This window comes from Bicyclus anynana, chromosome 16 (assembly GCF_947172395.1).
Source record: "Bicyclus anynana chromosome 16, ilBicAnyn1.1, whole genome shotgun sequence".
In the NCBI taxonomy this organism is placed as follows: domain Eukaryota; kingdom Metazoa; phylum Arthropoda; class Insecta; order Lepidoptera; family Nymphalidae; genus Bicyclus; species Bicyclus anynana.
Window position 1 is genome coordinate 11,233,903 of NC_069098.1, and position 65,023 is coordinate 11,298,925.

Below are 65,023 nucleotides of genomic sequence, written 5' to 3' on the forward strand. Positions count from 1 at the left end.
CTATAGATGCTGTAACACACAGCCAAAAATTAAAATGGAAATGGGCTGGGCATATAGTCAGACTCAAAGACAAAAGATGGACAAAAACCGTGACATCATGGAAAGGTCCAGCGGGCAAACGCTACAGAGGTAGACCATACTCTAGATGGGACGATGATATTAAAAAAAATGCAGGCTCACAATGGCTTCAAATCGCTATAGACCGGGAAAAATGGAAATCTTTGGAGGAGGCCTTTACCTGAGGGGGGTTCCAGCAAAATACAGTTTTTTTTTAAATAAATGCCATAGAATAGTTACAAATAAATTTTTAAAAGTAGGTAACGCTCACAAAATTGTATATGTATGTATGTACTGGAAATAAAAGGCTTTTTTATTTTTTTATTTTATTTTTTATTTTTAAAACTCTATGATTGTAACTTACAGCTTCAAAAGTTCTATCTAATATTCGAATTAAGAGTTTTTAATTTCAACTTTGACCTATTATTAATTAATGATATTGCATATTTTTTTAGCAATAAAATGATTAATACCTACCTACCTGCTTAATATATAGTTATATCATATTGTCAAACAGTTAGGTAAGTAAGCAATAAAGATTGTTCAATTGAATCGGTGATGATGAGCGTAAGACTGTGAATTGGAGAACAATAAACGCTTAGCGATGCTCTGGTGAGCATGTGGTTCGTGTTGTAGTGTTACGTCATTACTTTACATGATGTTGATCTACTTCCCAAAAAGGTACAAGTTGAGGTAGGTACAAATGCGAATACCTATTTTATGTTTTTTTTTTAAATAAAAGAACTTTTTACTTAAAATATTTTGAATAGTTTGAGCAAAAATATTTAGGTACTTCAGCAATTTACGTTTCTATTTGCCAGCTCTTTGTGTTAGTTTCAGTAACAGACATGACTTCTTAAAAAAATGTAATCTGTAATAAATGTTTGATTTTAGAGATTCCTTAGTTGCATGTTTCTAGAAAATTTGCAATCAATATCACAAACCTGCTAGGTATATGAAACTGACAGTACAAACAGTTTTCTTATTAGATCTTCCAATAAAACATTTTCCTAGAAATTTGCCAACTTTTACTCATTTCACTTTTCTGTATATTATTTAGTCGCTTAACCAATATAAAAGTGGTGTAAAAATTGTAAGTAGAAGATTTTTATCTTATTACTCATCGTTTTCTTTATTATTTGAAAACCATATGTAAAATTAAATATAGATGGCGCTGCACTACTTTAGAATGAGTGACATCTATTGGTGTCTCAGAATACTACGAGGTTCCAAAGCGACGTATTGTTTACTCGATCACACAGATGGCGGTATATTCCAACTTGATGTAACTAGTTTATACAAGAAAATACAGATGGAGATTTCCTGAAAAGCTTTGGCTAATGACACTGCGTTCAACTGCAATTTCTTCTGATATGATAATATGATGCAGTCTAGAATTTAGGCGGTTTATCTTTGTAGAATAACAAGTAAATTTTGAAATGTTTTTTCTATAAAAAAATCAAATTTTTATATATTGTTATTCTCCGCAAAAACCTAACGAATCTAAGCAGGATGTATCCACATAGGTACGTTTTTCTCTGGAACTGAAGTATCACCTGTAATTACTTTGACTATTCTAATGCTAAATCCTCCAACTCGAATTGGTGATAGGTAGGTCCATTAAGAAGAGAGGATCGTCAAGAATTATGAATGTATTGTAATGTATTAGTATCCTAAGCCCGCCAACCCGTGTTGGGAGAGCGTGGTGAATCTAAGTTCCATATCTTTTTTCGTACAAGGAGGGAAGCCTGGCTTTGGCCATTCAAATAGGCTGGTAATGATGATGTTGACCCTATGTTCATTGTGAAGTCTATCATTCGAATTTCAAAACATTGTATACAACAAGCCTCTAGGTATAGCTCTCAAGAATAATTGAAAAAAAAAAGATGTTGTGACCAGTGCGTTCTACCTGTCATAACTTACGGTGCCGAAACTAGTCCACAAACTCCAATTCGCTCAGCGATGCTATGGCACGCCCGGATTTTATCCCTCAAATTCAAAGATGCAAAGATTCCAAGCATAGGTCACTACCTATGCTTGGAATCTCTTTGAGGGATAAAATCCGGAACAAAGTGATTCATCAAAGTACATTGAAGAGGCAGTGGGCTGGTCATGTCTGTCAGACGACGAGTCTAAAAGTCCTTAAGTGAAGACCACGTCTTGGTAAGCAGAGTATGAACTAGGTGGAGGGATGTTCTCCGGACGTTGGCTGACATCGATCGAATGCAAAAAGCCAAAAATAGCGCTTCTTAAAAGAGGAATATCCAGCAGTGGATGCATAACGGCTGTTTGTTAATTTAAAAAAATGTAGTTTTGAACTTCCGCCAAGTAACGCCTGTTTGTATTCAATGTTCTCTGTGTAACGCTACGACGCGATGCAATTATTGCATTTCACCGGGCGGCGAGTCCCGGTTGGTTGCGACCGAGAGAGGAGAAAATGTTTTGGTATCAGAAAGTGAAACCGGGCCTTGACCGTCACGACTGCAATGCTGTGGAGTCGCTTATTCATTTATTTTTTTACAGATTACATTTTCGTTTTTTTTTTCGAAATAACTTCCTCTTTGGACATTGGGATTAGCTTAATGTGGCTAGTGGATACGGATCAAGAGCACGTAGGTTTGATTTATGTGTAGGACTATAAAATTAAAGTAAGTAGAAAAATAAAGCTATTCTTTTTTTTCAAGAAATTCTCAGTAAAATTTTCGAATTTATGTTTCACCACTTACGCTACCACTTATAGGATTATACGTATATTGATAGAAAATATACGATTGGAACCGACTTCTAAAAAGGAGGAGGTTCTGTTTTATTTTTTTTTCGTTAAAATACATACAATCCTTATTTATTTTTAATTAACTAATCACATAGTGCGAAGAGCCGATGGACGTTGGGGTCCCAAAGTGCTGGAATGGCGCCCCCGCACTAGTAAGCGCAGTGTTGGCCGACCCCCCACCAGGTGGACTGACGACATCAAGCGAGTCGCAGGGATTCGCTGGATGCAGGCGGCTCAGTATCGTGATGTTTGGAAGTCCCTACAAAAGGCGTATGTCCTGCAGTGGACGTCCATCGGCTGATATGATGATGATGATGATGATGAATTCATGTAATAAATGCGTGGGTGTGTGTGTTTGTTTGATAAGCTTTCGCACTCTAACTAATCAAACCATCGTAAAGTGTTATTTTAGGAGTAAAAATGTCATTGTAGTAGGTATATCGATACAACATTTTCCTGAGTTAAATTGTTACCGGCAGGCTATGCTTGTTAACTATAGGTATACTTAGTAAGTGCGAAGAGGGTAATCAAATAGGATGGTTAGTAATATTCGTAGATACATTCGTTAATTAATTACTTAAATAAACACACTGGACTCGTTTTAACTTTTATACAATGTATATAACTAAAGTTGTGTAGGTATTTTAAAAACTCCATAATATTATCATTTAACTGTTCCACGATTATAAGCGCAAATAATGCACATTTGTCTTGGGCATAGTCGTTAACTTTTATAACTATTGCATTTTTAACTACCACAACCGTGAAAAGAGAAAATATCTGGCAGTGAAAACACTGTTTGACCCATAACTAATTGCAGCATAGCTGTAGTAAAATATTGTAAATTCTTTTCTAAACTGAATTACTAATAATACTCGTACAATATAAAGCTTGTGTTAATGGAAAATTTTACTTACATCATTACTTTACCAAAATTGCCGGTATAGCACGAGATCTTTATTTAAAAAGCCTTCACCAAGTTTGATAACGAAATTAATATTTTACAGTTTTATAATTTTAATATACAACTTATCTTTAGTCAATACAAGTAGATATAAATAGAGCTTTTGAAAATAAGGTAAAAGAAATAACAAATGTATTTTTAGCAGAATGCTTCAAAGTGGATTTAAAAACAAGAAAACTAATGTCGAACAACAGTTATTATTCACAATATTTGTCAGGACAACTTATGTAACAAATCAAACTGTAACCAAAATAAAACCCTAGGGTAGCAGAGTGTAGTCACGCACTTGTGAACGTTGTGTGTAGAGTTAAAGGATCCTTTGACAGTCAACTAACACTCCCCATTTCCCGCCGTTGTTCCCGCCAACCGATCGCTACCCCTCCCTAACTCCCTACTCTTTACGGCAACAAATCATGCCACCTAGCGTCGGCACGAGCCAGTCTCAGACTACTACAATATTATTTTTACTGTTTATGGAAATTATAAAAGTTTTTGTTCTTGTTTAAAGTTATAGGTAAATAATATAACTTTCGCTGTTTTATATATTTTGTCACTACTAAGTACTAATTTTACTATGTTATTACTTTGTTTTACTAACACTTAGACAGTATTTGTAAAATATGTCATTTGATATTGTGAACAGTTTAATATTTTTTTTTTGTGTTAGAGTCACTTTTGTTTTTAACCGACTTCCAAAAAGGAGGAGGTTCTACGTTCGGCTGTATGTATGTTTTTTTTTTTTTTTTTTTTTTTTATGTATGTCCAGCGATAATTCCGTCAATTATGGACCGATTTTAAAAATTCTTTTTTTGTTTTGAAGGGTTTACTTCCAGGGTGGTCCCATTTTTTTCATGTCAGGATCTGATGGTGGCATCCTGGAGAAATTGAGGGGAACTTTTGAAAGTTGTAGAGACGGCTAGTGCGTTTGTTAGTGTTTCCATAAGGTATTTTAAACCACTACAACTTTATGAAGGTTTGGAGTTGGTCTGATGATGGAGCCGAAACACAGACGATGGAACTCGTCAACGATTTACAGCAGTCACCTTTTGTTTGGGCTTGATTAATTTGTATTGATGAGTACTTTCCACCTGTATGGGTTGTGACTGTATTAAGGGTCTAGTGATGAAGACGATGGACAGTGAAGAGAACTCCTCGACGGTTCACAGTAGCTACCTTGTGTTTGGACTTGATAAATTTGTGTTGATGAGAACTTTCCACCTAGATGGATTGTGACTGTATTAAGGGTCTGATGAGGAAGACGAGGGACAGTGAAGAGAACTCCTCGACGGTTCACAGTAGCTACCTTGTGTTTGGACTTGATAAATTTGTGTTGATGAGAACTTTCCACCTAGATGGATTGTGACTGTATTAAGGGTCTGATGAGGAAGACGAGGGACAGTGAAGAGAACTCCTCGACGGTTCACAGTAGCTACCTTGTGTTTGGACTTGATAAATTTGAATTGATGAGAACTTTCCACCTAGATGGATTGTGACTGTATTAAGGGTCTGGTGATGAAGACGATGGACAGTGAAGAGAACTCCTCGACGGTTCACAGTAGCTACCTTGTGTTTGGACTTGATAAATTTGTGTTGATGAGAACTTTCCACCTAGATGGATTGTGACTGTATTAAGGGTCTGATGAGGAAGACGAGGGACAGTGAAGAGAACTCCTCGACGGTTCACAGTAGCTACCTTGTGTTTGGACTTGATAAATTTGAATTGATGAGAACTTTTCACCTAGATGGATTGTGACTGTATTAAGGGTCTGGTGATGAAGACGAAGCACAGTGAAGAGAACTCCTCGACGGCTCATAGTAGCTACCTTGGGTTTGGACTTGATAATTTTGTATTGATAAGAACTTTCCATTTAGATAGGTTGTGACTGTACACACGCAGTAGGTATGCTAACACTAAAAATAAAAAAATAAAAATTTTAATAAAAAAAATTCAACCGACTTCCAAGTCAAAAAATAACTAACTAAAAAGCAAAAAATAACATCTTACCTATGTGCTACCTTCTGATCAGTTTGAAGGCGGTGCCAAGCCAGTGATGTTTTAATTAAACACCATTTAACTACAAAATTTCTGTGGTTCTTTCAGAAACAGCTTTAATTAAAACACAACACTGGCTTGGCACCGCCTTCAAACTGATCAGAAGGTAGCACATAGGTAAGATGTTATTTTTTGCTTTTTAGTTAGTTATTTTTTGACTTGGAAGTCGGTTGAATTTTTTTAATTTTACGTAAATAAGCATGCTGGAAGGAAAAACATCGTGAGGAAACCCCTATTTCTGAGAGGTTACTTATCTACGTATCTGAAGTGGTGGACTATTGGCCTAACCATTTACATTCTGAGAGGAGACTCATGCTCAGCAGTAAGCCGAATATGAACTGATAAAAAAGCATGCTGTGTTTGCTACTTTCATAACATTGTGCAGAGCTTTGTATTTGTGGAACAAATAAATAAATCACGACTCCACGGATGTCTTTGTCCCTCTAAATAAACGTTTAGGCAGATGGAGGAAAGTTCATTGTTGCCGCGAGTATTATAAAACTTGACGCTATTACGCTTTCGAACTTTACTGTGATGTAATTGTGCGCGGGAAGTGTGACGGATACGTAACAAGCGTCTAAAATCTGTGACAAGTTTGATAAAAACGCGTTGTTTATGAAAACTAAACTATACAATTACGTAATAATAATGGAATTTTGTCTTAACTTATATTTTTTTAATAATTCTTTACAAATTTGCTCTTGACTACATTCTCACCTGCTATTATCATTATCATCATCATATCAGCCGATGGACGTCCACTGCAGGACATAGGCCTTTTGTAGACCGGATGACTTCCAAACATCACGATACTGAGCCACCTGCATCCAGCGACTCCCTGCGACTCGCTTGATGTCGTCAGTCCACCTGGAGGGAGGTCGAACAACACTGCGCTTACTAGTGCGGGGTCGCCATTTCAGCACTTTGGGCCCCAACGTCCATCGGCTCTTCGAACTATAATATAATCAATATAAATATAATCTGATATGGAAGCGAGCTAACTTGTTCGGAGGAGGATGAAAATTCACACCCTTCTCGGTTTCTACGCGACATCACACCGAAACGCTAAATCGCTTGGCGGTACGTCTTTGCTGGTAGTGTGGTAACTAGCCACGGCCGACGCCTCCCACCAGCCAGACATGAAATCATATAAATGTAAAAAAATATGTTGCATAAAAACTTTCCGGGTAAAGTTACTCTTAAAATAAAGTAAATGACCTGTAGGCGCACGCAATGGTTGCTAGAATCGCGGAAGCCTTCCTTGCTTTTGTATCAAGGTACCAGCTGACGCCGCGCGGTTTCACCCGCGTGGTTCCCCTTTCCCGTAGGAATACGGGGATAATATATAGTCTATAGCCATCCTGGATAAATGACCAGTAGTTTCTGAGATTAGCGCAGAAAACAAAAACCTGAAATAAAATCTAATACTTAGTCCTTTTAACTTTTACAACAGAGCTGTTTTTTTGATATTTTTTTTAATATATTGTTTTTTACAACAAATAGTTTTTTTGTCTTCTTTTTAAATAATTTATTAATTATCCCTTTGTATAACAAAGATCTTACTTTGTCTTCTTTCTAAATGTTTTATTTTCCCTTAATTGTTGTGTTGTTTTATAGTTTATAGTTCTGTTAATCTATTTGCTTCAATTAGATAATATAATACGTATTTTAATGTAAAATATAAATAAATACAATTATTTTTGTGTTGACAATTTCCAGCATCTTAGAAAGCAGAAAGAAATCGTAAGGCGTTAAATGACGGACGGAGGTGGAAACGGCTAACACCGTGACCGATACAGCTTACGAATCTCACGGTGACGTCATACCGTGTGCCTAGTGGGAGTTTTCAATATTTTCATACTGTTACTATCACGTTTACGTAAACGCAAATTTATATGGAATTGAAACAGTTGTGCAGTAGTGCCACTAGATGGCGCTGTTTCAATTCCTTAGAAATTCGCGTCTACGTTACGTGACGGTAACAATATCAAACTGCCACTAGGCCCTCTGTATTTAATTTCAAGTAGATCAATTATTTGTCAATACGCTTTACAAAATACTATTTTTAACCCCCGACGCAAAAACAGGGTTGTTTGACGTGTCTGTCTCTGGCATAGCTCCTGAACAGATGAAGCGATTTTTTTTAGTATGATAGGACTTATGGACGAGTGTTCTTACACATGTTTGATGAAAATTGGTTGAGCATTTTCAACCCCTAGAATTTCTAAACGTAAAAGTTCAGAGGTTAAAAATGGAGAAGAATAGCCGAATGTCTGCAAATGTTTTGACGACCTCCATGGCGCTCCTTCGGCCGTGGCTAGTTACCACCCTACCGACAAAGACGTACCGCCAAGCGATTTAGCGTTCCGGTACGATGTCGTGTAGAAACCAAAAAGTTGTGTGGATTTGCATCCTCCTCCTAACAAGTTGGCCCGCTTCCATCTTGGACTGCATCATCACTTACCATCAGGTGAGATTGTAGTCAGGGGCTAACTTGTAAAGAATAAAAAAAAGTGGGGTCTCAAATGAAAGCGCACTCAAAGAGAATATTGTATTGCTAAATATTCGGGGGTTATTCAAAATTTTCAATTTTATGTTATTATTTTAGAGAAAAATATCTCTTTTCCTTTATATAAGAGACTAGAGAACACACAAATTCTGTGATTACTCCAGGATGAAAAGTTCATACGTTCTGCTTCAAGTTATTTTTTTTGTCTGTACCATATTTCATCCAAATTTATCATTTACTATTTCATTAGTAGTTTAGCCGTGAAAAGGAAAAGACAGTCAGACTGACTTATAACTTATAATCGATATTTATATGATATACTGAAACAATTTATAAGCCTTCTTTATTTTTTGGTCGCACTTTTCACTTTCATATTTTATTTGGCCCGTTTGAAATTACGTCGTAAAGTGTGTTTCACCATCCTACCCTCAATCCCAATTGTAGTCACGATTTTAGTATTTCTGTATGAATTAAACTTATATATCAGATCAGCGTTTGCCGCGGGTTTGCTAGTAATTTTATAAATATTTACACTGAGCGATAGAAATTGTAAATTGAACGTAACACAGCTATAATGTATCATTTATAAGAAAAACGTTATATTATTATTACAATGGCATAGATCCGATATTGTTTTACTTATTTTGTAGATTTCTGTGTCATTCACTACCTGTGCTCTAATGTAAGAGAAAGATAATGTGACAAATCCAATAATAATCATTCATGCGCATACTTTAGATACATAGTAAGCGGTAAACTTTTTAGTCCTCTTTTTTTTATTCACTGAAAAAGCTAGCCCTTGACTGCGATCTCACCTGATGGTAAGTGACTATGCAATCTAAGATGGAAGTGGGCTAACTTGGTAAAGGTACAAGTTTACCCATTTTCTGACAGTTTAATTTATGCAACGAATTTTAATGGAGTCTTGAACAATTGTTAGAATCAAATCGAGTCAATTTATTAGTTACTAGCGGACTTTAGTTTTTCACAAATCCCTAAGGAAGCATGGATTTTTCGGGGATATAAAGTAGCCAGGTGTGTGATAATCCAGGTTATTATATATCTCAATACCAAATTTCAGCTAATTCAGTTAAGTAGTCGAGGCGTGAAAGAGTAACAAACATTCATATCATTAAAATCATCAGTTTTCGCAAATCTCGGGAAACCATGGATTTTTTCGGGATAAAAAGATGCCTATGTGTTAATCCAGAGTAAATATTATATATAGTCTATTTCCATTCCAAGTTTCAGCCAAATCGCTTCAATAGTAGTGGCGTTAAAGAGTAACAAACATCCAAACATCCATACAAACTTTAGCGTTTATAATATTAGTAGGATTTAAGAGGAAAATTTACTACTTAATAAAGAATCTCGTGATTTTGGGTTCCCTCTCGGACCAAGCCGCGGGCGTCCGCTAAGTCAGCCATTGACGGTCAATTATTCTTACGTTTCTGCAGCGCAAACGGCAGCGAAGACGTTTTGTAAGTCGAGCCGTCATGCACGCAGCGACCAATACACTATCAGTTATAGTCGTGGGTGCTGCAGAAACGTGAGTATAATTGATCGTCAATGGCGTGCACTAGTCATTCATTCAAAATTTAGTTCATTTTTATAAAGTAAAAGAAGTCCAAATCCGGAACAGTAAGTGAACCGTGGTAATCGTATGAGATAAATATCCGAGAATTCGAGACCGTGAAACTTTCCAAGTTACGTGAGAACATGCAAACAGTTTATTTGGATCAATTCGAAAGGCTTACTTTTATGTGTTGTTATTGTACATTTTTTGCTGGATGCATTGCATAATAGTGCAATTCGCAAAATCATTTATAACTTTCACGTGACTATCAAAATAGTAACACGCTAGATTATAAAAAATATGAAACAAGACCTACCTACTAACAATTTAGATGAATGTTACATTCTTACATAACTAAATACTATGTATATTGTATAGGTGATGCTCGTGATTTTTTTATTTAGAAAATTTGCTCATCATATAAAATTTTGCAGTTTACTCCTTTACTAATCTTTGATATAATAGATATTCAAACACAATCACAAAGTCCCACCTTTCGGGTTTAATTATAAAGCTGAAGACTTACACAATTTATTAAAAAATAACTGTCTCAGTAACGCTGCATTAAAACCTAATAAAAAAAAAGAAAATGAGTTTGTCTAGACTGTTTTTGTATACCAAAAACATGTTTGTTTTAAAAAGCCGGAGCGAGATAAGGTAAAGTAAAAGCACTCAATTAGAGCGAGTTGATCAGCGATAGGGATAATAGCTTGATAATATGCGTTTATAGTGGAGAGAGCGCCGTGGAAATTGTAATGAGATGTTTTGATTTGGAAAAGATTGTTGCAGCTACTTTGTATTTGGAAAACTTGGTATGTTTGTGTTTAAACTGATATAACTGCCTCGTGGTTCAGTGACTGTGTGACTTCCGATCGGAGTCCTAAGGTTTGAATATTGGGTAAATCAGTGAAATACCGAGACTTTTTTTTAAGAAATTCTCAGTTCTAATTCTCAGCCCGGAGTGGCGAAGTTGGTGATGACAAACTCATGACTCAGAGCGGTCGCAGTCGTTACTATTAACATTTGATGGTTATGTAAAAAAACTTTTTAACATTATCATCCTAAGAACGCCAACCAGCAATTGTTATCGGCGACTCAGCCTTTATCATATTAGGAAGTTCCTAGAATAAGCTTTTGCCCAGCTGTGGACAACATTCACTCTCATTTTGTAATTATTTTGTCGACGTATTTACGTTACGTTAGTATTATTATTTTATTCACGACTAGATAGCGCTTGCTAAATTAAACAAATAAATCAGGGATAATAATAAGATTAAAGATTAAATCTTTAAATCGATTTAAGCTGACATAATGCTATATTTTGCATGATTTGCAATAAAATTTATTAACATTATTTTGTATTTCAATTGATTCTTAGTTAATTAACACTTAATTTTAGTTATGTTTATATTTATCGAGTGTTAGATCAAAAGTGTAATAAAGATTATATCATCGCTTAGAACAAAGCTCTTTGTACTTTGCTCTGTGAACATTTTCACGCATTACATTCGTACAAGTGATAGAATTTCACAAAAAGAAAAACGTTTTCACCACAACACAGGTCAGGGCTGGGAGAGAGAAGCGATGCACAATTAAGATAAGCCACCAAACGACAGTCGCAGTGCAATTATGTCGCTCATTCGTCGTGACCGAACTGGAATTGCCATTGCATTGTGAGTAGAGAGCAGGGATGGTTATTGTGCATCCATATCAAAACTATATCAGCAGTGGACAGTCGCCGCAGGCGCTCAGTCTGCGCGAGTCTCGACTACGCGCTCATACGCGAACAAAAGAAAGTGAAATTCATCAATGAAAATGACAGTGATACTACTTACCGTTTGTTTACTTCTAAGCTCCGCGAATGGCAGCAACAAATACGAGAAGTTCAAATCGTACCAGTTAGATGTTCCCGGCAAAGAACCTATTACTATTATTGAAAATGAACCCGCAAAAGATAATGTGCGACAGTGGGATGTCACTGAAACAACTTTGGATAATGATTCCGATATTAAAAACCTTATGACAGATATAATTCACGATGTGAAAGATACTCGTAATAGACCCCGGTGCTATGGGCCGTCTTGTCAAGAAGGTTTCATCGAAAATAAACGCCCGCAAGAAGATTTTGAAGATTATTCGTTAGAAAATATCGATAAATTAAAAGATTTCAAAGATTTTCCAAATGAACGATTACAGGCTATTGCTGCTTTGGCTGCAAAATTGAAGAGAAACAAAAACAAATCCGACAGGTTTTCAGCGGCTTCATATCAAGAGGATGAAAATGATGATAAAGTTTACACCACCTGGAATCGTCTCAAAGTAAAGCAGCATAAACACCCATATGACGATAAAGATGGCTGGGTGACGTTAGAGCCGGTGGCCTGGTCTACGAGCAAAATCTCAAAATGGAAACCTAATGTTAAAAAACAAAAACCGAGCTATTGGAATGATGATGAGGACAACAAATATTCTAATGATGATAGGTTTTCATCATATCAAGACATGGACAACAGCTACCAATACCCTCAGAAAAGACCAACTCTATCTCGCCCTGGATTTATAAATAATAAGCTTCATGTCCCTCAAGAGTATGAACCTGAATTACCGTCAAAACCTACTTGGACTAAGAACAAACCTCAACCTCAACAACAATCAGTGCACAATTATCAGTCATCATGGTCGTCTGATGATAGCAGACGTCCATATAGGCCAGTGTCGAATTGTGATAAAGATGATCCGTATTCAAATGACGATACAGTTTATTACGGAATGTCCGATTCTGTTGTGACCGATAACCGACCGTCTAATTTCCCTTATGAATATGAAGCATTGCATCAATCGTCACAGAAGCGGCCAATGAGAAGGCCTACACAAGTTGTGTATTCAGATATGGATGATGACCGTTCATCCAGGCCCCCGCACGGGGATGGACATTGGGTTTTACTTTCAACCACAAAAGGATACAGAAACAAGAAACGCCAAAGATCTCTTGAACCGCCTGCAGAGAATAAAGCAGTGCCCTCAATAACATCTCACCAAACCGTTTCCCTAACTGTTCTGCCTACTGATGACCATTCTCGTAAAAATATGACAACATCACACGGTGGTTTATTGGAGGTCGAAAAAAGTTTCCAGACCGTCGAAGAATCTAAACGCGATATGGATATAAAGAATGACTTGGAAGTGGCTGCGAGTCAGCACAGACCTGTTAAAAATAAGGTTTTACGTAAAAAACTTGTCAATAATCAAAATAATCCTGATAGTTCGACAGTAATGGCGGCAGTTGGAGCTGGGATGGTTCCAGCTACGATGGCTATGGTAGTACCCATGATGTTTGGCAGACGCCGCAGGGATCTACGAGTATATTACGATCATGTATTACATTTAGATGAATATCACCAAAGAAACTAAACCCTCCTCTTAGCTTATTAATTTATTAAGTAGATGTTTAACAGTGAAGTGTGAAATGTGAATGTCTGTGATCCGTAGCTTAGATTTGAAGTTTTCTTATTGTTAATGTTGTTTTATTTAAAACTTAAGTTTGTTTAGATTTAGAAATTTTACAGTAGTATTTATTATTAAGCTGTATTTATCTATTTTATTTATTTATCTAGTAGTATTTATATTCAAATTGTTGAAATAAAGCGTCGTAATTTCAAAATAATTTTATACCTTTACAAGATATTAAATTGAGATAATTAAAAAGATTATAATTTCCAATGTTCTCAGTCCCATGCCTCGGAGAGCTCTCTAATAACAATTCTTAGTATCTAAAAGGCATTTATAACATTAAGCCCGCCAATGCGCATCGGAAAAGCGTGGTGGGTCTTGCTGCAATTCCCCTTTCTCACTCAGGAGGATATCTGTGTACTGTAGATTTAATATATTCTTTTACAATTTAGCCCTTGATTACAATCTCACCTGATAGTAAGTGATACAATTTAAAATGAAAGCGGGCTAACCTTATAGGAGGGTGAAAATCCACACCACTTTCAGTTTCTACACGACATCGTACTGGAACGCTATATCACTTGGCGGTACGTCTTTGCCGGTAACTAGCCACGGCCGAAACCTCCCGCTTGCCAGACCTGGACCAATTAAGAAAACCTCAATCGGCCCAGCCGGGGCTCGAACCCAGGACCTCCGCCTTGTAAATCCACATATACCACTGCGCTGCGGAGGCCGTCATAACTGCTACTGTTATTAAAATTATCAAATCAAAATAATGCTTTTGATTATTAACTTTTGAAGCCGTGATAGCCCAGTGGATATGACCTCTGCTTCCGATTCCGGAGGGTGTGGGTTCGAATCCGGTCCCGGGCATGCACCACCAACTTTTCAGTTGTGTGCATTTTAAGAAATTAAATATCACGTGTTTCAAACGGTGAAGGAAAACATCGTGAGGAAACCTGCATACCAGAGAATTTTCTTAATTCTCTGCGTGTGTGAGTCTGCCAATCCGCATTGGGCCAGCGTGGTGGACTAAGGCCTAATCCCTCTCATTCTGAGAGGAGACTCGAGCTCAGCAGTGAGCCGAATATGGGTTGATAACGAAACCGTGTTATTCTGTGGGAATGAGTCTTAAAAAACAATTAATGTTAAATTAACAAACTATTTATAAGTAAAAGTATGTCGTAAGTATTACCTAACAAGCTGTTTTAATTATGTTTAATAAGGTCACTTAGATAATAAAAGTCGACGAAATATTGTTTTGAACTTTAATTTCTCTTCCTCACTCACATTACAATAGAATAATGAATAATTAAAATAAAAAGTATGACCCAGTTCTTGGGTTAATTTGTTTCTCTTTATTCACGGTATGCTATGGAATGTAAAACAATATCAGCTTACAAAATGGTTTATTTAATTAATTAATTATTGTAAACATACGGTAATAATAAATATAAATAGAAACTTAACTAGACAGTAATTAGGAGATTTTTGCATTCGAGATAGTTCAACAATCAGCTTAAAAAACCAGAAAACTTAAAAACTTAGTTATACAAGTATATTAGAGAACTTCATCGCATTTTCAAATTCTACCTAAATATATACCCAGAGGCACAATTATCCGCCCTCTTTAATATGATGCGAGTATATTAAAGTGGGCGGATAATTGTGCCTCTGAGTATATTTCTTCAATTTAGTAAAAATAATTTTGGCTTTAAAGAAATAATCAAGATGAATAGGCAATGAGCGGGGCACATATTTCGAAGAGCCGATGGACGTTGGGGTCCCAAGGTGCTGGAATGGCGACCCCGCACTAGATAGCGCGATGTTGGTCGACCCCTGGTGGGGGTCGGCTATTCTCTAACTTTTCAAGTTTCGAATTCACCGCTATCTTTCTCATTTTATAGTATCGTGTTAAACAGAGAGAGATACAGGTGAATTCGAAACTCGCACTTGAGTTATAAAAATATCGTTACAGAATAAACTAGCAGGTGGACTGACGACATCAAGCGAGCATCAAGTCGCAGGGATTCGTTGGATGCAGGTGGCTCAGTATCGTGATATTTGGAAGTCCCTACAAAAGTCTTGCAGTGGACGTCCATCTGCTGATATGATGAAAAAAAATCTACGAGAAATAATTTAATCAAGGAATTTGGACATATCCAAATTCCTTGATTAAATTATTTCTCGTAGATTTCTACGAGAATATTAACTGTCCAGTCAGATTTTTCATCAACTTGGACAGTAGGGGATGACAACAACCCAAATGTGACGAGAAAAATCCCAATTCAATGTTCTTCGAAATGAACATTTAGAATGAAATTCAACAAAGCAAGGTTAGGTTATTAATCCTATTAAATATTCCTATACAAATAAAATATAAACTAATATTTACATTAAATTAATCAAGCGTATATACACAAAATTTTCAATTTATAGAACGAATAAGTTGATGATATACTTGTATTTCAACCATTAGGATTAGATTAGTAAGGTTTTTCTATTTTCGAAGACGGTTTTCCTTGGGTTGTAGTGGTAAAGTGTAAAGGGGGGGTTTTTGTGACACTAAAGTAGCATCAGGATAGAAGAAACATGTTTATAAATTATATTTGCCTATAAGTAAGTAAGCAAAGGCTTTTTGTTAAACGGGTTACGACTTCAACCTCTAAACAATTTTATAACAAGTTCCTGCTGCTTACGTTCCTTAGTTCACACAGACATACGTGCTGTCACATTAGCTTACAGTGCAACAAACTTTTCTGACCTGTGGCCAAAACAAAACTAACGTCACAGAAGTCGCCATTTTACAACAGATATGAATTCGCAGAGGAATCGCGCAGTCCGCACATGGACAGTGGACAAGCTAACTCAAATCATAGGTCAAGATAAGCTATACCTAGTAGTAGCAGAACAAAGTTCTCAGTCTTAGAAAAGCCCCAGAGGTATAGTGCAACGGAATCACCGGCGAGTTTTAGTGAGGTCCCGGAGCCTGCCAAAATGCACTGAGGGTGGCCACCGAGGGGGTTTTAGTGGTAAGTCCCGTCCCCGTCCCATAACCCGTCTTCTCGCCCAGGTAATCGGATATCTCGAAAAGAGAATTCCCACCCGTGACAAAAGAAAAGAATAGGTCAAGATGCTATAGCCCCAAAAGGGCCTGGATTAAATCACAGGGGGAGCAAGTAACCCGGGTCTCGGGTAAAGATGACAAACCTTGAGACCGGTACCTCCACCCGACACTCTTGGATTTTAGAAGTATTATAAAAAGCGCGATAACAGCAACACCTTTACCGGGCCAGATAAGTTTGTGGCACTATGACTTCTATATCTAAGGACCAAACAAAAACGTCTTCCGAACAAAAAATCAACTTGGTCAGTATCTCATAGAAGAGAGTTCATAGGTCAAAAATTAAATTAAAATCTGAATTAGCACCATTGTCCTTTTGTAATTTTTTTACAGAACGTCTGAATGTCTCGAACTCACTCAATCAAGTTAGAGGTGAATTTGAGATCCGCGAGTAGTGAAGAGTTCATAACATGACAGTGTGCACGCAGATGTCGATGTTCTGTCAGTACTTGTACAGCACCTCCCCGGGCCGGTGGTAGATGTTGCCGGTACTTATCGCCTCCATCAGGTGCTTGTCCGTGAAGAGTTCATAACATGACAGTGTGCACGCAGATGTCGATGTTCTGTCAGTACTTGTACAGCACCTCCCCGGGCCGGTGGTAGATGTTGCCGGTACTTATCGCCTCCATCAGGTGCTTGTCCGTGAAGAGTTCATAACATGACAGTGTGCACGCAGATGTCGATGTTCTGTCAGTACTTGTACAGCACCTCCCCGGGCCGGTGGTAGATGTTGCCGGTTCTTATCGCCTCCATCAGGTACTTAACGCTGAACAGGCAGACTATCAGCAAAACTGGAAAAGAAGAAAGATAGGATTTATTATCAGTATGCATTTATACTGAAAAGTTAACTTTTCACTTAAGTGCATTTTTAAGGGATTGTATTCAATTCCTCAAGTGTCTCAAACGGTAAAGAACGGCCGTTTTGACGGCCGCGTGGCGCAGTGGGTAGTGACCCTGCTTTCTGCATCCACGGCCGTGGGTTCAATTCCCACAACTGGAAAATATTTGTGTGATGAGCATGAGTGTTTTCCAGTGTCTGTGTGTATTTATACAATATATAAGTATTTATATGTAGTATATAATTGTATATTAATATTATAATGTCAACTATCTTAGCACCCATAACACAAGCTACTCTGTATGCTTACTTTGGGGCTAGATAGTCAATAGATAGTATTGTTTAAGTATATTTATTTATTTATTTATTTTATGGCCGGTGGTAGATGTTGCCGGTTCTTATCGCCTCCATCAGGTGCTTGCCCGTGAAGAGTTCATAACATGACAGTGTGCACGCAGATGTCGATGTTCTGTCAGTACTTGTACAGCACCTCCCCGGGCCGGTGGTAGATGTTGCTGGTTCTTATCGCTTCCATCAGGTGCTTGTCCGTGAAGAGTTCATAACATGACAGTGTGCACGCAGATGTCGATGTTCTGTCAGTACTTGTACAGCACCTCCCCGGGCCGGTGGTAGATGTTGCCGGTTCTTATCGCCTCCATCAGGTGCTTGTCCGTGAAGAGTTCATAACATGACAGTGTGCACGCAGATGTCGATGTTCTGTCAGTACTTGTACAGCACCTCCCCGGGCCGGTGGTAGATGTTGCCGGTTCTTATCGCCTCCATCAGGTACTTAACGCTGAACAGGCAGACTATCAGCAAAACTGGAAAAGAAGAAAGATAGGATTTATTATCAGTATGCATTTATACTGAAAAGTTAACTTTTCACTTAAGTGCATTTTTAAGGGATTGTATTCAATTCCTCAAGTGTCTCAAACGGTAAAGAAAAAACCTTTAGCGTTTTCTGTTCTGTGGACTTTATCCCCAACATCTGCATAGATAATAATATGTAGATATCCTATAGTCACCACTTGATTTTTTGTGATTATTACAGTATCACGCCATCTTGCCCTGTTCCTGTTGCCTGTGTTATGCTACCCGGATAGCATCGTAAACCGTGAAGTCAAGAGTTGTACGGATCTGATCGGACCAACTCACTGGGATACGGCCCCGTGACCTTTTTCCTTCCACTTTGTCTGTGACCATCGAGATTATCTTCGTCGTTTGCTTGAGGCAGACGGTAGAGAGCTTGATTTTGATTTTCGTAAGTATTAGGTGCTTGTCGTTACGTTACGTATACGTTAGATGAAGTCGCAAAATTTACCTACATTAGTAAATTTATCATCAGCCTGTATCCGTCCACTGCTAGACATAGGCCTTTCCGAGAGCGCGCCACCACACACAATCCTTGATACACACCATCTGATGCAACAATGAGCGCCAGTTGGAGCCAGCCGGCGGTGAGCGCTTCCCACACTATCAGCCCGATGCTGAGGAAGATGTGCACGAAGCTGTACATGAAGAACGTCGTTATGGCGCAGTCGTTGACCTGAAGTGTACAGAAAGATAATTCTTATTAAACAAATACTTTTTTCATATAGGGGAACATGGTCTGAGATGGCATACATTTTAAAATCATCGTGTATCAAAGTGCACAAATTGAAATTGATATAAAAAGGCAGTCTATATTAAAAAGTCATCTATTTTTAGCTAATTAATCAGTCCCAAAGTTGAACACAAATTAGTATTCTTATAGAAATAATCAATAATAAAAAAGACTCAAAAATCCATCTCACCCTACCCTAGTGGGTAAGATGGCATATAGAGGTTAAACGTGCAAAACCAATTAATTGTCATGTTAGTATGTATCGAAATTTAGAAACAATTTAGAGACAAACATCACATATAACTTTTTTTGCTGTTTTCGGTAATCTGATGCATTCCGCGTGACGCCATTGGTGGCAAACTTGGCATTGGCTAGTTGATATGTTAATATATATGGCGCCATTCTAAAAAAAATGTATGGTGATATTTTGGAGATATGTAACAGACAATTATTTCAATCACTTATACAAAAACAATATTCTAGTATGTTTGAGGAAAAAAACGCTTTAAAATTGCCTTTTGAGTGAGATGGCATACACCTATGCCATCTCATACATTAAGCACTTAACCAACAAAAGTTTTTTGCATCTCAATTTAAGCAGAAACTATAATAATCAAATTAATACACCTATAATGTCATTGAATAGACCTTCAAAAATGAATGCTGACTTGCGTTATATGCCATGCACAGAGCTTGTGATATTAGTTAAAACTATTTGACAAAAATTTTTCAAGCAACAGAATTTTATACAAAGTGACGTAGTTTCACTTTGTACAGTTTTAGCGCGCTGAAAACGAACAGGTCGCTGCATATTCGCGGGGGGCATCTATGTTTGTGTGTGTTGATGTCAATCGTTAGCGAATCACAGAGAAATAGCGACTATGCCATCTCAAACACTATGCCGTCTCAGGCTATGTTCCCCTAGAACTAGCGGACGATTTTGACCGCCCTAAAGACATCCTTAATCCAGGCCCTGTCGCAAAATCTGTTTTAGCGGTTGTCTACTCTCGATTTCTGCCAAATTTAAGCTGTCTACGCCACGCGGTTTTCGAGATTTCGTGATGAGTTGATACGACTGTAACGACTACTATACTATAGCCTTTCTTGATGAATACTGTTTACCAACAAACAAATTAAAAATGAGGGTATAAATCACTAGTCATTTCACACCTAATAATGATTATAATTATTAACTTGTTCTTAAATTAATGAAAATAAGTTTGATTAGTAAGCTTAAACCAAGTAGATATGGTTAATATATTTAATATAACGTTTTATAAACAAACCATACAGAATTTAAAATAAATAAGTTATGAAATGACATGTGTTTTCTACTTCCATTTCTAATTTCTTTGTTGGTAAATAGTACTTATCAAGAAAGGTTGTAGTATAGGTCTACTATTATCACCAGCACGTTAACTAGCATTAAACAAGGTGTTAGCTTCAGTTACTCCTCCCCTATAGACTGAGAAGGCCCGTGCCATATATGGACCATTACAAAACATTCAAGATGAACCGGCAAACTTTAGCCCCACAACGCTGCTCCAACGCGAGTTGGCGAAATCTTTGTCAGTCACTATCAAATGTGAAACGAAAACGATCATTATCATTAACATCTGCCGGTTATTGTGATCTCCACGGCACGGGGGTGTAACATCACAAATTACTTCACCCCTGGCTGAGAATTTTTACAGAAACGGAGTTGGTCCAAAATTGTATGGAGCCCAGGATCAGTAATTGTACCCTAGCGGAAATAAAAGAAGATATTTTTTTAAACTACTTTTGATTGTACAAATCTACGAATTTCTTCGAAAAAATAATCATTACTTTAATTCTTTCGAAATAATATTCATTATCTCCCAAGAAATGCAACATTAATATGGGTATTAATGGCGGATAGATGACGTTTTCAATGCAGTAATCGATTTGACGTTTGCTGACAATTGTCATGTCATAGTTGCTCTATGGGCGCCATCTTGATATAACTCAAAAACTTGGGTTTTTATTTTATTTATTTCTTTTTATTTCGTTGGATTTATTCACTTTAATAAATTTTAATAACATCCTTGAATTTTTTAAATTTTAATAATACGGGGTACAAGAGTGAACCTGAAATGGACTATCTCCTTTCTTTGAAGAAAGTTCAGTAATTTGACCCAAAATCCAATTACGTAAGTTACCTAAGAATTTAAAAAACTATTAAGCAAAAGTTTGGTTAAATAAGAATACAATACCTTGTAAGCGCCACAAGTGAATGTAGCCGAGAAGATAAACATGAGCAGTCCAATAATGACATATGTCAAGTAATATATCATTACTATCAAGGCGACTAGATCCTGTTTTTGTGTGCCAAAAATGGTCTCCAGTTGTTCGAAATTAGCGAATCTCTGCTCTTTGTGTTCGTCTCTAGCGACGAGACTTAGACCGAGCTGGTACAAATGAAACGCTGCGACCGCTAAACTGATTATCTGAAATAAATAAGTCAAATGAAGCAAGTCCCGTAGACGCGGCGCTAATATCTCAAGTACCTAACAGTCATTTTCGGCCATCGGTCGTGTCGCGTGTCGAAAAAATGAACTTTGTCGGACCTTTCAACTGTCACATTAGAAATGACCTTGAACTAAAAGAGAAAAAGCTAGAGAGAAACCTCACGAACGTGGCCTCCGTGGAGCAGTGGTATGCGCGGTGGATTTACAAAACGGCGGTTCTGGGTTCGATCCCCGGCTGGGCCGATTGAGGTTTTCTTAATTGGTCCAGGTCTGGCTAGTGGGAGGCTTCGGCCGTGGCTAGTTACAACCCTACCAAAGACGTACCGCCAAGCGATTTAGCGTTCCTTTACGATGTCGTGTAGAAACCGAAAAAGGGTGTGGATTTTCATCCTCCTCCTAACAAGTTAGCTCGCTTCCATCTTAGACTTACCATCACTAACTTGTAAAGAATAAAAAAAAAAGTCAGGTGTTACTGAGTGAGTGAGCAAATGGCTGTTAGGTACTTGGCACTCATTGTCATTTGGTAATGGCGGTCTTATTGTCGTTTGTGTAAAGGTGGGTACAGATTGGTGCAATGCAACATGTAATGCAACATGCAATGCAAAAATTTGACATCCACATTGCTGCAATGTATCACGAATGCTCGTGGTTTGGACGCCTCGCGCGCACGAACTGCGCCTGTGTCGCGCACGCTCCGAGCGTTACAACGCGGTGCGCGGTTCAATCCGAGATTTGTCGGTTTTTGGTACGAACACAAAGGGGCGCGCAGTGTGCGCAGGACTGAGCCGGACTGATTCGTAGTCAATGCGCGTACCGCGCGCGCCACACGTCCAAGGCAGCAGGGAACATGCAATGTAAAGCAGAATATTACATTACATGTTACATTGCACCAATCTGTACCCACCTTAAGGCGCTGTTCAATTTCAGTTCAGGTTTCAGCCGCGAGACTTCTTTCGTGGCGCGGAGTCTAATCTAACATTTTTAGGAATAGGGATTATTTTCCAATAAATTAATGTTAGAAGAATTAATGTTTTCTATACCAATATAATAAAGAGGTAAGATTTGATTGTTTGTGTATGTATTGAATAGGCTCTGTAATTACTGGACCGATTTGAAAAATTCTTTCACTGTTAGAATCTTACATTATCCCTGATGAACATAAGCTATTTTTTATCCCTGTATTCCAAATACGCGGGTGAAACTCTAAGGTGCCTGCTAACCTACACTAATATTATAAAGAGGAAAAATTTGATTGTTTGTTTGCATTGGCTCTGAAAATACTGAACAGATTTGAAAAACTCTTTCACTGTTGGGAAGCTACATTATCCTCGAGTGCTATAGGCTATATTTTATTTCCGTATCGATATTATCCGAACGGGAACCACGGGTAAAACCGCGAGGCGTCTGCTAATTTTAAATATAGAGGCTTGAACATAGTATATTAAGATACTAACATATAATGATATTTTCAATGTATATATGTTTTAGATTCAACGACATAAATAGTAGGTACAATTTAGTGTCGTTGTTTGCATGTCAGTTTTACACACTAATTCGCTCAAATGCTTGTATCTACAGTTTAGGTACATCTTACTACCATATCAAGTCAAACCGTCTCCCGAAAGTGGATAGACCATTAGTTTTCTATACTCTGTGGGATAGAAGATTTCGACATTTAAAAGTACGATAGAGAATGTTCCCGCCGTTTCTACTAATCTCTAATATCTACGGTTCACGCCCTCCTATTCATCGATAGCAATATTTCAGTTCTCTCTAAACGAATACCATTTACGAAGGCGCTAAAGGAAAGTACTTACAATAACAATGTATCCGAAAACAATGTTTCCCAGCCTCAGTGGGAAACAGAAGAGAAATTTTCTCGTCATTTTCCGTCATTCGTTCGTAGTTCTGAAATCAGATAAAAGATGCTTTTAAAAATCAATTTTGTTTTTGTGTTTGTGCATAGCTAAATAAAACTGGAAATCATAATTTAAGCCAAAGTTAGGTGTTACAGTTTAAAATACGCGTGGTTTAAAACGTCTGCTTGGAAAAACGGGATTTAACTACCTTCACTTATTACTTGAAGGTTTCTCTTCGAAGGCGAAATCTTCCAAGAATTATTTCAAGCGTAATTTACAACAAAGTGCATTCCTTAATGCACTTTGTTTTTTCTAAAATGAACGTTTACAGTAATAAAATAAATAAAAATAAGGTAAATGAAGGTAAACCACCTACAACCTTTCTGAACTGATTCCTAGATTTAATTTATTTAGATAAGCTCAGTTTAGAGCATTTAAAATTCTATATACATCTACTTCCATATAAAATCTAAAAATAATTTGAATATTATGTTTAATCTGAAACCAATTCTTTAATAAATCTTAATATGTCTATGATTTATTAAAGAACGTAGGTTCTTGGTTGGTAGGTTGGAACGAAATGAAAAATTAAGGAAAAAGCAGCACAGTGCGTAAAACTTAATAATATTATTTTATATAATTACTTTCTTGAATGTATTAAATGTAATATTTGAAATATAATAAATAAGCATTGCCTTTTCTTTTCACTTATATGTTTTTCAGATAGCATGGGTACGGTGACAGTTGCTTTAGTAAAATAACAATTCAGTGACAGTTGAACTTGTCATTTTACTGACAGGAATTAATAATCGTACTATAATTAGCATTTAAATATAACCCTTTGAAAGTGAAATGAGAAAAAAAAAACTTTTTACACATGCTCATGAGCGTAGAGAGAAGCGACCAGTTCTTACGTGTACTTACAAATAATTCATTCTCATCACAAGATGGAAGCAAAATATAAACACCCAATACACGAATACACAAACACAAATCGTTAAACATTGAGCTTTAGATATATTTATTACATATCATTGGCGCATCACAAATTGTTCGACACTTAATTTATTAATCGTTTTATTGTTTCTATTTCAATACCGTTTCAATTTACAAAACTAGCAATGCACTGCTGTTTTGGTCAAGTAATTAAATTAAACAACCGTACAAAACTCGCAGTGCATAAAACACAACCGATATGCTCTGGGCGAGGCTGACGTGTGTTATTTTAGGGTTAATTAGCTATACATGTTTGATGCTCATTCCCAGCTTCAGAGGACAATATCTGGTGAACTGTGATAGCGCTTTTATCGCGTATACATCAAAGCGAGCTATTCCAAGTTAATAGACTGAGATGAAAATTAAAAGCAGAACGTCATTACAAATGCTTGCTGCTGGAGTACTAGATATCGATATACTAGACTTAAATTAGTAAGTAGACTTATTAGTTTCAAAACAAAGAGCGCTTTTGATTTGAAGGAAGATTTTGACCGCTTTTTTTAAAGTTTGCTACCTTATAACTTCGTCATTTCTTAACCAATTTTAAAAATTCTTTGTTTGTTTGAAAGAGTGTCGGTTAGTAATTTTGTGTTAAAATCAAAATAACTGAAATAGGTCTTTGAAGTCGGTTCCATTTTTAGCCATGTTTATTTGTAACCACTTTTCCCAAACTCCCTCTAAGTGAAAAGGCACAAGAAGTGGGTATGCGAAACGTTATTGCGATTTTCTATACTTACTTATGTTGGTAATCTTGGAGAAATCAGTCCAGGAACATAGCTGTCTGTACATAAAAAACGTATCCACAGAGTTGAAAAGTTCGTCTTTTTAAACGTCATCGTATAATTTTTAATGTATCAAATGGAGATGGGATTTGGAGTTCAGATCCACCTTGCCATTTCTATACGACTTACGAGTAGGGCTTTTCCTCCAAGACAAGGTCAAAAAAATGGTTTATAGCGCTACGGTGAAACATACACGCATACATACATATACTGCCGAAATCATTACCCTTTCTTTCGACGTCACCTTAGTCGAGTAAAAAAGGAGTGTCATGTTTCAGGAAAAATAATATGTATAATATGAGGAAAATCTGGCTTCGAATTGAAGGGAAACTAAGATAAACACAATATCCATTCAATATGTACTGGTTCCTAATTCAATTCGCTTGGTGGACATACGGCACACATAATACTATTTTGTGATTTAAATATTTGTCATGGATACTTTCATTAGGTACATCACTATATAGTCGCCTTCTCTGTCCCTTTAACCCTATATATGGTTAAATCTACGCAACGGGTTTTGATGCGGTTCGTGTAGAAATGATTTATTACTACATATGTTAATACAGTACTTACATTATACATGTGAACGCAAGTTTGTTTGTTTGTTACGCACTCAATCTACACCAAAAAAACAAGCCGAATAAAGTTCAAGTTTTATTATAATTAATAAAAATCAGACCGTAATGACCTTGTTCTGACCTTTTATTTACCGGATTTATAAATCCGCGGTACGAGTAAACAAATTTTTACTTAATCAAACCGAACACCAACAACTCATACATAAAAATTGTCAATTTTAGATTCCAAGCTCATTTAGGATTTTCATACAATAAAAGTGGACACGACAATAAAGATCGTAGCTCATTAAACACACCCGGGACCCAACCCGCACCGCCTCGCCTTAAGTAAATAGTATTCTACGTATGGATTTGTATGAGCATGAGGTCACTACATCAACTCCGTATCGTCACCGGATCGACCCGCTCGCGAAGTGTCCACCCGTAGTCCACCTGTAGACTCTCGGAAATTCGTTGACCACGCAAGGTTCACTGGTGGACAATGCGGCGTCCACCCGTAGTCTACCTGTCGACGACAAGTGGACGCCTAGCGACGAAGCGGTGCGGATCGGGTCTCTGGTGGGTCTAATGAGCTACGATCTTAATCTTCGCTTCCATAATCGTGTAACGAATTATGAAGAGGATGTGTTTGTATAAAGTTGTTGTGACAGCGACAGTGTGAATAAGAGTAAGAGTAGTGTAATTGGCCATAAACATGTCGGACAGGTGAAATGAGTGTTATTGCATTGTGAAAGAATCCTTTAAACCCAAGGTATCTAGTCCTCAGACCTGCTCAAGATGGTTTTTGTACCACAAACTCATGAAATGTTATTAATACAAAGTTTACTTTAAAAGGAGAAATGAGGAAATGCTAGAGAAAATTTGTATAGAAATCTGTTGTTTCAAAATCGAAACGCAAAAGGTATTTCACGCGAAAAGAAGTAGCGAGCATCTGCTGCATATAGCTGTTTTTAAAGCACCTTGTTTATTTCTATAATCTGGCATCGGATGTTTAAGTTAACGTATTTGTGACGGCTATTAATATGCCTCCTACATCCGATAGATAATAAATATTCATATAAATGTAATATCAAATCGAATAAATTACAACGTCCTACCCACACGTCTCGTTATTTCTTTTCACGCCGACCTTGGTCCGTCCACAGCATTACTGGGACCCTTCATTACCTTCATAAGGGCGCGGCGAACCGTGGCTTTGAACCTTCATTCATTGACCCGTGCTTCCGTTCTTTACTTCTGAATTTTTTATTACCCGACTTCTAAATAAGAAGTTTTGTATCTAACTCCTATAAAACATGAATAGCCTGACCAGGATCAGAAACATAATGTAAGTTTTTTTTTCTAAAACTATTGATTCGATTGGAATGGGTTTTTCGATATTTGAACATAATTATTATATTTCAGGGTTGATATATACTGTATGTAGATGGTATACCCATTTTTTTTTAATCTCAGCTAATTAGCTGATATTATGATAACATGATAAGCGCCGATTGTTTTTTTTTCATCAAGTTTTCTATGAAAAATCATCGTATGAAAGTGAGAGAAAAGCTTATGCGAGGTGTGGGTTACAAAATACTTGTTACGTTTGAATTGTTCAGGCATCTTATACACTGCATTATATTAACCCATGTGAAACCCGACATGATCGCTAGTACAGTAAATAGTAATATATAGTAATAGTAGAACAGTAATAATAGTTATAGTAAATAGTAATTTATATGCACGCTCATGCGAACGCAACTCCCGCGGGACGAACATAGATTACTTTAGTACTTATTACATGAGAGAGCCGCTATAATATTGAAGTAGTATTTTGTGTAATCCTAGTTTTGATATACCTACACAGAAATTTAGGATATTTAGGATGACAATAATAGAGGGCATTCATCAAACCCATGGCGCCCATCATCAGTTTTTGACGGCCTCCGTGGCGCAGTGGTATGCGCGATGGATTTACAAGACGAAGGACCTGGGTTCGATCGCGGATTGGGCCGATTGAGGTTTTCTGAATTGGTCCAGGTCTAGCTGGTGGAAGGCTTCGGCCGTGGCTAGTTACCACAGTACCGACAAAGACATACCGCCAAGCGATATAGCGTTCCGGTGCGATGTCGTGTAGAAAACGAAAAGGGGTGTGGATTTTCATCCTCTTCCTAACAAAATAGCCAGCTTCCATCTTAGGTAGCATTATCACTCACCATCAGGTGAGATTGTAGTCAAGGGCTAACTTGTAAAAAATAAATAAAAAAAACCCATGACATTTTATCGATTTTGAGGCTAATAAAATTACAATGTTTCCTCGAAGCTTAGATTAAAATTCCAAAAAAAAAAAATCTCTACTCAAATGTGCCTTAAAAATGTACGTTCGTATTTAAAGAAAATGTATATTAAAACATTTCTACGGCATAGTTCGCAATAAAGTCTGATTTAAAATCTTAGCAAGCGTCTATCCACATTCCAGACATATCAGGGTCAAGACTCAAGACCCGGCTGATGTCAGGGACGCGGCAAAATTGCATGCATTCACTCTGAATGAATTCAGCTTTTTAGTTGTACTAATCGATCGACTGTCATCATTCATTCATTCATCAGTCAGTCATTCTGCGGGTTGATCATCGTTCGTTCATTCCGTCGAATGATTGTGATGTTTATTTTTTAATCATTGACACCTGACGATGTTAAGTGACGATGCAGTTTTTTTTTCTGATTGTGTAAGTGCCGTAGGCTCCTTATGGGACCTCAGCGGCGTCACCGGGGGTTTGGGCGAGCGCAGAAGCATCGCCTGATGGGGCCCGAAGGCAGAAGCAGAGTAGATGGGCGGAACGACTCTTTAAGGTGGTCTCCTCTGAGACTCGGACCTCGGCTTAGAGGGCCGTTCGGGAATGGTGTTTTGGCCTGAGTGTATCAGTCCGGGCGCCGCGGAGATGGTGAGTTAAAAAGCCCACGTCTAGGTGGTTTAAAAGCCCAAATATCGAATACATTATCAGTATTTATTGGAGTCAAACAAATAGGTTTGTTGAGGGTATTTTGTTGCAATTTGCAGCACGTGCATTACTGCGTCAAGAAGCAACATATTAGTAGTTTTTAAATGGCGTATTTTTAGCTAATATTTCATTAAAATCAATGAAACTAAGATAGCATGAGCTTAAATATTTTTCTATATGTTTTTAGCATTCAGCATGTTCGAAACACATTATTTAATCTTCTAATTTGTAGATTTCAAACTAAAGCAGTAGTTGTCTACTTTAGTATTATCGCCGCGTTGCAACGACTTGCGGTACGGACGGCTTCAGTGTGCTCGTGGCGTTAGAGCCGTCCAAATCTCTTGTTGTGTAATTCTTTATGGGTTACTTGGGATAGGCGGGGAGTGTGACTTGAGTGGAAAAGGGGGTTAACTTAATAGTTAAAGGACCCTTTAACCCTACATACATCGTTCACAAGTGCGTGACTTTACTCAAGGTCATTCTCTGCCATGCCGTCTAGGGTCTTATTTTGGTTACAGTTTGATTTGTTAGTTAAGTTGTCCTGACAAATGTTGTAAATCATAACCTTTGGTCGACATTAGTTTCTTATTTTTGTAATCACCTCTGAGTCTGCTAAAGTTAGATCTCAGTTGTCAATCTAATATTACCTTTACACAGAAGTCTTTGACATCACAAAGGAAATCACAAATGCATGTAAGACAAGTAAAACCCGTACGTATTATGGAATCCAATACCCGATGGTTTCTCTGAACCACTTTCTTATGGCATTGCTGCCTCGGATCACTCATCTGTAAATGGAGATGAATTATTAACGTGATCTGACGTACTTATTCCCTTTTTTGTTGTTTTTATTACCGTTTGTAAGCATTTTTATGTTTATTATAGGAATTAGATTAAAATCTGTAAAGAGCGCAGCGCTTGGATTTGTCGACTATCTAAGCAGATTGTTTAAAGAACCGCATCGACCGTTATATCTTGGGCAAAGAAGTAAGTAAAGTTTAACTAACGCAAGTTGCGGTACAGACAGATATAATTATCATAGTATATTGAGTAAAATAATGGTTACTTACAACTTACAAGATTACGTAAAAATTTTCCTCTAATTTCCTAACAGTTTGTATTACAGTGGAGTTTTCTTTAGATATTTATTTATGTTCTGTGTTATATCATCATCATTAACAATCCATACCTATTTGGCTCACTGTTGAGCACGAGTCTCCTCTTATAATGAGAGGGGTTAGGCATTTACACTAGTAAAGAATAAGAAGATAAAAGAAGATAATTCTCAGGTGTGCTAGGTTTCCTCACGATGTTTTTCCTTCAATGTCTGAGACGCGTGATATTTAATTTCATAAAATGCACATAACTGAAAAGTTGGAGGTGTATGTTCCGACGGATTCGAACCCACGCCTTCTGAATCGAAGGCAGAGGTCATATCCACTGGGCTATCACTGCTTCATATTAATTTCATTATTTTAAAAATCAATTACTATTAATGTAGCACTATTTTTTCAAGAGTGTTAAGTTGACTGTATGTTATTTATATAAAAAATGCTTGTGTATAATATTTCTGCTTAATAAAGAATTTTGAAAAACAAAAAAAGCAAACGTTTTTTTTAAGAGTGATTAAAATATAGGTAGTTATTTCCGTCTTGTTGGTCTAGTAGGTAACCCACCATTAGCTTCAGTGTTTTTTATGTACTATGAGGTAACATTTATGTGGCTTTGTAGTCAAGTCCTGGGTTCGACTCCTGAGTCGAACTGTGAAATACGGAGCTTTATTTAATTTAAGAATTTAAAAAAATCATCACGGAATGGAGAAGTTGGTGCCGTTACGACCCCGTGCATTGGTCGACTCCGGTCATTACTTACATCTATCGCATCGAAGCAGCGTGGTGGGTCTAAGCTCCATATCCACTCCAAATAGGAGTATTTGGAAAGAGGCCTGGGCCTCAGCTATTTGGCACGTCGATTCTCCTTCTACAAACGCTTCGAAAATTAAAAATGTATGGGAATGACATTCGTTGTCGACAGGTTACGTGATCAAGCGGTCGATCAGATCTGTCATTCCTATACGTTTTGTTAATATTCGAAGCGTTAGTGTTTGTAGAAAGAGAATCGATGTATCATATGGCTAAGGCCCCTGGTCCTATTGTGGGCTGATAATGGTGATAGAAGATGAAATAATTTGATAACGACTACACTGTGTAACAGATGATAACAAATACTCAGTTTTACGAGTACTTAGTACTTGTATGCATATTCATTCTGTGACTGTTGATGCAAAATTATTAAAGAAGCAATAGCACGTAGGTATAGCTACTATAATATGTTATTTGTATGTACAGCTGCATCATTGAATTGCATTTTAAATACGTTATTAATATTTCTTACTTGTGTTTACTGCATAACTTTCTTGTGTGCAAGGGTTACAGGTTTTTCACTATTTGTTTGGCATTAAACGTTTGACGTTACATTAAATTAAACTAATAATATAAACGCGAAAGTATGTGTGGATGTTTGTTTGGATGTTTGTTACTCTTTAAAGACACAACTACGAAACCGAATTGGCTGAAATTTAAAACGAAACTTTACTTTGCATCCCGGAAAAATCCATGGTTCCCGTCGGATTTATGAAAAGTGAATACCACGCTGACGAAGTCGTGGGCGTCCGCTATTAGCAAATAATTAGCAAATATTAAAGAAAATAATAAACATTGTTGTAAAATATGCCAACCAACATTGTTGTGGGGGAAAATTCTGACTGACATGTTGGTTTAAGGTGTTCTGTGGTATGTTTGCATCTCAGAAAAAGATTTCCTTAAACTTAACCCTTAACCAAAAAAAGTATGGTATGTTTGCTGAATATTTATGAATCTAAAGAAGTGATAACTACTTATGGGAGGGTAAACCTTTCTCTCACGCATACGGCATAAGTTATCTTATCATAACTTTCGTTACGTTTCTTTTTGTAAATTCGTCGTAAACGTTAAAATGGAATGTTTCTTCAATAAGTATTGATAAGACAAACATGCAAATAAAATTACGTCGAATTTAAAACCGCGACCTTTATAAGCGGGTTATATTTCTAGCCACAAAACATAAATAACAACTGTGTCTTCAAGGCAAGCTCTTCTTAATTAAACATCAACTTTTCACATGATGCACAACCAAAACTACGAGCTGCCATGAATATTGCAAAGGGGTCCCTCTTGTTCTTAGAGAGATTATTACTTTTATTTAATCTACCCATATTATTGGTAACTCTAGGGTCTGTAGGGATTATCTTTGAACCTACTGAACCGATTTTGAAAATTCTTTCACCACTAGAAAGCCACGTTATTTATGAGTGTCATAGGCTATATTTTATTCCCGTATTCTTACGGTAACGGAAACTACGAGGATAAATCCGCGAGACGCCTGCTGTCATCAATATAGGTAGTGGTACTCGTAGCATTGAAATATCTGCTTATGAAGAAACTGTGTTTTTTTTATGCAACTATTATACTCGTACAAGTTATTATAAGACAAAACACAAAGAAGCTTTTTAAAATTTTTGTCAGTTTGTCCGGGCTAATCTTTGTAACGACTTGAAGGATTTTAATGGGACTTTCACTGGGAGATAGATGAGGTTATTGAGTCATCAGCTTGAGGATAATATTTGGGTAGGTTTTATGTAAAACAAATAATACCTAGGAGTAGAGTAGATTATGGACCTCCACAAAGAAACTACTATTATTTAGTTTTTTTTATATAAATATTTACTCAGAGACACAATTATCCGCCCATTTTATTACTCGCGTCGTATTAAAGTGGACGGGCAATTGTGCTTCTGAGTATTTATACACAATACAAACATCACTTCTTAGCATCAAAATAAGCCTATGTTATGGGGACTAAGATAGCGGATTTTATCATACCTATACCTAATATATACATAACATTATACACTACATATAAGTACATCCCAATACTGGAAAACACTCATACCCAGTAATTTTTTCCAATTGTGGGAATGGAACCCACGACCGTGTATGCAGAAAGCGGGGTCACTACCCACTGCGCCAATACGTTGAAAAGAAAGTCGAGGCCATTAGCGCAGTGTTTAATGATGTGCAACCAAATAAAGGGCTACTCCTTGTAGGGCCGAGTGACACCTGCGCTTACGTTTTATGGTAACTTGCAAGGTGTAAAGGAAGCCTTGTGTATGTTCAAAGGTTATTGGCAATGGAAATGCTATTTATATAGTCGAAGCAAGTAACCTTAGTAGGTATGGTGCAGCGATGTTTTATATCGTAAATACAGTTGTAAAATTTTATGCGTTACTCTGCTTATCATTATGCTATGACGTTACAGACAATATATTCCAGGCAGCCGCGAAAGCCCAGTGGATAGCAGCCATGATTTGCAACCTCTGCCTTCGATTCGGAGGGTGTAGGTCCAGGGCATGCACCTTCAACTTTTCAGTATGTTTATTTTAAGATATTAAATATCATGTGTCGCAAACGGTGAAGGAAAACATCACGAGGAAACCTGCGTACCTAAGATTTTTCTTAATTCTCTAAAAGCTTTTTATTCTCTGAAGGTGTGTAAAGTCTGCCAATTCGCATTCGGCCAGCGTGGTGGACTATTGGCCTAAAGTCTCTCATTCTGAGAGTATACTCGTGCTTAACAGTGAGCCGAATATGGATTACTAATGATGATGTTACAGACAATTTTTTAAAAAAATTAATATAACTTCATCATCATTATCAGTCTATTTAAAATATCGACTACTGAGCGAGGGGTCCCTTCTTACGGGATATAGGACAAAGACCAACCAAGGTCCAATGTGGGTTGGCGGGTTCGGGTTTTAATTGTCATGTTTGGCTTTTTAACGATCGCTACCAGCTGATGTTAGTGATATAATCGGCTGAGTGCCTAAAGTACCTACCCTAGTAATGAACCTAGTGCGCGCCGCTGTTATCTATAGCAATATTATAAAGCTGAAGAGTTTGTTTGTTTAAACGCGCTAATATCAATAACTACTGGACCGATTTGAAAAATTATTGCAGTGTTAGATAGCCCATTTATCGAGGAAGGCTGAAAGCTATATATTATCCGCATATTCCTACGGGAACGGGAACCACGTGGGTGAAACCGCGCGGAGTCAGCTAGTGAATGATATTTTAATCTCACAAAATGTTGTGAAAAACTGTTCGTTTTAATTTTATTTAGGCCAACGGTTTTATACTGTTAGATATGTTACTTGCCTACAAAATCACCAAAAAAAGTGATCCGAATTTACGCTACACCGCTAAGCGCCCACATGTACAATTTTGTGTTTACTTACATTATATATATTTGTGTATATTCGTATATAGTTCATATCTCCTAAACACACAACTCGACATTCTAGACAATATTTAAGTATTATTTGTTTAAATAACTTTCATCGTTTTTTATGCAACTAAACGAAATTAAGATAGGTAATTAGCCACCTTTGTTCGCCTCAGTTTCAATGCGCCAGTGACATATCTAATAGTATAAAATCTTTGATTTAGAAATTAAAATAGTAATTCCGGTTATTGTGTTGAGTGCTTATTGATTGCATTTCGTTTTAAGGCTGTGTTGACGTCAGAAAAATGTATGGTCGCACCGAGAATTGCAAAGAAAACCCAAATTTGACTTATGATTAGATTTAATATTAGAAACTACAGCTAAGTTACAAGTAAGTGCCTGTTTACTCCAAAGTTTGGAGTAAAAGTGTTAACATAATTATTACATATTGTGAAAGAGTAGGTGACGCTCATACAAAGAAATGCGGCCGAACAATGGGTGCAATCTTGCACTTTTGGCAAGGGCTGCCTCACGTACTCGCTGCAGGGTTGCCTCGCGTAACATCAGTTTACAAGTTTGTAAACAAACAACGATTGTTTAGACATCATTCGATATTATTGAATCATCAATACCTCAAAAGTCTAGTAATTGAATGCTATCAAAGAGGTTCTTGGTTCAATAATAGGAAATCATGAGAAGAATAGATACTAAGAGGCACAATTATCCGCCCACTTTAATATGACGCGAGTATATTAAAGTGGGCGGATAATTGTGCTTCTGAGTATATATATAATTTTAATTTTAATATGCCTATATTAAATATGTACCAATTCGAACAATTACATGAACACAATAAAGCAAATTACCTGTAGTAAATATTTTATAAAAACAATTTAAAAAGCGAGTTTTATACAGGAAGAAATTTTTTTTAGTACAGATATTTTTATATTTTGTACATAAACAAAATTTAATGAACACGTATTTTTTCTTTTTTTTTTTAACTCAAAAATAACAAAGTTATCGTTAACTAAAGTTATTTACGTTTAAACAGAATTTAAGGGTCACCCTATCGCTGTACTAGGTAATAGGCAACTACAAAATCAGCTGGTAGGTACTACGTTAGCGAGCGCCCGCGCCGAGGGCCGTTGACCTTTGTGCGTTTATTTTATTTTTGTTTGATATCTATTATTTTTTATAATAATTAAAGGTCATCACTTTTGAGCTGAGTACCGATATTCTCTTCATACTTTATTGGGCTTAGGACCATCAATAATGCCTGAAGTGCATGCGTAATAATAATTAACTACCTATGAACCTATGAACTTTCGATTGAAATAATAAAATACAAATGATGATTATTATTACGCAAACTTTTGCATTAAAGACGTATTTAAAAAATTGTAATCAGCTTATTTACATTAATCAATGATATCTACTTACTAAGTTTGTTTTTGTTAATTTTAAATGTTAATCACTGTATTTTAACAATTGTTCGAAATGAAGTCCATTCCTTTCAAGGCACAACCGAACACGTTTTAATAAATTAGTTTATTTAAAACACTTGTTCCTCACATTAGGCACTGCGGGGTTCAGGATTCCTTGGGCTCGTAGCCTAGGAACACAATACAGTCGCATCATTTCGTAATATTCGCGATTTGAAAATCCCGACATAGTGGCTTGCACATGCGATTTATTAATTAGGTAACTTAAATGCGCACGCGACGGCAGATTGTCTGGCACTGGTCGCCCATCGGCAATTCGGTAGGCGTCCTCAGGGATTTTTCGATCCCCTCACCTCTGCCGCCCCCGTCAGCCGAAGCCGAAGCGATATGCCTACGGCCGGTATTTCTTTGTCGGCGTCTTGCAAAGTGCCGCCAGCAGTTGCGCAGTTTGTTTGGTAATGTGTCCATTATTTTGTTATTTCTGAGACATAAATTGAAAAAAAAATATTACATAAAATGTATCGAACTGTTTGTAGATTTATGTTCTATTAATGATACAGAACCACGAAAAAAAATATCCGCACTAAAGACCGAATCACCCTGTATACAAAGTATACTCAATTATTATAAAAAATTATACCTACGTATAGTCTACCCGTCAATCCACGTTTTAAGTTAAAAAATAATTATAACATATAACCGATAGATAGGTAGATAGATATAAGTATTCTTTATTGCACATAAAAAATATAAAACAATATTCATCAAGTAACCGATGTAGGTACATACCTACATAAAAAAACATACGGACCAACTTGAGAACCTCCTCCTTTTTGAAGTCAGTTAAAAATAGATGGATGTGCTGTAGATAATTATAAACCTACCTACCTATTTTTTGGTGACGATTAATTAATGTTCGGCGAAAATGTAACGAAAAAATAATTAAAAAATCAAACAGGAAAATATTCACTCATTCGTTAATGTCATTTGTAAATAGTTTCGCAAATTCTTGCAATCTTACATGTTTATTTTTCGTGTTGTAACAATTTAAATGTGCTAATTAATTTAAACGTATGTCCAACCACAGCCAAGTGGCAAACAAAAGTCCATGCGGGCTTGTATCTTTTACATTAAAATTCAACCGTATCACATTCGTTTAAAAAACTTAAAATGGAAAACAACCTTGAACACTTACATTTAAATAATAAAAATACAATCCACGACTTATTTTCGGAAATAAACTCACTCATTGCACTTTAGTTTAACATAATCACTTGTTTTTAAACTTTAAAAATCGATTAGTTACTTTTTTTTAATTTCAAAATTCGAATGTTTACGACGCGCCCGCGCACTCTAGGCCTTCTGACGGTATGAGGATCGAATCGAAGTCTTCGTTACGTCAGAGAGACAACCTATTGACTCGACTTGGCACCGTCAGTCAAGGTCGCTAACGGACAACGACTTTTTGGTCTTTCGAAATTAATTCACGTCTTACCTGGGAAGTTTTGGGTATCGTGGGAATTTATTGTCGCTTACGTGTAGGTACTTTCTGTGCTGACTTTCAAACTTTTGTATTGTTTGGGATACCGACAAAGCCACAGTTATGGTGATTCATAGGATGATGAATGTTGGTGATTACCATAAATTAAATTGAAATTACAAATTTAGGTATATTTTTGTGTATAGATTCAACACATAATTATAAATGCGAAACTAAGTTTATATATGTTTTACTTTTATACGACTAAACTGCATAACCGAATTATAAAATATGTTTTGGTAAAAAAATCAATTAGTCTTAGAACTATGCATCAAAATAAAACGCAAATTGTGGTAGATTTCTATATTTGTGAGTGTGCAAATTCATTATTTATCAATAATGGATATAAAATTTCATATTTATGAAAATAAATGAATTTTACAAAGACATACGAGTATGTCATAATTCTATGTATACTATGTACGAGTAAGTACAATTCAAAAAAATAATGAACGAGTTTTATAATTTAATTTTATTTCTATCATGATGAAAATAACGTTCTCGTGTGTAAATATTATCAAAGTAAGTTTTATAAATAACCACAAATCGCCTGCGAAAATTCTTGAAATACCTATCTTCTAACACGGTAATATTTTAAAACATTTGTTGTACTAACTGATATTAGACAGACATTAAGATAGTAAACAATGCTCTAAATGGCCTCGAGGATTTTGTTATCTAAAGTCTGTGAGGAGATAGAAAACAAGCATTTTTCGATGATAAGATTAAGGTAATGTAATAACTCATCTCAAATGTGGGATAACCACATAAACTACACAAAATTGAGATATATAATAATCATCAATCCGCGAAAATCCGACGAACTCATGCGATAACGTCACCCAGGCCCGACAAAATACTCTCTACGTACGTTTCACCCCGAAACCGGAGCATCCTCAGGAGATGTTGACTCTACAACGTGCAATTGCAAAGTCTTTGGGTGACGTTGTCACATGGGTTCGTCAGCTTTTCGTGGAACCTGCTCAGGAGTATGAAGAATAATTGTACTAAGTTTCGTTAAAATCCGTCGAGTAGTTTTTGTTTATGTAACAAACATACAGACAGATAAAAAATTTACTGATTGCATTTTTGGCAGCAGTACCGATCATTTAATCACCCCCTGATAGTTATTTTATAGACCCCTATCTACAGATTTGTTATAAGTTTCAAAGATATTATAATTCTGTTACTTTATTTTCATTACTGCTCACGATCTGCACGATGTCATGCACATCGTGACCAACACACCATCAGTTTTACCGGATATCCTGCCGTTACCGCTGCAGACACATGATTGGATGGTGGGTGGCTAGCATAACGGTTTCATGTTCAATATAGGTATCTAAGTAACCATTACAATGCCAGTTAGCAGACCGGAAAGCAATTGTCCAAACTCGATGCAATAACGAGTAGGTAGAATTCAATAGCAGTTTGTTTATTGGATCAATTAATAAATATTGTACGATACTTGAACCAGCTGATACGTATCTAGCCGAGACATTAGCAAAAATTACTATAAAAACCTACCTATCGTACCTATCGTATTTACCTATCGTATTCCTCATTTCCTAACTTATTATCTACAAGTACATTAAGTACGATAGTCCGCGGTTTCAACCGCATCCCGTTCTCATGGGAAAACTGGATAATGATAGGAAAAACGGAGTAATAACGGGGTCCTCATAGGTAATGTTATCTTGCCCATGTTACTCGGTGAAGGTCTAACTTTTTAATGGTAAAATGGTAGTAGTATTTTGTGAGTTTAAACTAACAAAAAAATCGGGTATACTCATGATCTTTAAACTATCAGCTTAGACATGTACGCTGTATGGTTTAGTAGTATTCTTCAGATATTTTTTCTTCTTCATTTCATAATGTTTTCATTTTTGGTTCAGTCATCTTAGCAAAAACCCATAGGAATATTTGCACTAAAATCCTTTTTTTTGTAAATTATATCCTTAAATTTTACTAGACGCGGACACCCTAATTTAGGTTTTGAGACAACTTTTAGAATGCCAAAATATAAGCAGAGCATCTCAAATTCTCAGGTGAATTTACTAAGACGACTGAACTTTCCCATGGCGATATTGTAGCAAAGTTCATAATTTCGTTGACGACGTGTCATCAGCGTTATGGTGGTTATGACGTCACCTAACGATCTCTTATTTCGTTTTCATGAGCCTCCAAGGGCGATGCGAATTACAGGCCGCCATTATCTATAATGAAAATTGTGTCATTGAACATACATGACAGAGTTCCATGACCTAATAATAGCATAAAGAAACTATAAACCAACATCTAAGTTTTATGTTCACACGAGTTTTGAAAATAAATAGCGAGCTTTTGGAAATGGATCAAATAATCAAATTTAAAAAAATACTATTGATAATTTGATATATATATATTTTTTAGTGTCGTGTAACTTACGTAACGTATGCTGTTGTTTACAAAAAAAAAAGTTGACGGAAGTGATATAATATGGCCTACTGATATTAAGAGGAAAGTCATCTCGTCATTAATTGAGGAAATCCAAGGTTACGTGAAAACCGTATGAAAATCAGTGCAGTATGCATATTATAAGACAAGTCCAAAGAGACTCATGGCAGAGTATTTTTATACTTATGCAACAAAACAAATAGAAATTAAATACTTAAATAGAAGGTTGACATCTAAGTTCAAATAAACTCAGGACAGCGTAATTTTATTACTAATACAACAAACTATACGAAATTAATTACGTAAGTATACATCATAAAAAGCCTAGGAAAACAAAAGTTTACTTTAAAAGTCTTAAAACGAGATATAGACAAGGTTGAGGGTTTAAGAGGGTAAGAGCATTTAGAGAGGGCGCTTCAAAACTTGTTAGCTTCTTAGGGCTCACTTAGACAGCCTCTGGCGAAGAAGACCTTTGTGTTGTCTTAGTTCCAAGTAAAACCACAATATTATATTTTAACACTTTTATTTGACTCAGACACGTGGATATCATCTCTGCCTTTGATTCGGAGAGCGTAGGTTTGAATCCGGTCCGTGGCATGCATCATCAACTTCTCAGTTATGTGCAAATATCACGTGTCTCAAACGGTGAATAAAAACGTCGTGAGGAAACCTGCATGTCTGAGAACTTTCTTAATTCTCTAGATGTGTAAAGTCTGCCAATCTGATTTGACTCGCTCTGTTTGTGTGTAGATGAAAAAAATCTTGCAAGCTAATACAGAACCGCCAGAATAGAAGGTCGCTGGCACAGTGCTTAGTGACTCTTTTCTGCATCCATCGCCGAAAGTTCGATTACCACAACTACAAAATATTTGTGCGATAACTATGGGTGTTTCCAGTGTCTACGTATTTATTATCCTACTAAAATTATATACGCGAAAGTTTGTACCTATGGATGTTTGGATGTATGTTTGGATGTTTGTTACTCTTTAACGCCGCTACTACTGAAGCGATTTGGCTAAAATTTGGAATAAAAAAAGATTTTACTCTGGATTAACACAAAGGCTACTTTTTATCACGAAAAAATCCATGGTTTCCCGAGATTTGCAAAAACTCATGATTTTGATGATATGAATGTTTGTTACTCTTTCACGCCTCGACTACTGAACCGAATTAGATGAAATTTGGTATTGAGATATATTATAGCCTGAATTAACACATAGGCTACTTTTTATCCCGAAAAATCCATGGTTCCCGAGGGATTTGTGAACATCTAAATTCTACGCGGACGAAGTCGCGGGCGTCCGCTAGTACATTATACTTATGAGTATTTATATTATGTAGTTTATATATAAATCTTTATGTTAAAGTCCGCTATGTTATGTACCCGTAACATAAGCTCTTACTTTGGGACTAAGTGTGCAAGTATACTATTTTTTATTATTATTATTGAATAGAAATACTTTCTAGCTTTCAATTCAGGAATTTTTAGTATATTTATTTAATACTTTATTGAACACACAATTATTAAAGTAAGTATACTTGAGTATCTTGGAGAAATGCAAGAATATGCTACAATGGAGATGAAGTTGGAAGGTAGGAATTACAAATCACTTTAATACTAAATGTTTATGCTCAATGTAAGTAAGTACCTATAAAAAGTGATCTGAGAAAATCTAATTAATTCACTGATTCACCGAACATTAGATAAAGCAAGGCATTCAACTGCGAAATCAGGAAATTGGAAGACGTCTGTCAGCCTTTTTAGTATTATTGGCAATGGTGCAAGCTATCGCCGCTAATGGGGCAGGGCGACGCTACAAAACCGTTTTGCTGGAAAACGTAGGTACGAGTAACTATACGAGTATATACTATCACATGCAGGCTTCTTACTTCTTTCTTTTTTAAAAAAGAATAATTGCCATATATTTTATAACTACCTGACGCCCGCGACTTCGCCCGCATGAAATTCAGTTTTTCACAAATCCCGCGGGAACCATGGATTTTTCCGGGATGAAAAGTAGCGTATGTGTTAATCCAGAGTAAAATCTATTTCCATTCCAAATTTCAGCCAAATTGCTTCAGTAGCCGCAGCGTAAAAGAGGAACAAACATACTTACATACTTACACATTTTCACACTTACACACAAACTTTCGCCTTTATAATATTGTAATATAAATATTGTAATAATTGCCTTTATAAGTGTGAAGTGTGATAGTGTGATACCAATATTCCCATTCCCCTCCAGCTAGTCGGGAAAGACTGTGCTAGGAGTGGGTACGACAATAGACCAACAGGGCGGGGATCGAACCACCACCCCTCGGTAATGAGTCCGATCGCTCTTACCCTTGAGCTATTGAGGCTTTCAATTACTTTATACTTTTAATGAGCACTCATTTAACTTATCCTATTGTAATAGCAAATGAAAATAAAGTTTAAAAACTAAAACCCTCGTAACTTTAGTGTTACGTTTTCGACTAATTACTATTATTACCATTACCTAATAATACGATTACCTAACTTTTCGAATATGCTTGTAAACTAAGCCTAATTGAAATAAATGAATTATGAATTTTAATTTCTTCTTAACACTCTTGCTTTTAGATTTCCCAGGTATTTAAATGTAATAATCATCTATTAAATAAAAATTAATGCATTCGAGTAGATATCGCCTGATATTTATAAATAGCAATTTAACAATCCCACTGCATTGCTTCTCCGATACGATGTGCACTTAATTTATTGCTGTAATAGAAAAAAAACAGACTCCACTTGGTCCATCGACGAAAGGAAATGGAATGTTTGCCCCGCAACAAGATATTGAATTCCTGTGGGCTGAATATTTCTACGTGAACGATTTAATTTTACGGCCCATTAGCTCATGCTCATTTTCACCCCAGCAAACCCTTTGGTTTGTTTGAAAAACAAGCTCTTTGATTTGTCACTATCGTCGTTTTAAGTTGAAATGTTTTTTTTTTATTAATAAAACTATTCTGTGATCATTATATATTAATTAAATAGAATGTATGTCTGTGATCACACTAATACTATAAAGGTGAAACTGTGTGTGTGTATGTAAATATGAATGTTTGTTCCTGACTTTGGAATGGAAATAGACTTTTCTTTGTATTAACACCTAGGCATACTTTTTATCCCGGAAAAATCCATGGTTCTCGCGGGATTTGTGAAAAACGAATTTGTGAATTGCACGCAGACCACGTCGCGGCCGTTCGCTAGTTTCTAAAAAATTACGTTATGTGTTTTATCAATCTTTTTTTTTTCCTGTTGAATAAGTGCCGATGGCTCCATGTGGGACCACTACGGCGTCATCTGGGATTTTGGGCGAGCGCAGAAGCATCGCCTGATGAGACCCGAAGGCTGAAATAAAGATAGAGGACGGAACGACTCTCTAAGGGCGTCTCCTATGAGACTCGGACATCGGCTTAGAGGGCCATTCGGGAGGGGGTAACCGTGATGTTTTCTCAAATGCTTGTAGTCTATAGTCAGTAGTAATCACTTATCATCCAGCTTGTACTTTGTAAAAATAAAAACAAAACACTTCTGCTAAGTATTCAGATCGTCTCAGTACTATCACGTGTGCTGCAATCAATCAGACGGCTAGACGTGACCTGACTCGCGATGTTTGTTCCCGATATTACAACACCGTATCAGAAATATCCGATTACCAATTCACTTTGAGTATCTACCATTAGCATACTCTATCGTCATTCTATTTGGGTCATACATCTTTATTATTATCGAGTTAGTATGATATCTAATCATCATAATAATCAGATGTTGATTCAATCGTGCTGCTGGAATAGCGCACGGGAAAGCGCAGTGTTGGTCGACCCCCCAGTAGGTGGACTGATGATATCAAGCGAGTAGCAAGGAGCTGCTGGATGCTGGCGGCTCGAGACCGTTGTGCTTGGAGGTCCATGCAAGAGGTATGTCCAGCTGTGGACGTCCATCGGCTGATAATGATGATGATGATGATAATTCAATCGTGATTGTTTCAGTTTATGGTCATACTAGCAGATGCCCGCGACTTCGGGACTGGATAAACACATAGGCTGTGTTAATCCAGTAGTCGAGGCGTGAAAGAGTAACAAACATTCATATCATCAAAATCATCAGTTTTCGCAAATATCGGGAAACCATGGACTTTTTCGAGATAAAAAGTAGCCTATGTGTAATACAGAGTAAAATGTATGTCCATTTCAAATATCAGCCAAATCGCTTCAGTAGTATCGGCATTAAAGAGTAACAAACTTCCAAACAAACATACATCCAAACATCCATACAAACTTTCGCGTTTATAATATTAGTAGGAAGTAGGATAACGAAAAGCTATGAACAAAACCTTAAGAAACTTTCACTTGGCTGTTGAATTAAGGGTTGGAAGAAGACAGTGCTCCTTGAAACAGACCACATGTATAAACAAAAGGAGGAGCGTTTTATTATAAGTTTTGTTGTTTTTTAAGAGTTGTGGGATAGATTTTGTATACCCAACATGGACAAAATAGCGGGCGGAAAGTAGTAAGTATTTAATAAGGAAAAGGCAAGTCATCCCAAGGAAGTACGTAAAGCCTCCATCACTTTTTCCACTTTATTCCGCCAGTAACAACCTTGATCCTTTTTCCTGTTACCTTTTTTATGTCGTTTCATTTTGCCATAATATTCACCTTCAACGACTTTGTGCGTCAAACAATGCGTATAAATAAAAGGTCATCACCATCATCATTATCAACCCATATTCGGCTCACTGCTGAGCTCGAGTCTCTTCTCAGAATGAGAAAAATTAGGCCGATAGTCCACCAATGCGGATTGGCAGACTTCACACACGCAGACAATTAAGAAAGTTCTCTGGTATGCAGGTTTCCTCGCGATGTTTTTCCTTCACTGTTTGAGACACGTGATATTTAATTTCTTGAAATGCACACAACTGAAAAGTTGGAGGTGCATGCTCTGGACCGGATTCAAACCAACACCCTCCGGAATCGGAGGCAAAGGTCAGATCCACTGGGCTATCACGGCATTTCAAATAAAAGGTAGTAAAGCCAAACTCCAACTGCAATGTTTATCAACAAACAAATTGTAAATGAGGGTAGTCATTTTACTTGGGTGTCTTCAAAACAAATGTGAATAGGCATCTTCTAGGCAAGCGTATCCTATCTTAGACTGCACTTGCCATCAGGTTGAATCATGGTCGCTTGGTCGCTAACTATGGGCCTCATAATAAGGCTAAAAGTCACACAGGGGATGGAACGAGCTATGTTAGGAGTATCTCTGCGTGATCGAATCAGAAATGAGGTGATCAGCAGAATAACTAATGACACCGACATAGCTCAACGAGTTGCGACGTTGATGTGGCAGTGGGCGGGACACATAGTTCGAAAAGCCGATGGACGTTGGGGTTCCAAAGTGTTGGAATGGCGACCCTAGTAAGCGCAGTGTTGGTCGACCCCCCCACCAGATGGACTAGCGATATCAAGCGAGTCGCAGGGATTCTCTGAATGGAGATGGCTCAGTATCGTGATGTTTGGAAGTCCCTACAAAGGGCCTATGTCCTGCAGTGGACGTCCATCGGCTGATATGATGATGATGATGATGAATCATGGTCAAACGCGAGCCTATTTGCATAAAAATCCGTTTTCTTTTACATGCTATTACTATACCATAGCCATCTATAGAGTAGATCTAATTAGGATCCTCGTAGACCCATCCAAGCGTTATTCAGTTCTGGCGTTAAAATACTGCATAGCGTAAACTTCCCCCTGACCTTGTGGGATGTTTGGCAACGCTGCCCAGCTCGATACTTCTCGCTGACTCATTGCGAAAGTAACAATGAATTGAATTAAATAATCTCTTTAATATTCATAAAGTAGCCACCATCTACTGTCTCTGTTAGACTACTGCGTCAGTGACGTCATGAAAATGGCTTCATGAAAACTTAAAGATATATTATCACTTATTTGTAGTTTTTAGAAGAGATTCCCCCTTTTTTATTGTTCTCCGTAATGTTTTAGTCCTTCGCCCCACGAAAAATATTTTTATTAATTATCTGCTCAAATTTTGTGATATTCATGACGAGTCACATTAAGACATTAAGTCAGTCTCCGTCATTATCATTATTTTGGCTGGTGGGAGGCTTCGGCCGTGGCTAGGTACCACCCTACCGACAAAGACGTACCGCCAAGTGGTTTAGCGTTCCGGTACGATGGCGCGTAGAAACCGAAAGGGTGTGGATTTTCATCCTCCTCCTAACAAGTTAGCGCGCATCTTAGATTGCAAAATAATAAAAAAACAATCATTAACTTCTGATTATACTTAGTCAAAATCATTATTTAGATTTATTTTTTTGCCTGAAGGTAGGCTACCACCCTACCGGCAAAGACGTACCGCCAAGCGATTTAGCGTTTCAGTACGATGCCGCGTAATAACTTTTAAACCTCGTATGGTACTCGTATCTTCCATCTTAGACTGCATCATCACTTAACATCAGGTGAGATCGCAGTCAATGGCTTACTTATCAATAGATTTTTTTGAAACTCCACGATCCTGAGCCGCCTGCAATTAGCGAATCAGCATGCGACTCGCTTGATGTCGTCAGTCCACGTGACGAGGGGTCGACCGACACTGCGCTTTACGCTTTTTAGTGGGTCGCCATTCCAGCACATTGGGACCCCAACGTCCATCGGCTCTTCGACCTACGTGCCCCACTCATTGCCACTTCAGTTTCGCGACTGTTTGAGTTATGTTAGTGATTCGGGTTCGGAGAGATATTCCTAGCAAAGCTTGTTCCATCGCCCGCTGTGTAAGTTACTAAGTCTTCATAGAAGGCCCATAGTTAGCGATCAAGTCGCGAAACCGTAGGCCACTGGCAACCTGCATGAGTTGCCTGTGATAATGAGAGTCATCATCAGCCTTTATCAGCTGGACATAGGCCTTTTCGAGAGCGCGCCGCTACACACAATCAAAGTCAAAAGTCAAAGTCAAAATTCATTTATTTAAATTGGGCTTAGTTTACAAGCACTTTTGAAAGGTCAAGATTATGTCATAATTTAATTTTAATTTAATGGTGGTAATAATAGTCGAAAACTTAAAACTAAAGTTACGAGGGTTCCAAACGCCTTCGCCTTCCTTATCCAGTTGTAGAAAGTGTCTGGATGAGGATAATGAGAGAATTGTATTACAATTAAGTAAGAAAAACAGCGCCCTTGAAAAACTAGCACAAGTACAAATAATCTGAACACGAGCCAGCTTGCGAAAATCCCCGTTATTTCGTAGACGCCACGATGGCGCGACGTCGCGGCGCCCTGTCCTCCCGGCTATGGCATAAATAACACCCTCACTTTATTGGTCTTGAACTAAAAACTGCATATGATGAGTCAGCGCTAGTTTGTTCCAAGTATAGGTACAATACGTTGCTTTTTTATTCGTCAAATTTTCGCTAAAATAATACCTCGCGGCCGCCCACGAAACTGTTGCTTATGAAATCCCGAATCAAAAAAAAATCTTGAATGTACATTAATCCAGATTATAATCTATCCCCACTCCAAATTTGAGCAAATTCTGTTCAGTAGTTTCGTCGTAATATTAATAGATAAATAAATAAATATACTTACACAATACACATCACTATCTAGCCCCAAAGTAAGCATACAGAGTAGCTTGTGTTATGGGTACTAAGATAGTTGATATTATAATATTCATATTTATATACTACATATAAATACTTAGGTATATAATATATAAATACACACAGACACTGGAAAAAACCCATGCTCATCACACAAATATTTTCCAGTTGTGGGAATCGAACCCACGGCCGTGGATGCAGAAAGCAGGGTCACTACCCACTGCGCCACGCGGCCGTCAATAGATAATTAGTATTGGTGTGGTTTATAGTTACGGCGATCGGATATCACGACTGTGCATAAGGATTCGAGCCCTTTAGCCCTGATGTTTAGGACTCTGAGTCTATTTTAGAGCTCGGAGATTGGAAAGCCTCGAGCCGTAAAAAAGGCTCGACCCTTTTTTAGACTCGAGTCCTATTTCAGGGCTTAATTTTTTGTAGTCGTAGTTTAGACTGGTCTTCTGGATGAAGACTAGCCTTTTTATTAGAACGAAGCTCTTGCAGTTTACAGTGAATTAGCAGAAATTACCATTTCATATTTTAAGCAGATACCCATATAAGAAGTTATCTAACGATTTGTCTGTGTTTGACATGCAGGTTTATTTAAAAAAAATCCGCCATTTTAAACTTTCTTATTCCTGCACGGTATTTGTTCAAAATTGATATCAGGGCATTGCAAAAATCGAATCCAAAATTTGAATCCGAAAATCTAATCCATAAATCGAGTCCAAAATTAGAATCCAACATTCGAATCCAATAATCGAATCCAAGAACTTAAGGGCTAAAAGACCAAATAGCTTCGAGTCTAAATCTATTAATCTTCGTTTTTAGAACTTCGAGTTATTAACCGTTATTAACCGTAATAACAGTGAATGGTGTTACTGTGAAAACCTTTACTAATAGGTAATACGTATATTAAGATACTCTCGGGTACAGAAGTAATAACTGTCGCCTATACCAGAGCAGCATCTATCAACTCTCGGCCGCAAAGAACCTTAGCACAACTACAGAGGGCTAGTGGCAGTTTGATACTGTTACCGTCACGTAACGTAAACGCGAATTTCTAAGGAATTGAAACAGTGCAAGTCCATATAAATTTGCATAAACGTCAACGTGATAGTAAAAGTATGAAAATATTGAAAACTCCCACTAGGCACACTGGTCGTTTTAAGTAGGATGGTGCGGGTTACAGCTCGTTTCACTCTTGAAAGTTTGTCGTGATTCACGATAATAGTACCTACTTATTGTGAACGTCATACAGTTCACCTTTCTGTCTGTCACGGTACCCATGCTATCTGAAAAACACTTTATTCTTACATTATTTTAGACAAAAATAAACATAAAATCTATCTTTCTTAGACATTTCGCTATACTCATAACACGATCATGCCGCAGGCTGCAGGTCAAAAACCTATTCAGTGAAGAGGCCAAACAACATCAAAGTTATGTCTCGAGGGCAACTCATCGTCTTTTCAATGTATTTTCGGAGCATTTAGCTTCTTTAGACATGAAAGAGTCAGATTTTATCCGTTGAGAGATAAAGCATTGCAATTTTCAGCATAAAAAGCCCCCCGAAGTATTTTTTATTGCATTTTGTAAGATAGAGTTGGATGGTTACTTGGATGCAGAGGTTTCAATAAAGTATTTTTAACGGGGACGTTCCTACTCGCCAGACCACATGAGAGTCAATTTAGAAATTATAAAATTTTAAATTGACCCGAGCTGGGAATCGAACCTACGAACTTCGTTTCAGTAAAACTTTAGGGAGATGAGGGTTAACGCCACAGATTATCCAGCGTAAAGTAATATCTTCCGAGTGAACGAATAGCATTGCGAGACTATAATTATGCGATTTTCGATAAAACAAAGTACCTACTTAAATACGTTCGTATGACTGATTACAATCTCACCTTTCCCAACCCAGAGCTCGACCCCAGGACCTCGTAATCCAAAGTAATCCAACCACTGGGTAATTTGGCTGGACCACAGCGGGTATATTTTTTGAAATGTACAATCAATTTTGACGGCCTCCGTGGCGCAGTGGTATGTGCGATGGACTTACAAGACGGAGGATCTGAATCTGATCCCCCGCTGGGAAAATTGAGGTTTTCTTAATTGGTCCAGATCTGGATGATGGAAGGCTTCGGCCGTGGTTAGTTACCATCCTGCCGTCAAAGACGTACCGCCAAGCGATTTAGCGTTCCGATACGATGTTGTGTAAAAACTGAAGGATGTGTGGATTTTCATCCTCCGAACAAGTTAGCACGCTTCCCTCTTAGATTGCATCATCATTTACCATCAGGTGAGATTGTAGTCAAGGGTCAAGTCAAATTGGTGGTTGCCTTTGACGTCTTTGTCTTGGCTCTGTCAAGCAGGACATGTTTCTCGGCAAGTGAGTGCCTTTCCAAAGTTTAAAGGGACTTCACTGGGTTTGAAAATACGCTTCACTTTATAAAGATGCTCTTTTAGTCACACAAACCTTTACAGTTTTAAATTACTACCAAAAATGTGAGCTATAAAATTTCGAGCGTTCCAACGATATTTTATACAAGAGATATATATTAATTTCATTTAGTCGCTTATTAAATAACGAAAGTTATTAAAACAAATAATACCTAAATATTGTCTACAGTGTCGAGTTGTGTGTTCAGGAAGTGTAAAAACTATATATACTTAAATATCATAAAATGTAATGTAGGAAACAGTAGTCTGAGATGGATATGACGTCGCTGGATCTCGCGTTGGCTCGTGCCGACGCTAGATGGTGCGACTTGTTTCCGTAAATAATAGGCAGTTAGAGAGGGGTAGCGATCGGGCGGGAACGATTGGCGATATAAGGCGCTCGCCTTACTGTCTAGCTCATTCTTGTCGTGGCGTTTGATCCGTCCACACCTTTTGTTGGGTAATCCTTTATGGGTGATTTTGGGATAGGCGGGAAGATTGACTTGAGTGGAAAAGGGGAGTGTTAATTAACTGTCAAGGACGTCCTTAACCCTACATACAACGGTCACAAGTCTCCATTCAAGGTCATTCTCTTCCTTTATAGGGTTTGTTTTGGTTTCAGTTTAATTTGTTTATAATGTTGTCCTGAAAAATATTGTAAATTTTATATTTGTAATCCACTTCTGAGTCTGCTAAAAATAGAAAAGAAAAGAAAGAAAGAATATAAGTAAGTACCTAAATACAAAATAGGAGCACGTATGCGCTCAGTGGATTCAGCTTAATTCGGATCACTTTTTGCGGTGATTTTGTAGGGACGTAACATGTCTATAATATAAAATATCGTTGGAGCATTCCCACTTAAAAGTTAAACAATATCAAAGTTCAGAAGTTCAAGCCTAAATGATCTTTTATAAGAATTTTTGGAGCATTTTTCTTTAGTGAAACTCGTTCGCACAAAGATAAAGTATTGCAATTTTCATCGTACCGAAAGCCTTAACAAATACTTTTTTATTGCGCAATTATTGTTCGTGTGTATCTTGAAAGAGACAATTCATATTTTCGTTTATATCTTTGTTTACTGACTCTTTTATGAAAGGGTTCATATACATAAGTACTTAAATATCAGTTTTTATTTAATATAAGAAATTAAATATCACGTGTCTCAAACGGTGAAGGAAAACATCGTGAGGTAACCTGCATACCAGAGGCCAATAACCCACCACGCTGGCCCAATGCGGATTGGCAGACTTCACACACGCAGAGAATTAAGAAAATTTTCTGGTATGAAGGTTTCCTCACGATATTTTCCTTCACCGTTAGAGACACGTGCTACTCAATTTGTTAAAATGCACACAACTGAAAAGTTGGAGGTGCATGCCCCGGACCGGATTCGAACCCACACCCTCCGAAATCGGAGGCAGATCATATCAATCAGAATCATATCCACTGAGCTATCACGAAGTATAAAATGCTTACTGGTATTTTTTGAAATAAGCCGGACAAACCACCAACTAACGTACTTTGCCTAACCACCAATCAAGAACTAAAAACATCTGTGGTTTATTTGATTAAATTTTATCCGTAAAAAGCGCAAAATACTAAAAAGTACGAGCTTGTACATTTCAAAGTACATATTATTATAATATACGTTAGCGAAAAATTATTAACGTTGAATAGCGTAATCTTATTATGTAAAGTAGGTTCAGGGTAGCCATAAGTTTTTAGTTATAAATTAGGCCAGCTTTAGTATTTTTATTAGTTAATAATATGCATATTTGTGCCGAGGTTTATTTTTAGAGAAGAATTCTGTATTCCACCCGTATTCAATTATGCAATTATATATGTTTGTTTATATGTTAATTTTTTTCGAAAATCCATACTTTTCATTAGGTTTAAGTTTGTAATATAAAGATTTGATAGTTTAATAGTTCTACGTTACATTGTTATAACTTGAAAATGAAGCACTTAATCTTCTACCTATTTTCTTTCTTTTCTTATTTTCATTATCACTTTTACAAAATTTCTTAAAATCAAATACTACTAGTACCTGTTAAAAAAACCTTTTAGAGTTAAGTAGTGATTTTCAGACAAAAGCAAAATTATTCAATTATTTTTTGTCATTTGTAGTACTGCTAATTTTCTTATATTAATGGACATCCGCAAATAATGCAAAAAAAATTTTATGCAGTATTAAAATACATTGCCCTACCAAAATGTGATTTAGAAAAAAAATATACAGAATTCAAAACACAGTAGGTAGTGTCGTAGATTTTCCCCAATCATGGTCACCATACACTAAGTAGGCAGAGATTAGTGCAACGAGACACGAGCTTTTGAGCATTAACGTTATGGAGCCGCCTCGATTGTTACGAGCCTTATTTGATGTTTAAGATTTATTCTCGTTCCCAAAATATTCTCAACGTACTGAGAAATGGGTTTTAAGTATACAGAATGATCTAACATCTCAATAAGAGAAATATTATTTCAGCCATTTTGAAATAAGGTTAAGCCGATTGTACGAGTATATGTACATATTATATCTTCTATACTATACGGCCGCAACTCGCATCGTGTGGATTTTGGGTTATGATCCCTTGGGCACTGTTTCTTCCAGACGGGAACTATGATATTTTTATTATGTCTTTTGAGATAAAAGGAATCATATTTTAGCCTCAGGAAGCAATCTATCGCTGTACCAAATTACGTTATAGGATCAGTAGTCAAGTCAGAAATAGATAACAAAAAGAGAAACGAATATCTTAGCATTCCATGGATTCACCGTGCAGGTGCCGGGTCCATCGTGTGGTAGAGAGAAAAACACCGATCAAAGTCCAGGACTTGTGACTACTGGATGTAGGGTTAAGGAATTCCTTGATGATCGATCAACACTCTCCTTCTCCGCTCGTGTTGTTCTCTCTGCCTAGCCAAATTTGATAAGATCCTATTAGAGCAGCTTTCCGGTTTTTTTTACAGTAATTTGTTATTATTCGTAATTCTTACGGCTACAGGCTACACAACTTTACAAGTATTGAGAAACAGTCAGTCACGGCTAAAGCTTCTTAGATATAAATGGGCCCTATATAGTTTAATCGGTAAGGACCCTAAGGATTTACTTTTAACGATTAAAGATATACAATAAAGTAAAGTCATCTATCACTTACTCTTTCTGCTTTTTGCAAAAATAAATGGAGGTTTTTGTAAAAAATAATTGCTATAAAATTTTGGAAAATTCAAAATCAATAATTAAATAAAGTAGAAAAACTTAAAAAAATACAGTTACGAGGTTTTAAAACGCGTCTTGGTCTGAGAAGAGCCCACAACAAACTCAGCCAAGGTTTATTTATTTTTTGTTTACCACTAATTAAAAAAATATCTAGAACTACGAATAAGTACACTATCTACAAATAAGTGTTAGGTACATATTCGTATAGTAGTGCAGTTCAACACTAAGCTTTTTTTATCATATATTTTTAAATATGACTAATATTCCTGTTTCCCTTCAATTAATCGCAAAGGCTGCTATAGGAGAGGATACTATTATAGTCCAGCAGTTGAATTTGAACCCATTTACATTCAGTGTTGATCCGACCCGTAGAACAATTGAGGCTATGAATTTGTGCATGCTATGTTGTGTTTGTTTGTTTGACATTTAATTTTAACTTAATAAAAGGGACACCAAAATCATGGTTTCGTTTAGTTGACGTGATAGAGAGGTAGCTACGCCCTTGGGCTAAGAGATCAATACGCGTGGGGATTGACCTGGGCAAAAGGGAATACAGCAAGGCTCGTATAATAAAAAAAACAAATCACATGCTTTGCCCATAAGAAGGTTATATTCCTCTAATATATTTTGTTCCATTGTCCCTGAAATTTACGTAGATTTTTGTTTTTCTTACAACACTCAGCTCAAACCACAAAACGGATAGCGCTGATAGTCATGTAGGTTGCTATTATGATGTAGGCATCCGCTGAGAAAGGATTATTTTGACGGCATCCGTGGTGCAGTGATTGAGATTTACTTAATTGGTCCAGGTCTGGCTGGTAGGAGGCTTCAGCCGTGGCTAAGATGTACCGCCTAGCGATTTAGCGTTCCGGTACGATGTCGTGTAGAAGAAAAGGGAATTTTCTTCCTCCTCCTAACAAGTTAGTCCGCTTTCATCTGTTCCAAATTCAGGATTCCATTACATTCAAGAATATTATTAATTTGTAGTGGCACTTTCCAACTTCCAAAATTTACGAATTATCGGGTGATTTCTTGTGATTATTTAAAAAACATTCATATATAAAAACTTAAAGTATTTAAATTATTCGCAAATCGATTACAAAACACAACAAAAATCATCTTTCTACAACCAATATATTTTAGACCCTGACACATATTTTCTCTCGTATATCCGAGAGATACAATATATTATGTAGGAGAATACCACATAACCGTGATAAAAGATAGCATCTTTTTGTTCTTGTATCTTTTTGCGATGCAAACAGCCGGGAACATTTCTCTCGGTGAAATAAAATGTTTTGCGCAGGACAAAGGATGTCCTTTTAACATTTTTTATGACGCGGGAGTAATGAAATATCTTTCCTTCCTTGAACTTTTTGTTGTGGTTATAAAACCAGATACTAAGTATAATAATTTATACTTAGTATAGAAGATAATTTTACTCGGTGTAGAAGAAGAACAAGAAAACTATATATATATAAAAGAAAGTCGCGTTTGTTACACTTATAATTCGTGATCTGCTGAACCGATTTGGCTTAAAATTGGTGAAGAGGTAACTGAGAACCAGAAAAAGGACATAGGATGCTTAGGGTAGGGTAGGGTAGAGTAGGTATGGCAGTGTAGGTGTAGGGTGGGAGTATGATACGATAGGAGAAGGGTAGGGGTAGTGAAGGGGTAGGGTGGGAGTAGAACAGGATAGGGGTAGGGAATGAGTCAAAGCGAAGCTTGACCGGGTCTGCTAGTTATACCTAAAAGAAAAATTTAAATAGTAACAAAAGAAAATACATGTGCTAAAAGCAATCTTTTGCAATCTTTTACGGACCCCTGATGATAGTATATATATAGTTGGGAAGTCGGGAACATTATCGCCTGCCAATATGCACTAGCGAGATGGGTGTTAGCTCCATATTCCCTTTCCTCTAAAGGGGGAGAACTGGACCTGTAGCTGATAATGATAATGATATTTTTTAACCGACTTCAAAAAAAGGACGATTTTTGGAAAAAAAAAGGTTCTGAATTTTGCACGTGTGTTTTTTTAATGTTTGTTACCTCATAACTTCGTTATTTATTAAGCAATTTCGAAAAATATTTTTTTGTTTGAAAGAGTACACTTCCAGATTGGTCCCATTTCAGTTAAATAAAAATCGTCTAAGTGATTTTGTGTTAAAATCAAAATAACTGAAATACGTCTTTGAAGTCGGTTCCATTTTTATGTTAAAAAGATTATTTACATTCCATGTTATAATATTATACTTACATAACTATTGCTTTTTAATTCTAACTCATTCGAGCTTATATTTTATTAGTTAAAAACTTAAGCTCACCATGATGTTTCGATATGGGTTGACAGGCAATTTATAATAGTGTACCGAACCCTACTTTTTTGTAATACTTAATAAAAAGTAGTAAATCACTTGATTATGATTTCAGTGTTACTACGTACGTACAAACTCACAGCATATATTTTATTTATCTTTTGTTAAATCTATACTAATATAATGCGAAAGTAAGTCTGTCTGTCTATTACTTTTTCACGGCTGATCGGCTGAACCGATCAAGATGATTTTTGACATAATGGTAACTGGGACCTTGGAGCAAAAATAGGGTACTTTTTGACCCTAAAATAAAAATAGAATGGAATGAAATAGGGGTTGATAGTTTGTATGGATAGTCCTCCATTTCTAGAGTTACACTTTTAAAAAAATGTTTTAAATCATGAAAAAATACGAAATATTCTAGAATTTTAAAAATTTAACCTCCAAAAAGGTGAAATAGGGGTTGAAAGTTTACATTGATTTTCACGCGGACGAAGTCGCGGGCGTCCGCTAGTAATCAAATGAAATGGAAAACGTTCTAACTTCTTTCTTTATAATATCTTTATAGTTCTATCTCTTTTTATAATATCTCGAAGTACGTAAAGATTTTGTTAACTTACTCTTTAATTATGAAATATATAAAATTCCACATATTTTGATTAAAAAGTTAAATGGAAAACGAGAACAAAATGTTTTTACTTAATTAAATTTTTTGATCACAGCGCTTCCACGTAATTCAATTTGGTAAAGGACCACGCCTGGAATACTACTACGCATTAAGAATAATCAAATTATTTAGTCCTTGTATATTTCCATTACGAGGAAAAGAGTTTATATGTCAAGGTTTAATTTTCTGAAGATACTTCCTTTCCTACTTTATTTTTATCGAAGGCAATAAAGACACTTTTGACATTTTTCCTAATTTTCCTCCTTCAGCTTTTTTCCTAATGACAGTAATTAAAACGTGAGTTAAATAAAATCTCCGTCATAAAGACGTAATTAAGGGGCGTTTCCCGCTGTTCGTTCCGAAGGAATACTCCATTAATCAAATCATCGCCTGGCTCTATTTTCTAGAAAAAAAGGAGGAATATAAAACCTTTTCAGTTTACACACTTAAGGGGAGAACTACAAATAGTGGCACTTCCAGTTCTAAAGCTAACGTTGCCATGGTTACGGGACGCCGCAGAGCTTTCGCCCGCCCTCCGCAGACCGCAGTAAGCTCCCGACTTTTGGACTGTGTGGACGCTTTTACGACTGGCTTGTATATAAATCGATGTATTTCCTAAATTGTAAACAAAATTTTAATTATTAAAAAAAAAATTTTTAATTTAATTTAGTTTTTATATTTAATTTTACGCCCATTTGCACAATGACTGTATGTGACACAACTCTGAATGGACGTATATGGATGCAGTTCACGTGTTTTTCTGTGTGGCTCGGTGTGCTGTGCTGGTGAGCCATGAAGGCTTTCACACGGTCGGTGTGTAACACAGAAACATGACGTCACAGGAGCGCGCGAACATTTTCTCCGACGATGACGAGGACCTGGTAAGTTTGGCGGTATTACATAAGCCTATCCCCGCTTTTTGGGCCGCATCCAAAAGGGGCTCGACTCACTGTTACATAAACTGGAATCTGCAGTACCCGCTGAATATTTTGGTGCTATGAATAATGCAGTATGCCGTGTTACGTTTATTCCACGAGGGGGAACCCTGTGGCTTAAATTATAGCCACTTTTCGTAATTATCTTCACGGCTATATATAAATTGCCTTTTTAAAAATGTTTAGAATAATAAGTAATAAGTCTTTAATTATCTAAAAAATAACAATTTCATTTATAAATCTCACCAAACTAGAAATTTCGTGACTTAGGAACAGTCGATTCAAAAATTGTGCGTTCCTGATGTGTCAAATTTTCGTGTGTGTGTGTGGGTGTGTATGTGCGTGTGTGTTTGTGTGTGTGTGTCTGTTGTATGCGTGTGTGTGAGAGTAAATGACGCAAGCAATTAGTAAATATTACCTACTTATAAATTTCATAAAAGTATAATAATATGTACAAATAAAAATTAACAACAATAACGTAGGTAGGTATACTTATACATAATATTATGTTCGTAAGCACTCTGGTGACTGTGTTTCTAGGAAAAGACGTAAGAATTCTTAAAGTATTGTTTCAGATATTCCTAGGAATGGTGTATAACGTAATACGTAGCTTTTGAATATTTAATTATACTATTAAATGTACAAATTCATATGAATGACCTCAGAAAAGCTCAAACCTCAAAAATGCTCGTAAAAGTATAACTTTATTGGTAATTTTACTAATTAGGTACCCATTATCTAACAACTGAAGTAGGATAGCTCCTGCAAAATTTCTTGAACTACAGAAATTCGTTGCATTTTTTGCACGCAGGAGTTATGATAAACGTATAACGGTGGAAAGTACGTTCATAATAAAAATATTGTACTGAATATTTTATCTCTTGTGTATTATGTGTGTGTTTGGGTGTGTGTGTGTGTTTGTGTGTGTAAGTGATTCTGTTATAAAGCTAAATCTTCAGATCTATATTAAGAGCAAAATCTTTGTCTTACTTCGATATTGTTATTACTTTCTAAGCGACTTTTTGAAGTAAGTAGGAAAAAAGTAGCCTTCAAATAACGAATTTATTGCCTTCAAATAACGAATTATTTAAGACTAAGAATGTTAGACATTTTAAAATTTTTGTTGTTCACGAATTTCTTTTACACGAATTAAAAAAATACGTACAAAAAAAAACAACCTCTTTGTTAAAATAATATTTTATGTACCTATAAAAATACGGTATGTTTAAAAAATACAATGGTATCTTTTGTTATTTTCTGCGCAACTCACCATGGCGATGAAATGAAAATAAACATTATGTAATATACAATAATTAATTAATTACAACATAATGTTTTTCCTACATAACATCTAGATATTAGTTTTAATCGTTTCAAATTGATTATCGACGATCGATTCATCTCATCATTATCAACCCATATTCGGCTCACTGCTTAGCTCGAATCTTCTTTCAGAATGAGAGGTGTTAGGTCAATAGTCCACCACGCTGGCCCTATGCGGATTGGCAAACTTCACACACGCAGAGAATTAAGAAAATTCTCTGGTATGCAGGTTTCCTCACGATTTTGTTCCTTCACCGTTTGTGACACGTGATATTTAATTTCCTTAAATGCATAGTTGTCTTATAAAAACATGATACTTTACTAAGTTAGTAGTCTACAAGAATAGTTTAGGAACATAGAGGTATACCTATTATTGTAGAGATAATAATAGACCAACCTTTAACCTTACCGAACATAGATCTATTCTACATGTTACGGAACATTAGGTATATTCGTCCTATCGGAGGGTCAGCGGTGAATATATAGGGACAGTGGGACTAGACCTGTGAAATTTTAGAGGAGCTGCATTTTGTCAGGCCATACGTATGTCATAGTTAAGTAAGATAGCCAACTATGTAGTTTAGGGCATTGTGGCTATTGAAGGTAACAGATAACAAAGGTTCAGTCCAAATCCTACATGGTCTAAGTATAAAGCGTAATTTTTGAAGTGATAATTTCAGGAAGGGTAAACCGCTTCGTAACGTAACGCCTTGAACTTGACTCTGATCAATTGACAAAATGCCATTTACTGACTGTGTGATATCCACTAGTAAGCACTGTATGACATTTTTACATATAATCTCATTTCGGATTATGTAAACTAGCGTACGTCAATGATAGTGAATTAGCTTGCAGGGCCTATACAAACTTTATGCTTATTATATCAGCAGAACCTGGCGGTATCGCCCGCTTAGTTTCAATTCCCGCAGAAATACGGGGATGAAAACTGGTGAAAGATTTTTCTCGAAGAATCACTCCAGCAGTGTTTGAATTTATTCGTTACATACAAAAATACAAATATTTCCTCTTTATGATATAAGAAAGGGGGTCAGGCCGCCACAGGCTTTAAGATCAATATTTTATTCTATGAGCGCGTCAGCATTGAATAAGGCGCGCGTAGAATCAATGACGTAATACAGTAATCGCGTGACGTAGTTCAATAAAATCCTGAAATTTATTACACTTTATGTTCAGTCGCCACACATTCAGCCTTCCACAGGCTGTAGGTAGGTGCTTACCAGGGGCGTAGCTACCGCCGTGTCAATGATACGGGGCCCATGAACTTAAGGGCCCCCTTATAGTAGAGGAGCGGAAAAGAGGATTTTTGGAGTTACTCGAGCGCGGCAGATGAACATAGTAACTGCAAATTTAGCATCCCGGGCTCTCCTACTATTACGCGTAAAAGCAAAAATTAGTAAAATGTAATCCACAATCCCACTTAAGCGTTCGCCCAAAAGCTGGAAATATCCTACATGGGTTAAGTCACTGTAAAAGGTTATTTTCGAGCATTTTTGTATCTTCTGTAAGAAATCTTCATCAATAGGGTAGTTGACTCATATCAAATTTAATATAAACAATAATAATTTAATATAAACAATAATAATAAATAATAATAATAATTTTAATATAAACAATAATAATAAATAATTTCGTGTAGTAGGTACATGGAATAATGGTCCGAAATATATCGATAATAAAAGTTAAGAATTTCTTATAAAACTTAATTTAAATATCACGTATTTTTTTTAATTTTCCAAAGGTCATAAACGTTGTCGTCCATTTTGTGACGACACTAATTTACACACTAGACTGTCATGGCCAACAGGCGTTTTGCTCGTATTGTCAAAAACATGTTTAAAAACTAAAATTTTCATGTAATCACGTCTCAAAAAAATATGAAAAGAAATTTTTCAGTCTAGTAAAACGAAAATGAACTATTTAAGACCATTAAAAAAAAAGTGTCAACTAGCCTATTGGGCCCCCCAACTAATTTTGATACAGGGCTTTTCTAAGGCACGCTACGCCACTGGTGCTTACTGGAGTTTCCTTTGTCTTTCAAACGAAAACGTGAGATCCATAACAACTAATACCACCTTCGCAACATTCACGTGTGCTCCAAAACGTGTGGCTAACTTTAGAGTATAACTTTTACATTACTCATCTCATCTGTAGCGCTATTCTCTCTATCTCTCAATATTCATTATCATTAATAACCCATATTCGGCTCACTATTGAGTACGAGTCTCCTCTCAGAATGAAAGGGTTAGGCCTTAGTCCACGACGCTGGCCAAATGCGGAATTACAAGTAAGCCACTTGTAAAGTATAAAAAATAGAGTACACAGAGGCGGTTTCAACAACTGACGGTTTTGACGGCCTCCGGGGCGCAGTGGTATGCGCGGTGGATTTACAAGACGGAGTTCCTGGGTTCGATCCCCGGCTGGGCCTATTGAGATTTTCTTAATTGGTCCAGGTCTGGCTGGTGGGAGGCTTCGGCCGTGGCTAGTTACCATCCTACCGGCAAAAACGTACCTACCGCCAAGCGATTCAGCGTTCCAGTACGATGCCGTGTAGAAACCGAAAAGGGGTGTGGATTATCATCCTCCTCCTAACAAGTTAGCCCGCTTCCATCTTGGACTGCATCATCACTTACCATCAGGTGAGATTGTAGTCAAGGGCTAACTTCATCATCATCATCATCATATCAGCCGATGGACGTCCACTGCAGGACATAGGCCTTTTGTAGGGACTTCCAAACATCACGATACTGAGCCGCCTGCATCCAGCGAATCCCTGCGACTCGCTTGATGTCGTCAGTCCACCTGGTGGGGGGTCGGCCAACACTGCGCTTACTAGTGCGGGGTCGCCATTCCAGCACTTTGGGACCCCAACGTCCATCGGCTCTTCGAACTATGTGCCCCGCCCATTGCCACTTCAGCTTCGCAACTCGTTGAGCTATGTCGGTGACTTTGGTTCTTCTGCGGATCTCCTCATTTCTGATTCGATCACGCAGAGATACTCCTAACATAGCTCGTTCCATCGCCCTCTGTGTGACTCTAAGCCTTCTTATGAGGCCCATAGTTAGCGACCAAGTCTCGGAACCATAGGTCATCACTGGCAACACGCACTGTTCGAAGACTTTTGTCTTCAGGCACTGAGGAATTTCGGACGAAAAGATGTCGCGAAGCTTCCCGAATGCAGCCCAGCCGAGTTGGATTCGACGGTTCACCTCTTTCTCGAAATTGGACCTACCTAACTGGATCATATGTCCTAGGTATATGTATTCGTCTACAATTTCGAGTGCAGCGTTCTCAACTATAACTGGGTGGAGCGATACATGAGCATTACACATTATTTTTGTTTTGCCCATGTTCATTTTCAGGCCCACCTGTTGAGAAACGCTGCTGAGGTCATTGAGCATGGTACTAAGGTCATCCAGAGTCTGTGCCATGATGACTACATCATCCGCGAACCGCAGTTGAGTGATGTACTCGCCATTGATGTTGATGCCAAGTCCGCTCCAGTCCAGAAGCTTAAAGACGTCTTCCAGTGCGGCGGTAAATAGCTTCGGAGAGATCACATCTCCCTGACGCACTCCTCGCTGCAACTGGATTGGCCTCGTAGTCTGATCCTGAATACGGACTGACATAGTGGCGTTTTCGTACAAGCACTTCAACGCTTGGATATACCTGTAATCAATTCGGCATCTCTGCAATGACCTTAGCACAGCCCAGGTTTCCACCGAATCGAAGGCTTTCTCATAGTCCACAAACGCTAAGCAAAGTGGCTGGTTATACTCGTGAGTCTTCTGTATAACCTGCCGCAGCGTATGGATGTGGTCTATGGTACTAAAGCCTTTTCGGAAACCGGCTTGTTCGGGAGGCTGGAAGTCGTCAAACCTATTAGCGAGACGATTCGTAATGACTCTCGAGAACAATTTGTAAACATGGCTTAGCAGCGAGATGGGTCTGTAATTCTTCAGCAAGGTGTTGTCACCTTTTTTGAAGAACAGAACCACCACGCTCCTATGCCACGCCTCAGGCGTCGTGCCCTCGTGAATGACGGAATTGAACAATCGCTGAAGGACTTTAAGTATCGGTTTTCCACCCGCTTTCAGGAGTTCTGCTGTGATTCCGTCCTCACCTGGCGCCTTATTGTTCTTCAGGTGTTTGAGAGCCACACTAATCTCGTATAGGCTGACGTCCGGGATATCTTCGGTATAGTGTCGGGTCAACTTGGCTCTGGGGTCTTTAGCCAAATTGGCAACAGGCTGCTGAGTAGTCGTGTATAGCTGTCCATAGAACTTCTCGACCTCACTTAATAACTCGGGCTTGGAAGAAATTAGATTACCGTGTTCGGTCTTCAAACGCGTCAGCTGCCTCTGTCCAATAGACAGATCTCTGGCGAAAACTTTCGAGCCTCGATTATTTTCAATCGCATTTTTAATACGCTCGGTATTGAAATTTCGCAAGTCGCTGGTTTGCGACTTAGAGATCTGTCTACTGATTTGTCGGTATTTTGACGCATCTGCTGAAGACTGTAATCTCATTTCTTGCCTCTCTTCCATGAGTTTAAGTGTTTGGTCCGAGAACTTTTTGGTTCTTTTCGCACGGTGGGCTAACTTGTAAAGAATAAAAAAAAAAACTTCTTATTGGTATCGGATAGTCTAATCGTAAGTTTTGTCACTTTCTTACTTTATGTCATGACAAACACATTGATGGCAAACACAAAACTTGTGAATTTATCATCAGACATTATGAAAAGGTGGAGAAACGTACCCTTAAGTATTTAAAAAGTACTAAAGCATGAACGCGAATTCCATTTTTTCATTTTAATTCGTAATTTTGAAGCAATGTTATCCAACGAGTCCGCCCCAACGCTCGAGCTAAAGAAGGCTTCAAAATTCGGAGTAATATAAATTTTATTTTCATAATGCCTTTTCATATAATAATTATGTTTAAGCGTCGTATCAAGCGAGGTGGGTAGACTATGTAATTACGGCTCGAATTTTTGTAAGCAACGAAATTCTGCCCTGTGCCCTGAGCCGTGATAGCCCAGTGGATATGACCTCTGCCTCCGATTCCGGAGGGTGTGGGTTCGAATCTGGTCCGGGGCATGCACCTCCAACTTTTCAGTTGTGTGCATTTTAAGAAATTAAATATCACGTGTCTCCATCGGTGAAGGAAAACATCGTGAGGAAACCTGCATACCAGAGAATCATCTTAATTCTCTGCGTGTGTAAAGTCTGCCAATCCGCATTGGGCCAGCGTGGTGGACTATTGGCCTAACCCCTCTCATTCTGAGAGGAGACTCGAGCTCAGCAGTGAGCCGAATATGGGCCCTTGCTTATAGTAACGATAAATCTATTATTTTTTTATTCTTTACAAGTTAGCTCTTGACTACAATCTCACCTGATGGTAAGTGATGATGCAATCTAAGATGGAAGCGGGCTAACTTGTTAGGAGGAGGATGAAAATTTCCCTTTCGGTTTCTACCCATCGTCCCGTAACGCTAAATCGCTGAGAGGTACGTCTTTGTCGGTAGGGTTGTAACTAGACACGCCCGAACCCTCCCGAGCCCGAGTCTCCTCTCAGAATGAGATGGGTTAGACCAATAGTCCACGCTGGCCCAGTACCGATTTGCAGACTTCACACACGAATTAAGAAAATTCTCTGGTATGCAGGTTTCCTCACGATGTTTTGCTTACTTAAGTGCACTCAATTGAAAAGTTGCATGCCCTGGATCGATTTTAGCCCACACCCTCCGGAATCGGAGACAGAGGTCATATCCACTAGGCTATCACGGCTCAGAATTCTATTGCCCAGACAAAACTTGGTAATCTACACATGTTGTTGATTGGTTCTTGAAGTTGCTAAGTAAGCGATTATCCATTTAAGCAACAACATGCTTAATCAGATTTTATAGAAGTTGTAGTTGAAGTATGTTGATAATGTTGTTGATGATTAATCAGAGTTGTCCCAAATCCATCGATTATTATTAAAGATTATTTCTTGAAGTTGCAAAGCGTTCATCCATTTAAGCAACAATAAAAAAAAGCAACAACATGCTTCATCAGTTTTTATAGGCGTTGTAGTTGGAGTAAGACATTCTTGAGTTAACATGAACTATGTGGGAAACCGCGAGGCGTCTTTTAGCGGCATTTTTGCGTCTTTTAGAAATTTTGTATTATCTCCGAAACTATGTGACTAATTAACATACTGTAAAAGGCAAATCTTATTTCTATAATATCCTCTTGATTACAAAGTAATTCATTTTAATAAGGATTTAAGTTTAGTTGTTTAACTAATGACGTAAACCTTAGTATATGATTTAATAGTTATTTAAAGTCCGAAAAGTACTATATCTGCTAAAATATAAAAGATAGATATATGCTATTCCAACATTTTTTGTAGAAAATGATGTGTTCTGCAAAGTTGTAGTACATTATTTTATTCTAACATCAATAGTTTTTGCAGCGTACTCCATGTAAACAAAATTTTTGTACACCTTGGGTTACATTATTGGAGTTTCATTAAGGATTCCTAATTTTTTGAAAATATAATATAACCTATAGCCTTCCTCGATAAATGGGCTATCTATCACTGAAAATATTTTTCAAATCGGACCAGTAGTTCTTGAGATTAGCGCGATCAAACAAACAAACTCTTGAGCTTTATAATATAAGTATAGATTAATATAGATTAGGTACCCCGTAGCATCGCAACTTTTTGTTTGTCTTACAACGAAAAAGGAAAATGCTGAAAGCATCCCACCGCTACTCGCGGGGTAAGCAAAGTTTACCGACTCACCTTCAAAGAGATAACTTCGTAGAAAACTGACATCTGTTTAACACGCGATTCTAGTCACTATTCCCACAGCAATAATGTCTCTTATCAAACAAAGCTGATTAAATCAAAGGATTTGAATTACAACATTTTATGGACATAGAGCTTTTTATATGGATAGTTATAACTCAAAGGATGTAATTTGTCGGCGCAAAGGGAAAACTAGAAAGTTGCACAAGTTTCGAGGAAAATGCTTTACTTTTTTGGAAAAATGGTTTATAACCACTCCGTAATACTTTTTCTATGTTTTTTTAAATGCTTTT

The 65,023-nt window shown here is 37.1% G+C and overlaps 3 protein-coding genes across 4 annotated transcripts in view; 2 read left to right on the forward strand and 1 right to left on the reverse strand.

Annotated features, from left to right (window-relative positions):
* The first annotated feature begins 10,927 nt into the window (after positions 1-10,927).
* Positions 10,928-14,566, forward strand: LOC112056659 (uncharacterized). The gene has a single exon (XM_024097113.2). The coding sequence runs from the start codon at positions 11,742-11,744 to the stop codon at positions 13,341-13,343; it is 1,602 nt and encodes a 533-aa protein (XP_023952881.2). The 5' UTR covers positions 10,928-11,741; the 3' UTR covers positions 13,344-14,566.
* Positions 14,567-14,774: 208 nt separating this feature from the next.
* On the reverse strand, positions 14,775-36,785 carry LOC112056660 (uncharacterized). The gene is made up of 6 exons (XM_052886138.1): positions 36,595-36,785; positions 23,254-23,344; positions 21,182-21,415; positions 18,761-18,890; positions 17,655-18,165; positions 14,775-17,297 (listed from the first exon to the last, which is right to left on the reverse strand). The coding sequence occupies exons 2-5, from the start codon at positions 23,320-23,322 to the stop codon at positions 18,065-18,067; spliced, it is 534 nt and encodes a 177-aa protein (XP_052742098.1). The 5' UTR covers positions 23,323-23,344; positions 36,595-36,785; the 3' UTR covers positions 14,775-17,297; positions 17,655-18,064.
* A 19,410-nt stretch (positions 36,786-56,195) lies between these two features.
* The window catches only part of LOC112055869 (transmembrane protein 151B-like), a 39,712-nt gene continuing 30,884 nt past the window's right edge, over positions 56,196-65,023 (forward strand). For both annotated transcript variants that reach the window (XM_052886126.1, XM_052886127.1), the window contains exon 1: positions 56,196-56,540. In XM_052886126.1, coding sequence (XP_052742086.1) covers positions 56,490-56,540 — 51 coding nt within the window. In that variant the 5' untranslated portion in view covers positions 56,196-56,489. The remainder of the gene's footprint in view (positions 56,541-65,023) is intronic.

Excerpts from the sequence above, each read along its gene's own strand:
- LOC112056659 (XM_024097113.2), top strand. The coding sequence starts at position 11,742 with ATGAAAATGACAGTGATACTACTTACCGTTTGTTTACTTCTAAGCTCC.
- LOC112056660 (XM_052886138.1), bottom strand. The coding sequence starts at position 23,322 with ATGACGAGAAAATTTCTCTTCTGTTTCCCACTGAGGCTGGGAAACATT. Across the intron at positions 21,416-23,253 it reads TTTTCGGATACATTGTTATT|ATAATCAGTTTAGCGGTCGC; the intron begins GTAAGTACTTTC and ends TATTTATTTCAG. Across the intron at positions 18,891-21,181 it reads TCACTTGTGGCGCTTACAAG|GTCAACGACTGCGCCATAAC; the intron begins GTATTGTATTCT and ends TGTACACTTCAG.